We start from the raw sequence: 72,089 nt of genomic DNA, 5'->3' as shown, positions 1-72,089 counted from the left end.
AAGGGCATTTTAAAGGGAGCAAGCAGAAAGGCAGGAGAGAGAAAGAAAACAGAAAAGGGAATTGGAATTGGAGAAATTAGCAAGGGAGGAAAGAGAGGAGAGGGAGAGAGAATATCAGCTTAAAAAGTTGAAAGTCAAAAAAGAGATCTCAGAGGCTGAGGGAGGTTCTGATGATGAAATGATCACTTCCTATCTAAAGCCCAGTGGGGAGATGTTTAAATTTGTGCAAGCTCTTCCAAAGTTTAAAGGAAGGGGTATGGAGGCATTCTTTATTTTGTTTGAGAAGATAGCTAAGCAGATGAAATGACCACGAGAAATCTGGGCAATGCTTTTACAGTCTAGGTTGGTAGGTAGTGCTCATGAGGTATAAGCTTCACTGTCAGAAGTATCGGTGGATAATGATGCAGTAAAAATCGCTATTTTTATTGCATGTGAGTTGGTTCCTGAGGCATACAAGCAGAAATTTAGGAATATAAGGAAACAGCCTGGTTAGACTTATATTGATTTTGGAGAATAAAACAAAGTAATTTTCATTGGTGGATATGAGCATTAAAGGTAGAGACAATATATGTAGCCCCTAGAGATGTAATTCTTTTGGGAGAATTTAAAGATTCAATTACCTTCAGTAGTGAGAACTCAGGTAGAGGAACAGAGGGGTAAAATGGCAAGGCAAGCAGCAGAGATAGCTGATGATTATGATTAGTTCATAGATCTAAACCATTTTTTGTCACTCTTTTAAATCCAAGAAGGATAGAAAGTGGGAAGGTGAAAGGAAGGTAGTTAGTCAAGGAAGAGGAGTCATTGGAAATTCTCAGGAAATTGTTCTTAGACCAGAAAGGAAGGTGCTGAGGGTAGAAGTGACACTTGAAAACTGAGGTGATTTCATTGTAATAAGGTTGGGAAAACAAAGTCAATATGTTGGAGGTTACAGGAAAAATCTGTTGCAGTAATTGGAATGCAAAATATTCTGGAAATAAGAGCACTGTGGATTCTGAGATCCAGGCACAGAAAAAACCAGTGGTTTATGTATGGGTGAAGCAGGAAGAATCAGTGATAGGTAAAGAAGTGGGAATGTGTTCACAATTTACCCAAGGCAGTGCTGAAGGGCAGGTTATAGAAACGTTTAAAGATTTTGTAAGTGAAGCAGGTCTTTCCACATGTGCAGGGTGAAGTAGGCAAAGAGACACAGCAGCTAGTCAATACTTAACTTTGTGGGATAGTGATATTTGTTGTTCAGATAGAGTATTGCAGGAAAAAGTGATAATGAAGGGAATTCATAAAGAAACAAAAAGTATTCCATTGTAGAAGGTACATTTAAAGAGTAAGTTGAAAACAGGTGAGGTGGTTGTTGGAGTAATGGAAAAATTGCCCAATGCAGGGGTTCAATTTATTTTAGGTAATGATATAGCTGGGGAACAGATGTTGGTGATGCCTACTGTACTTGAGCAGCCTGTGGCAGTGCATTCAATAGAGGTATTGCAGAAAAAGCATCCTGGATTGTTTCCAGATTGTATGGTAACGAGATCACAAACTCCCAGGTTAAAACAGGAAGAGGAGAAATTTAAAAGGAAAGAAGGAATTTAAAAAAAGATGCTGATATTCAATCAGCTGATACTATCTTTGATAAGGTTGTTCAGGGAGAGAGAATGGAGGAGAATGAAGCTGAAGTGTTCAGTACAGTTAAATTGATAGAGTTACAGCAGAAGGATCCACAATCATTATCTCAGACAGTGTTGTAGGGTGGACAAGTTACTCTCCTATTGTTTACAACAGATCATGTGATCTCTCAAACATGTATTATTCTTAAAGGTACATTACACACTAAATAAAACCATAATTACTACATTCTCCCCCTTTAACTTGGATATATATATTATATTTACAAGTACATATTTTTCAAGACAGTATAATATTTACACTGGATAAGGAATTTACAAGTTCAGTCTTTCAGGTGGTTTTGTGGTACATGTAGAATATCGCAGCTCCACAACTTCAGATTCTTGTCAGGAACCTCCATTTCTAGAGTTGCCTGAACATCAGGTACTTCAGTGGGCACTTGCAGTTCTGAATCCTCAACTCTTACAGGAACATCAAACATGAATATCTGCAACAGGAAATGCAGACCCAGTAATGATCACTGCTAGAACCATACCTTGATGATTTGTCTCTCTCTTTCTTAAATGGCCCACATGTTTATGAATGACCCAGCCTTCCACGTTCACGTGGTAAGATAAAGGTCCAGTCACTGCACTTATTTCCCCAGTAAACACTATGGTCCTTCCCTGAAGTATTTCATGTACACCAGCTCTCCCATAGAAAATTTCCTCTTGCGACTATGCCAGACATGTCTAGTTTTCTGGCTTCCCTGACTCTTTTCCACCTTCCCCTCTAAGTTCAGCATTATTAACTCAATCTTGTCCTGAGGTGGCATTTCAACAATAACTCCGCAGGTGCAACACCTGTTGTTGTGTGAAGAATAGTTCTGTAATGAAAAAGAAAGCATGCTAGCTTGGTTGCCAAGGAACCACCAATTAGCTTTCTCATGCCTGCCTTGAATGTTTGAATCACCCTTTTGGCCAGTCTGTTTGAGGAAAGGAGGGACAGTGCAATTTTCATGAGTGATACCGTTAAGGCTGATAAACCATTGATATCCAGCACTCGTAAATGCCGTGCCATTATCGCAAACCACTACTTCCAGTAATCCATGAATGGCAAAACTCTGATGTCATTTCTCAATTGTAGCGACCGGTGTTGGTGACTTCACCTCATAAACATCCAATCATTTTGAATGGGCGTCGACAATGAGCAGAAATATTGTTCCCAGGAAAGGTTCAATGTAGTCAATGTTTAACCACACCCAGGATCTTCCTGGCCACTCCCATGGGTGTAACGGAGCTGTCACCAGCAACTTTTGCATTTGCTGACATTGCACACAGTGCTTTACTAAACTCTCTATTTTGCTATCCATCCCAGGCCACCATAGATAGCTGCATGGTATGGTCTTCACTTGGGAAATTCTTGGATAGGCATTGCATGGTTCAATTAAAAGTGGCTCCCTTCCCTTTGGAGGAACTATCACTCATGCTCTCCCCAATAAGATGCCATCCTGACTGGTTATCTTATGGGCAGGATTTTTAGCTTATCATCAGGCGAGTGAGCGTCCTGACGCCATCGCGTATTTGCGCGATATTTCGCTCAGCAGGCGCGGCGGGAGTCAGAATCGCACCTGCCATTAATTAAGAGGCAGGTTAAGGACATTGACAATCCAATTGATGGCCACTTAACGTTGCCCATGTAATTTTTCACTCATCGCATGGGCAAAATGGGGAGACGGACAGCCCACTATTTGCAGAACCTCATTCTTAGGCAGGATAAGAAGGGTCAGTAGCATTGACAATATGCGTAGAGGAGTTTTGGAGATAACTTGCTGCTAATGGCTTTTTGGCACTTGTCAGCTTAATCTTTGATGGGGCCTTCATTCTTAGCATTTCCAGGCTTCATTTCAGGACACATTGGTATCTTCTAGGCCCCCTGAGGATTCGGACTGTGTGGACTCATCCAGGTTTCAGACAGCCTTCCATAACCCTGGTAAAGAGGATTGTGGTCTCCGCTGGTGGCACCTCCTCTGAGGAGGAAGAGTGGGGCAGAAGGGAGAGGAGGCCATGTGTCTCTATGCAGCTTCTAAGGGAGGGACCTGTGGGAGGAGAGGCACAGGCACAATGGGCGGAGGGCCAACAGGTAGCCCAAGGCGGAAGGGGCCACAGAAGACACCACCATTCTGCTGCCAGGGTTTATAGGCAGCGATGCAGCTACCTCAATATGTCCGATGTGCAATGTCGAAGGAGCCTCCCTCTTCCCAGGGAGACCGTGACCTCCATTTGCTAGATGATTAGACCTGACATCAGTTCCGACTGTGTGGGTGGACACCCCATGCCAGTGGCTTGGAAGGTCACAGTGGCCCATGCCTCTGGCTCTTTCCAGGTCTCAGTGGGGGATCTGTGTGGAGTCTCCCAGTCAGCTGTCCACAGTTGCATCAAGCTGGTGACAGAAGCTCTGTTCAGGCAGGTATTGACTTTCATTCATTTCCATACAGACGAGGCCAGCCAGTCAGAGCAAGCCAGAAACTTTGCCTCGAATGCTGGGTTCCCTTGCGTCCAGGGTGCAATCGACTGCACACATGTGGCCATCAAGGCGCCAGTAGGTCAGCCAGATGCGTTCATCAACAGGAAGGGCTTCCACTCCATGAATGTGCAGATAGTGTGTGATCACAGAATCATAGAATCACAGTGCAGAAGAGGCCTTCGGCCCATCGAGTCTGCACTGACACATGAGAAACACTTGACCTACCCAGCTAATCCCATTTACCAGCACTTGGCCCATAGCCTTGAATGTTATGACGTGCCAAGTGCTCATCCAGGTTCTTTTTAAAGGATATGAGGCAACCTGCCTCCACCACCCTCCCAGGCAGCGCATTCCAGACTGTCAACACCCTCTGGATAAAATAGTGTTTCCTCACATCCCCCCTAAACCTCCTGCCCCTCACCTTGAACTTATGTCCCCTTGTGACTGACCCTTTAATGAAGAGGAACAGCTGCTCCCTATCCACCCTGTCCATGCCCCTCATAATCTTGTACACCTCGATCAGCTCGCCCCTCAGTCTTCTCTGCTCCATTGAAAACAACCCAAGTCTATCCAACCTCTCTTCATAACTTCAATGTTTCATCCCAGACAACATCCTGATGAATCTCCTCTACACCCCCTCCAGTGCAATCACATCCTTCCTATAATGTGGTGACCAGAACGGAACACAGTACTCCAGATGTGGCCTCACCAAGGTTCTATACAACTCCAACATGATCTCCTTACTTTTGTAATCTATGCCTCGATTGATAAAGGCAAGTGTCCCATATGCCTTTTTCACCACCCCACTAACATGCCCCTCTCCCTTCAGAGATCTATGGACACACGCGTCAAGGTCCCTTTGTTCCTCAGAAAAAAAGAATGTGAATGTATTGAGACCAATCACCTGTGGTTGGTTCAAAAGGATCAATTCTCCGAAATTGTGGCTTTTTGAGAGAGGATAATTTCTTCAATTCTAACTGAGCTTGCTATTTACAATCACTAGGCAAGGTACAATGCCGATTGCTTTCTAACTTGATTTCTTCTGTTCAATCCTGTTTTATCCAGTTTGTTGTAGGGTGGCCAAGTTTCCTATTGGTTACTCCAGATCATGTGATCTTCCTAACAAGTATTATTCTTAAAAGTACAATACACACTAAATAAAACCATAATCACTACAGACAGCTTACTCAGAAACAGAGGCAGAATGTATCCCAGAATGCTACTACCTTAAAGGTAATTGGTAATGAGGAAGTGGAGGCCATCTCATGTTTCAGCAGATGAAAAATGGATGGTAGTGCATCAGATAGTTATACCATCTAGGTATAGAAGTGAGATATTTAGAGTTGCTCATGGAATTCTAATAGGAGGGCATTTAGGAATTAGGAAGACTCAGGCAAAAATACAAAAACATTCCTATTGGCCTGGATTGCATAGAGATGTTGTCCAAATTCTGTAAAACATGTCACACATGTCAGGTGATAGGGAAACCTCAAGCAGTGATTAAACTAGCACCTTTAATTCTGATTCACACATTTGTGGAACCTTTTACTAGACTCCTAATTGATTCTATGGGACTCCTCCCTAAGACTAAAAGTGGAAATCAGTGCTTGCTGACAATAATGGGTGTGTCTACAAGGTTTCCGGAAGTGATACCTTTACGAAATATTACAGCAAAGAGATCTGTGGAAGAGCTAACCAAATGTTTTACCAGACATGGTTTGCCAAAAGAAATACAATCGGATCCAAGTTCAAATTTCATGTCACAGCTGTTTAAGGAAATAATGAACAGCTTGGGGATAAAACAGTTTAAGTCAACAGTTTATCATCCTGAATTACAAGGTGCTTTGAAAAGATGGCATCTAACTTTAAAAGCCATGAAGGCTTACAGTCAAGACTGTTCACAGGATTGGTTTAGGGGAATTCCATTCTTGTTATTTGTTATTAGGGATGCGCCTAATGCATCAACTGGATATAGTCCTTTTGAATTAGTCTATGGTCATGAGGTAAATTGATCTGAGAGAAGTTAGTGGGTCAAAATTCAGAAACTACTCTCCTGGATTATGTGACAAACTTCAGAGAAAGCTTAAACAGGGCTAAGGAACATTTAAAAATATCACAGCAGGTGATGAAGGCAAAGGCAGATCAGGGGAACCAAAGCTCGTAGCTTTGTTGCTGGGGAAAAAGTGTTAGTTTTGTTACCAGTATTGGGGGAACCATTAAAGGCAATGTTTAGTGCACCTTACAGGATTGAAAAGAAACCGAGTGAAGTAAATTATTTAATAAATATTCCAGATAGAAGAAAGAATCAGAGGGTGTGTCAGGTGAATATGCTTAAAAAGTGCTTTGACAGGGAAGAGGACCAAAAGGAGGTATTAGTAATGATAGGTAAGGAGAAAGATGTAGAAATGAAGGATTCTGGAATTGATTTTCCTCTAATCAAATTGGAGAATGAAGGGGTACTTAAAAATGTAAATGTAATATTGAGTAACCTTTCAGACAAGTGTCAAAGTGATTTGGAGAAGTTATTGCAGTCACACAAACCTCCTTGTGGGAATAAGCTGGAGAGGGCAAATTTAGCTACCCATAATGTAGATGTGGGTGATGCAGTTTCAATAAGGCAACGTCCTCATAGATTAAATCCAGCAAAATGATCACAAGTACAGAAAGAAATCGAATTCATGTTTAAAAATGACATCATTGCGTCTAGTTGTAGTAACTGGAGTTTGTTTATTGTGATGGTACCGAAACCGGATGGAACACAAAGACTGTGGGTGGAATTTTCCAAGCCCACTGGCGGTGGGTGCGATAGGTGGCATGCGCGGAAAATATGCTGTGACCTGCTTCATGACGACATGAAGGTAGTCCAAAGGTTCATCCGCTCAGCCCACCAACAGCGGAACACATTTTCTGCCATCGGTTGGCGGACAGCCAATTGTAATACATGCGCATATAGTAAAAGGCCAACCCGCCAGGCTCTTGGAATCTAGCCATATTGTCCGTCCACGTCACCGGGAAAGCACGCCAACGTGTTTCACAACAGCATGCAAGGTGATGTGCGCTTGGCGGCCTTCATTTTGGGGGAACTAAGGTGAGTGAGTAGCAGCGTTCTCCACAGCTCACCCGCTGTTTACAGGCCTCAGGGGCACCGGGGGGGGAGAAGGGGCAACTGATGCCTGGCCCCGGAGGTGACTGCTGAGGGGTCAGGGGTGGTGTCTGTGGGCAAGTGCTCACCAGCCTCGGAGGCAACCGTTGTCTGTGGGGGGGCTTGGAAAGAAGGGGCGGTTCAAGTGTTGCCCTGGCGCTGCATCCCGTGCACAGGCAATCCCCTGTGGGGGGCAGGGTAAGCGAGGGAAGTGACCACACCTCTGCAATTGAGACAGATCAGGCACAGCCACAGTGATATGATTGGGGTCAAGCTCTGAGCCAGCCTGCCCATGCAAGCAATGCGGAGGCACCAAAGAGCCACCAAGCACTCCATATCTCACCCCCTACCTCCCTGGCACAGACTTCGAGTCCTCCACCACTTTATCTGACCGCAGAGCAGTTGGACTGCACACATTGTACAATCTCGTCGCCAATGCTGGCCATGTAGCAGTCACTGCTGGAGGCGCTCACAGCCCCTTGCAATCTCAGCATCCTGGATTGGACCAGTGACCCCATGTCGCAGATTGACAGGGCAGCCATGCAGTGCATTCATCTCTGACCATCCAAGGGGTGACCAGCACTCTCCGGGAAGTGCTAAGGGGTAGTCACACAGGGCCAGGAAAGGTGCTAAGTACAGCACCTGTACTGATGATAAACCCGTCTCTCCCTCCTTCATGCTGCAGGAGGACCACGTCAGGATCATGGATCCTGGTGACCTAGCTGTATGCCCGATGGCCTAGAGAGAGCGTAGAAGATGGAGGAGAGAGCAACTGAGGCTCCTGGCTGAACAAAGGCAGGAGTAGCAACCACATGAAGAAAGGGCAGCAGGGGCTCCCTCACACGCTGCCCAGGAGTGACAGTGAGCTGTGGCGGGTCGGCGCCCAGTGACACCCAGGGCCTATGGATGCCGCCTACCATTCTTGCAGATGACTGAGAACCAGTGTCACCAATGACTGTGCATGTCTAGGGACCTGGTGGCTCACATCTGCCACTTACTGCAAGACTTGGCATCAAGTGGACATGGAGGGCATCCGCTGTCAATGGCTGTGAAAGGGACCGCGGTGCTCAATTTCTATGCCAGTGGCTCCTTTCAGGGCTCCACAGGTGACTTCTGTGGGATTTCACAATCCGCCACCCACAAATGCATCTTCTCCATGGCACACAACTTTGTGCATTTTGCCCAGGACTGGGACAGCCAAGATACAAGGGCCATTGGATTCGCCCTGACCTTAGGATTCCCACAGGTGCAGGGTGTGATTGACTACACTCATGTGGCGCTCAGGTCTCCATCACTACATTCAGTGGACTTCATCAACTGCAATGGCTTCCACTCACTGAACGTGCAGCTGGTATGCGACCACCAGAAACGCATCCTGCAGGTATGCACACGGTTTCCAGGGATTGTGCACGACGTCTACATCTTGAGTTGCTTGCAGATCCCTGCAGTCTTCCAGGGTTCACAGAGGCTGCAGGGTTGGCTCCTTGGGGACAAGGGCTACCTGCAGAGGCCATGGCTGATGACACCCGTGTGGTGACCTCAGATTGCAGCAGAGTGACGGTATAATGAGGCTCATGCAGCAGCTCGCAACTTGATGCAGCAGACCATCGGTATGCTGGAGATATGGTTCCAATGCCTGGACCGGTCTGGTGGACGCCTACAATAAGTCTGCAAAGGGTGTCATGCATCGTTGTCACTTGCTGTGTCTTTTATAACCTGGCACTGCAACAAGAGAGAGGAGCTGGCTGAGGAGGAGATGGAGGAGCTGCACGTCTCCTCCGTTGAGGAGGACACAACGGGAATGAGGGCAAGGGGGTCCTCAGTGATGACGATGACGGGGATGAGGCTCTCGAACTGGCTAGACAAGTCAGGAGCACTCGGGAGGCCTTCATAGCTGCCAGATTTGTGGAGGATGATGACGACATGCAGTGAGGTGTCCGCATAGACCCTCATATCGCAGCTGTGAACTCCAGTCTGGCTTTTGGCAGTGTGACTACCTTCTGTGAGAATGCTTATGTCATAGAGATGCAGCGGAGGCCCTAATACTCACTCGATCACAGGAGGATAATGACGATATGCAGTGAGGACACTTCATAGATCTTCACATAGCCTCTGAGAACGTCTGACACCTGTCTGGCCGAGGGCAGCTTGCTTGCGTTCCATGATCAGAGCCATCTCAGAGAAGCAGCCATGAAACTTTCGATGCATCTGATGCTGTGTCCGCTTTCAGCACCTGAGCCTTTCAGGAGCTGGAGCACAGCATCACTGGTCGCAGATGCTGGTATGATGGGGGCCAGCCCCACCTTAAAGCTGCTGAGAGCACACAGAGAGAGTGAGAGAACTCTGTGGTGCCTCTCCACTACATTCTGACAGCAATGACCAGCACCGCTGAGGTGCAGGCATCAGTAATGTTTCTAGGGAGTGTGAGGCTGGACCATCACTGTGGTCTGAAGGCTGCACAGAGCACAGGGAAGAGACCTGGTCTGAGACACCTGCCTTTTATCTTGTGCAGAAAGGTTTCACATCTGAGTGGCAAGAACATTGCTCATCAGAATAAGGAGTCACAGGCAGGATGACATTCTTAGGAGTTTATTGGCAATAGTGAACAGTATGTACAAGTGATCAACACCCATGTTCAGGCTGTGCAACTACTTTAACCTAATTTTCCTAACCCTGCCACTACGTCTTTGTGCTCTCCGGACGTCCAAGCAGAACTGGAGGCAGCCTGCTGACTGTGACACCCTGTCTGTGATGACTTCGGCGAGTGTCCTCTGGAAGGCTGAGGCTTGGAGGGCCCAGGCCTGCTTTTGGGATACTGCTGTGTGGCAATGGCACCCTCCTCGGCCTGTGGAGCTGGAGCTATGGAGGTCACAGGAAGAGAGAATTCGGATGGACGGTCACTCCCAGAGTCACCTGGGTGGATGCCCCGGGGCGTGCATCTACTGATCTTCTCCCTATGGGAGGGACCTGGAGGGCCCCTGGCTGACTCCGTGAGTGAAAGGGATAGCTTGAGTGAGAACAAGGTACCCAGGCATCCCTCTCATGTACACACTGTTGGAGGCCAAATATGGCATGAGAGGTGGAGTTAAGCCCGCGCTGCAGTGCAAGAGTGATGTCCTGGGTCAAGGTCTCCATGGCAGCCGCCATCCTACCAGTGTTGACCGCGGTGCATTAGTATGCTGGCGCTATCACATCAGCCTGAAGATGGACGGACTCCTCCATCGTGCCTTGCAATCTGAGGAGTGCAGCTGACATCCCTTTCTGATGTTTCCTAGCTTGCCTTTGCAGCTCCAGCAACTGTAGCATGACCGAGACCAGAGGCTCGTCATCTGACTCGGACTCAGCAATATTCTGGCCTCCAGCAGTCCTCCAAGTGCTGGGGACCTGGGAAGTCCCTGCCTCCACCTGCTGTGGATCAGAAAGTGCAATATGCTCGCCAGATTGTGATCCCGAGGCTACTCTAAAGCTAGGTCCCACTGAGGTGTGTGTTCCTGCTGATGAAGGTGTGGATGAGCTCTGTGACAGGACTTCAGGGAGGCTGCCTTCAGATTCCTCTCCAGAGGTTTCTTGGGGCTTGATTGGAGGCCCTGGGTCATGTTGGCTGTTTGGCAGATGTGCCTGTGAAAGCAAGGAGAGATAATTAGTGCATGGCAGTGGCCTGTGAAAAAGGACACATCACTCACACATCATGGTTGTCTGATGGATGTTGCACTGCTGGATCCTCACTTGGAAGAGCAGTGCCGATCTCACCGTCAGCACGGGACCAATCCAAGTCATCGCCAGCCAGCTGGATGGCTCTGATTTCGATTTCTGTCAGAACTTTGATCTCCAGTATCCCGCCATCTGTATGCGACCTTTCCCTCCTGTTGTGAGCCAGGTTGGCCTGCATGAATAGAGATGGGGAGAGTGTATCAGGATTCCTGCTGGGCCAGATGATAAGTATGCCTTGCCTGTGTGGATGGTGAGTGATCCCATGGATGGGATGGGGACAATGACGTGTGTGTGAAAGAGTGAATGGTGATGTCCCTTGCACTGGCAGTGAGTGAGGGCCCTGTGGGTGTGTGATGGGTTTGTGAGAGTGTGAGTTGGGAGTGATGAAAAGAATAACTTACCCTGGCACTGGGTGGCTGTTCTCCTCTGCAGGGCATTTGCGCTGACCACCACTGCTACCACCTCCCAAGCCAGTTTGGTGAATTTGCTGCTCGTCCTATGGCCAGAGCAAATCTGTCAGGTGTCCACAGCATCCAACAGTCGCTCAAGTGACCCATCGTTGAAGCAGGGAGCTGCAGTCTTTTTGCCTTTGCTGGCCACGTCACCCAGGCAGCGGTGGTGAGCTGGTGGCAATGAATACTTTGCTGGCAGCTGCCTTTTAAAGATCGCAGCCAGTGTGATGCAACTGCAGGGAGATGGCAAGCAGGTGAATGAGAGCCAGCCCATCATGGAACCTGCATGTTTCCTGGGAATGAATAAATAATGAGGCAGGCTTGGGAAAATATGGCATGGAAACCCGCCATTTTTGTCGGCGGGTAAAGCTCCATTTTACCCGCCCACTACCACACTTAGTGCATTTCTGGGAAAATTCCGTCCTATGTGTGGATTATCGGAATGTGAATGCAGTGACAAAAGCAGATTCATATCCTATATTACAGTTGGAAGATTGTATTGGGAAAGTGGGACAATCAAAGTTTATCACAAAGACTGCCTTGCTGAGAGGATAACTGTAAGTACCGTTATTGGAGAGAGCAAAGGAGATAACGGCTTTTGTACTGTCAGATAGACTACATCAGTTTAAAGTTATGCCATTTGGTGTGAAAAATGCACCAGCAACATTTCAAAGACTGACAAACAAATTAATTGCAGGGCTGGGTAATTGTGCTGTTTATATTGATGACTTGATAGTTTTCAGTAAAATGTGGAAGGAGCATTTACAACATCTGAAAGAACTGTTTGATTGACTGCAAGAACCTAATTTGGTGGTGAATATCACTAAGAGTGAGTTTGCAGAAGTGCAAGTTTCATAGCAGGACGTTGGACCTTGTAAGGTGGCTCCAAGAGATGCAAAAGTAAAAGCCATCATGAATTTCCTCATGCCCACAACAAAACATGAAGTTTTGAGATTTCTGGGCATAAGTGGATTTTACCGGAAGTCTACACCAAATTTTTGCAGTGTGGTTACTCCATTGACTAAACTACTAAAAAAGAACAACAAGTTCCAATGGACGCAGAAGTGTCAGAATGCATTTGACTGTTTAAAAACCATATTGACTGCGACACCAGTTTTGCCAGTACCTAATTAAGCCAAGCAATTCAAGTTGGCAGTTGACGCAAGTGATGTAGATATTGGTGCTGTACTAGTTGCAAGGAGATGAAACTGGAATTGAGAAAACAACAGGATGTTTTTCACAAAAGCTGAATGTACATGAGAGAAGGTATTCAATCATTGAAAAGGAGACTCCGGTTTTGGTATTAGCATTGCAGCATTTCGAGGTTTCTGTTGCAAGCAATTCTTCAGAAACAATTGTTTATGCAGACCACGATCCTTTAAAATTTCTGAACAAATTTTGAGACCAAAGCATAAGACTATTCGGATGGAGTTTATTACTGCAACCATTTAATTTTCAGATTATACATGTGGCTGGACAAGAAAACCTGGACACTGGACTGAAATGACCCCTGTTAATAAAAAGGGTTTGTACATATTGTTATGCTAATGCATGCACCTGGTAATGTAACGGTGTGTGTATGTAGGTAAGTATAGTAAGTAATGTAAGATGGGTTGAGAAAGTGAAGCCATATTTTAAAATTATGATGTTTCAATTTTCCTTCAGAATGGAGGTGTCACAAAACTATAATAAGTTTCATAATATTATCGTCGTTTATTGTAAAGTAGATTTACAGGTGTGAGTGTAGATGGTTCTGTGTGATTTAATCAAATTAGAGTCAGATAGGCCGCAAGCTTGAAATTATGAAAAGAAGTTAGGGGTAAAAGACATTTGAAATACTAATGAGTAAACATGGATGAGGTCTGAGCATGTAAGGTGTGATGGAAATTTGCATTTTTAGATAAGTGAAGGAGTTGCTTGGGTTTCAAAGGGATGGTAGCAAGTTTACAATTAACAAGATAATGCAAAGTTATTATATTTACTTTTCCCAAAAGGTACTGACCACAATGGCAACATGAAAGATTTTTATATAATGGGGAAAGTACATTTCCAAAGTCATACAAAACAATGGAATTTACAGATTAAAGAGAGAGAAACATATATAAAGAAGGAAGGAAGGTGATGTTGTGGCGGCATATAAGAACTAAAAGGAGTGTGTAGAACAGCCTTGGTGAAGCCTCCAGCCATTTTTGCAAATATCTGCTGGGTACAGTAACTAATGTTGGAGAAAATCCTTTGGAATTCCACTGTCGAGTGGGTGCTGTGGTAAATTTGCTGACTTGCTATTTAAATTAAAAATCTATTTTGGACTGTTGCCTTAAAGGGGGTGTGTAGTTGGGAGTCAGGTTAGTTAGGAATTTTGGGATTTTTTATAGTATTAAGTAACTTAATCTTATTAACAAAAGAAAATATTTCAAGCACATACATAAATGTTTTAATTTAGTTTTTAAAATCACTAAATGTGTTAGTGGATTCATTACTTCTGAATTTAGTGCCCAAATCTTTTTGTAATAAATAAAAATAGCAAAGCCATTGTGATAGCATGGCCAAGTTTCCCTTGTGGATTTGGTCCACCTGGCATGCATCACCTTCCACGTCATAACAGTAGGATAGAGCATATTCAGAGATAGTGATTGAGGAATATGGGATTTTGGCTATAAGATATGATTCAGTGTGTGTGACTGAGTCAGGCTGTTGCTTGACTAGTCTGAAGGGAAACTCTCCCAGTTTTGGCACAAGCTCCCTGATGTCAGTGAGGGCAGGGTCAAATGGGCCTTTGTCATTTCTGATGCCTGGGGCAATGTCAGATGGTCCATTTGGTTTTATTCTTAAATGACTTTTCTGTAGCAATTTGGTACAACTTAGTGGCTTTCTAGGTTGTTCAGAGGACAGTTAAGAGTCAACCACATTGCTATGGGTGTGGAACTGCATATATCGCAGACTGGGTAAAGTTGATGGATTTCCTTTCCTAATGGGCTTTTTAGTAAGCCAGATGTGTTTTTTTTTATTATTCATTCATGGGATGTGGGCTTCACTGGCTGGGCCAGCATTTATTGCCCATCCCTATTTGCCCTTGAGAAGGCGGTGGTGAGCTGCCCTCTTGAACTGCTGTAGTCCGTTTTTGGTGTAGGTACACCCACAGTGCTGTTCAGGAGGGAGTTCCAGGATTTTGACCCAGATATAGTGAAGGAACGGCGATTATATTTCCAAGTCAGGATGGATCTTCCAGGTGGTGGTTTTCCCATCTATCTGCTGCCTTTGTTCTTCTAGATGGTGGTGGTCATGGGTTTGGAAGGTGCTATCTAAGGAAGCTTGGTGAATTTCTGCAGTGCATCTTGTAGATGGTACAAACTGCTGCCACTGTACGTCAGTGGTGGAGGGAGTTAATGTTTATGGAAGGGGTGCCAAAAAGCGAGTTGTCTTGTCCTGGACAGTGTCAAGGTTCTTGAGTGTTGTGGGAGCTGCAGTCATCCAGGCAAGGGGAGAGTATTTCATCACACTCCTGACTTGTGCCTTGTAAATGGTGGACAGGCTTTGGCGAGTCATGAGATGAGTTACCCATTGCAGGATTCCCAGCCTCTGACCTGCTCTTGCAGCCACGGTATTTATGTGGCAAATTCAGTTCAGTTTCTGGTCAATGGTAACCCCAGGATTTTGTTAATAGGGGATTCAGTGATGGTAATGTCATTGAACGTCAAGGGGTGATGGTTGGTTTCTCTCTTTTTGAAGATGGTCATTGCTTGGCACTTGTGTCCTGTGAACGTTACTTGCCACTCGTCAGCCCAAGCCTGGATATTGTACAGGCCTTGTTGCATTTGGACATGGATTACTTCAGTATCTGAGGAGTTGTGAATGGTGCTGAACATTGTGCAATCATCAGCAAATATCCCCACTTCTGACCTTATAAAGGAAGGGAGGTCATTGATGAAGCAGCTGAAGATGGTTGGGCCAAATACTCTACCCTGGGGAACTCCTGCAACGATGCCCTGGAGCTGAGATGACTGATCCCCAACAACCATAATCATCTTCCTTTATTCTATAGCTCCAATCAGTTTCCCCCTGATTCCATTGACTCCAGTTTTTGCTAGGACTCCTTGACGTCATCATCAGTTGAATGCAGCCTTGAGTCAGGGGTAGTGTTATGGCACAGCCGATGATAAATGCTGAGTTGTTCGAATTCCAGAGAGAAACTTGAGACAACTGCCACACCTATATTTTTTGCAATTTGTATGTTCGAGATGCGGGCTTTGAATTCAGTAGTAATAAGACCACTGATCCTTACAGGTTTTTATAAAACTAGAATAAACATTTATTATATGAAAAATGATTTTAAGTACGTACATATGTATACAAATGACTACTATAATAACTTCTAAATCCCCTAATTAACCTGACTCCCAGTTACACCAGTTAAGACAACGGTAAAACACATAGGGCAAAAATTTGCCATCGGTGAGCAAGGGGCGGGGCCCACTCACTGACACATAAAGTGACGCGGGACGATGTTGGGTGGAACCCCCAACGTCATCCCAGTCCATTTAAATTTTCAGCAAAGCGGGGGCACAGCAAAATCAGCTGTGCGCCCGCCGACCCGTCAATGGCCAATTAAGGCCATTGACAGATCAATTAAAGTACTTAGTGTACCTGCCCGTCCAATCTTAACGTTGGTGGGCAGTCCCGGAGCCCCGGCAGCAAATAGATAAAACATGAAACCTCATCCACGGGCAGGATGAGGTTTCATGCAGGGTTCTAAAATTTTTAATAAAGTTATTATGTTAATTATGAACATGAACCATCTCATGTGACATTTTCACATGAGGGGGATATGTTAGGGATTTTTTTTTTCTACTTTTAATATTTTTAAAAGTGTAAGCACTCTCCCTGAGGCAGCACTTAGCCTCAGGGAGATGTACGGTCTTTTGTGCACATGTGCGAAAGAGCGCACTCTTGCTTTTGGGGAATCTCTCCCGCCTGCACAGGAAGTGCATAGCGCTTCGCGCCAGACATCACGCTGCCTGGGCCTTAATAGGCCCGCCCACGTAAAATTGGGGGGGGGACCCGCTTCTCTGGCGGGGATCGTCTCCCCACCCACCGGAGATTGTGTCAGGCCCGCCCGCCCGACAGGCAGAAAATTCTGCCCATAGATTTTAAAAGGCCCAGGCAAAGAACCATGGGCCAGAATTTTCGGCTCAGCGATAGGGGGCAGGGCCCGCTTGTTGAGATGTAAAATGACTTGGGGTGATGTCGGGCATGCGTCCCGATGTCACCGCTTGTCATTTAGATTTTCAGTTCGTTGGGCATGCAGCCGAGTCAGCTGTGGCCCGCCGAACTGTCAAACGCTTATTAGAGCCATTTAAATATCAATTAAAGTAATAAACTGAGCTGCCCGTCCAATCTTAAGGTTGGTGGGCAGGCGAAGAGCCAGGCGGCCTTCGCATTTTCCATGAAACCTCATCCATGGGTGGAATGATGTTTCATGAAGGGTTTATAAATACATTTTTTCATTAATGTTCCTTGACACTATCACATGAGGGGACATGTCTTAAAATATTTTCTGTTCTTTATTTAAAGTTTTAAACCTTAAACTCTTCTCCCTGAGGCACAGATTTCTGTGCTCTTTCGTGCACATGCGTGAAAGAGCTCAGGTCCCGACTCAGGGAACCTCTCCTCCCGCCCACACAGGGAGCACACAGCACTTCTGGGTGCATGCCATGCTGGGGTGCCTTAATTAGCCCGCACACGTAAAATGGTGGCGTGGGCCCAATCGGGGGCACCAACTGGGTTCATGCCTGCCCGTGCCCATGCCCGCCCTCTCACAACCCCCCCAGATGGGGGGAAAATTCTCCCCATGATACCCTGAACAATCCAATTCAAAGTGAGCTTCCTTAACTTTAGTTTGTTGTAGACAGCAGGTTGAAGCATAGATGCTGAAGGCTTTTCACATTTGTCAGATTTTAAAATGCCTAGCCTTACACACAGTCTTCGCTCCTTTATACATACTTTCCCCTTTGAATGCAAATTCCCATTGTTTCACTATGTCTTTGGCTTTCCCTTTTTAATAATAAAAATCTCTCATAGTATCAAATTTACCAGTAATCTTTGGGAAAAGTAAACACACTGTTTCTTAACTTCACCTGGCTAGGTGACACATTTCGCCCATTCTTTGAAAACAATATAATTTGGTTTATTTAAAAATGCAAATGTTCTTTTATGCCTTACATTCTAAACTTCCCCCATTTTACCTATTTAACATTTCAAACACAGCTTTCTTCTAACACATCAAAGCCTTCAGTCCAGCTGCCTTTAATCCAATTATGTCTCGCACACAGACACATATAGACACAGAAACACCTGTCTTCCAATAACATTATGATATCTTCCTGACAGGCAGTCACTCTCACCTCATCTCAGGAGTTCAGCTCTTTGTCCATGTTAGAACCAAGGCTGTAATGAGGTCAGGAGCTGTGTGGCTCTAGAGGAACCCAAACTGGGCATCAGTGGGCAGGTTAATGCTTAGCAAGTGCTGCTTGATAGCATTGTTGATGACCACTTCCATTGCTTCCCTGATGATCGAGAATAGGCTGTTGGGGCAGGAGTTGGCTGGGTTGGATTTGTCCTGTTTTTTTGTGTGCAGGACATACCAGGGCAATTTTCCACATAGCTAGATAGATGCCAATATTGTAATTTGTTGAGTTGAGTACTTTCATGATTATCACGACTGAGACTATTTAGTCCAGATTTATTAATTAAATTTAAACTCGTTTAGGTGCAGTGGTGGGATACAAACTCCTGCTTTTGAGCACTAGTCCAGGCCTCCGGATTATTAGTCCAGTAACATTGCCATTACACCATCATTCCCTTTTTCTTGCTGCTCTGTAAAATGCCTTTGACATTTTCTATATAAATGTAAATTATTGTTAAGTGTAAAAAAATAAAAATGTGAATTAACACAAGATGATTTGAGCGTTTGTGTGTGTTATGTTTCTTTTCTTTAATTTGTAAGCATGAAAATACAGATGATGCTTTGCTGTAGGCTCTATTCATTAGCAGTCCCTGGAGCCTTCAAATCCGTACGCTCACCAATTCACCGGGAGGGTTAATAAGTAAATGATTATGAAGCTAAACTGGTTTTACCATTCTTATTTGGTTTATGTGAGTTTGAACATTTCACATTTACATTTGTCTATTTATATACAGAGAAGGACAAGTGTCAGTCCCAGTTATTATATACTGGTTGAAGTGAGGTTGATATCAATACTTTGTATACAATTTGATAATTGACTGAAATCGTTTTGGAGTGGAGATAAAATTATTACTGAAGTCAGAGTTGCATTTTTTTTTTCATGGGTTGTGGGCATCACTGGCCAGGCCAGCAGTTATTACCCATTCCTAATTGCCCTTGAGAAGGTAGCGGTGAGCTGCCTTCTTGAACCGCTGCAGTCCATGTGGTGTAGGTGAACCCACAGCGCTGTTAAGGAGGGAGTTACAGGATTTTGAACCAACAACAGTGAAGGAATGGTAATATAGGCCAGAATCTTCAGGTCGACATGCAGGGGCGGGCCTCACTTGCCCGTGTGTAAAATGACGTGTGGTGGCGTTGGCAGGCGTCCCGACGTCACCGCACACCATCCAGATCTTCGGCTCGGCGGGCATGCAGCCGACTCCAGTGCGCGCCCTTCAAAGGCCTATTAAGGCCATTTAAACATCAATTAAGCTAATTAACTGAGCTGCCCATCCAACCAGCGACATCCTGGGGCTGAGACAATTGGCCTCCAACAGCCACCTTTGTGCTATGTACATGCTTGGAGAGGTGGTGGTGTTCCCATGCTCCTGTGGCACTGACCTTGTTGGGTTTGGAAGATGCTGCATATCTGGAATTTGGGTATGCATCTTATTTGCAATACCTTAAGGTTGGCGGGCAGGCAAAGAGCCCAGGCGGCCTACGCATTTATCATGAAACCTCATCCATGGGCGGGATGAGGTTTCATGAAGGTTTTTAAACTTTAATAAAAATTTTTAATAAAATTCATAGATATGTCCCAGCTCATGTGACACTGTCACATGAGGGGACATGTCTTAAATTTTTTTTTCTTTATTCAAATTTTTCAAAATTAAACTAATCTCCCTGAGGCAGCTCTGTGCCTCAGGGAGATTTCTGCGCTTTTTCACGCATATGCACGAAAGAGTGCAGGCCCCAACTCTCCTGCCTCCCCCAGCCTGCACATGGAGCACTCAACACTTCCGGATGCGCATCACACTGGACTGGCCTTAATTCTCCCCATAGTTCCCAGTCAAGATGGTGTGTGGCTTGGAGGGGAACTTGCAGGTGGTGGTGTCCTATGCATCTGCTGCCCTTGTCTTCTAGGTGGTAGTGGTTGTGGGTTTGGAAGCTGCTGTTGAAAGCGCCTTGATGAGTTGCTGCAGGGCATCTTGTAGATGGTACACACTACTGCCACTATGTGTTGGTGAAGGAAATGAATCTTCAAGGTGGTGGACGGGGTGCCAATCAAGTGGGCTGCTTTGTCCTGGATTATGTCGAACTTTTTAAGTGTTGTTGGAGCTGCACTCATCCAGGCAAATGGAGAGTATTCCATTACACTCCTGACTTGTTCCCTGAAGATGATGGACAGGCTTTAGGGAGTCGGGAGGTGAGTTACTCTCTGCATAATTCCCAGCCTCTGATTTCTAAGTCACAGACCTTCATATCCACCTAAAAATGCCAATGTAACTGATTAAAGTTAGTAAACATTTGGCAGTGTACTGGGAGAGATTGAAATATTGCTACTATTATCAATTTTAATGTTCTTTCCCTGCCAAACTATGCTGAATTAGTATTAGAGATTAGCCGATGCAAATACAATCATATATGATCATTATTAGTGCTTCTAGCACAAAGCCTTTTTTATTTGTGAGATGTGAACATTGTTGGCAAAGCCAACGTTTATTGTCCATTCCTAATTGCCTTTGAGAAGGTGGCGGTGAGCCACCTTTTTGAACTGCTGCAGTCCATGTGCTGTAGGTACACCCACAGTGTTGTTAAGGAGGAAGTTCCAGGGTTTTGACCCAGCACCAGTGAAGAGTCGGTGATATATTTCCAAGTCATGATGATGTGTGACTTGGAGGGGAACTTGCAGCTGTTTTCCCCTATTCCTGCTGCCTTTGTTCTTCTGGATGGTGGAGGTCATGCATTTGGAAGGTGTTGTCAAAGGAGCCTTAGTGTTACAGTGCATCTTGTAGATGGTACACATTGCTGCCACTATATGCTGGTAGTGAAGGAGTGTGGTGCCAATCAATTGGGCTACTTTATCCAGAATGTTGTCGAGCTTTGAGTGTTTTTGGAGCTGCACTCATCAAGGCAAATGGAGAGTATTCCATCACACTCCTCACCTGTGCTTGAAAGATAGTGGACAGGATTAGGAAGTCTGAAGGTGAGTTACTCACTGCAGAATTCCTACCTTCTGACCTCTTCTTGTAGTCACAGTATTTATGTGGCTGGTCGAGTTAAGTTCCTGGCCAATGATAACCACCAGGATCTTGATCCTAGGTCTTCAGCAATATTAATGTCATTGAACATCTAGGGGAGATGGTAAGATTCTGCCTTGCACGAGATGATCATTGTCTGTGGAATGAATGTTACTTGCCACTTATCAGCCTAAGCCTAAACCTTGTTCAGGTCTTTCTGCATGTGGCATGGACTATTTCAATATCTGATGAATCGTGAATGGTAGTGAACACTGTGCAATCATCAGTGACCTTCTGACCTTATGATGGAGGGAATGTCATTGATAAAGCAGCTGAAGTTGATTGGGCTTGTTTTTTTGAGGATACTACCCTGAGGAACTCTTGCAGCAACATCCTGGGGCTGAGCTGATTGGCCTCCAACAGCCACCTTTGTGCTATGTACATGCTTGGAGAGGTGGTGGTGTTCCCATGCTCCTGTGGCACTGACCTTGTTGGGTTTGGAAGATGCTGCATATCTGGAATTTGGGTATGCATCTTATTTGCAATACCCACAATCTGTTGTCCATTCATTTGGAAATCTTGGGGATATAAATTATTGTTATGCAGTGCCAGAGTTTCAATGCTTTGTCCCAAGATTGTTAAACACAAAAGTATGTCTTTTAATGTTCTAATTACAAAATTCAGCAGGTTTGTTTTTCACCCATTTTCTTTTCTTTTACCATTCCTTTCCCAAATATATTGATTCTTAATTGAGCCATAGTCCCCTAATCCTATGATAATTCACTGAGGTGGCTATTCTTCATGTTAGAGCCTGAAGAATGAATTGATTCAACCATGGAGTATATAATTTCCACATCTAATCCGTGTACTCACTTGCAGTCTACACAAGACTAGCTTTCACCTAAGAGTCTTTGGACAACGATCAGGAGTAAGATTGCATTTTGATGTTTGCCTTCCCAAGCTCAGGGATATTGAAGCCTATTATAGTTACAGCACATGTGGTTTTTATTACACATTTTATCTATTAGTATGAGCATGCAGGAGTGGTCCAAAAAAGCCTGGCATAATTCTAAACAGAAAGCCCCATTGTCTCCATTAGTATAGCCCATAGTGTTTTGCATGAACTCATTTTAAGCCACTTGATTTTAAGAGCAGTGCAGAGGGCAATTCAATAGCTATTCGACAGATAAAAGATTGAAGATCACTTTAAATGATCACTAGGGACACTGGAGCTGAAAATAAAGCTGTAGTAGAGCTGGAACTAATTGTTCTTAGCAGCAATTTAATGACTTAGAAATAAAAGGAACAAGCTCACTTTTTTGCTAAATTTCAGTGTCAGTTTGGGCTATTGTAGTCAAAACTGAGATGCCCTCTATTGAAAAGATGAAAAACTGCAATTTCTATGATAGTAGTATTTCAGGAAAGAATTTTTCATCATGCAGTTGCATTCTCACTGCCTCCCCACCCCCCCAACGCCCACCCCCCCACCACTGCCACCCCTCTCCACTCACCCACCACCACCCCCCCCCACCCCCCCACCCCCCCAAACCCAACACCGCAGTGTTTGCCTCTTCCCTCAGATATATTATTTAAGATATAAGGTGTAAGGTTCCATGGATGGCATCAATCCTCTGGTAGATTACCCAAGTGTGAACCTTGTCAGTGACAGTCAGCAGGCTATTTCACATGGCTGTATACACATCCAGGCTCAATCCTTTTCCACTCAGTGCCCACATATAGAGTGATTGAGAGTGGGAAGCATGATTTGTTTCCCTCCCTAGCTTGAGAACAGTGATGTCAATACTAGCACTGCAATTTGAATACTGTGCACCTTTTGATATTTGCTTTGTTGGTGGAATGTGTCTGAATTTGTTCTATCAGCAATGTAAAAATATGCATTTGGCTTTCTCAATTGGGTTAAGATGGGAGACAAAAGAACCCCAAAAACAAATGCTAGGAGCTCACAGACTTCATTGTCATGAAGACTGAAAGCATCTGGTCAACTGCCTCTGCCATTTCCTTCCATTCCATTAAATTGAATTGGGAATTGAATACAAAAGTAGGGAGGCTATGCTCCAGTCATACAGAGCACTAGTGAGACTACATCTGGAGCATGGTGTACAGTATTGGTCACCTTATTTAAGGAAGGATATAAATGCATTGGAAGCAGTTCAGAGAAGGTTTACCAGGCTAATACCTGGAATAGGCAGGTTGTCTTATGCGGAAAGGTTGGACAGACTAGGCTTGTATCTGCTGGAGTTTAGAAGAGTAAGAGGTGACTTGACTGAAACATATAAGATCCTGAGGGATCTTGACAAGGTGGATGTGGAGAGGATGTTTCTTCTTGTGGGAGAATCTAGAACTGGGGGTCACTGTTTAAAAATAAGGGTTCACCCGCTTAGAACCGAGATTAGGTGACATTTTTTCTCTAAGAGGTTCATGAGTCTCTCTTCCTGAAAATACACTGGAAGCAGAGTCTTTGAATGGTTTTAAAGCAAACGTGGGTAGATTCTTGGTAAACAAGAGGGTGATAGGCTATTGGGTGGTTGGCAAGATGCAGATACCTGTGGTCTAATTCACACCAAGTCCTGTTCACCCCGCACTTGCTGACCTACATTGGCTCACAGCCCTGCAACCCCGCTATTTTAAAACTCTTATTATTGTTTTCAAATGCCCCAATGGCTTTGCCTCCTCCCAACCTCTATAATCTTCTTCAGAACCTACAACAATCTGAGATATCCACATTCCTCTAATTCTAGCTTTTTGACCATCCCTGATTTTAAATGTTCCATCCTTCTGTATCCCTAGCTCCAAGTTCTGGAATTCCTTCCATGAACCATCTCATCACTGCCTCTCTTTCTTCTTTTAAGTTGCTCCTTAACACAAGCCTCTCTGAACATATTTTATGGTCATCTGCCTTATGTGGCTTGGTGTCAAATGTTGTTTGATAGTGCTCCTGTGAAGCACTTCAGGCATTTTACTGCAGTAAAGGTGCTACATAAATACAACATGTTGTTGTTGCAGTGTAATTTCTTACATTGTCAACAGGCTAAAATGGAATAGTGAAGAAATGACAAAAGGATGAATATTCTGGAGTTGGGCTTGGTGTTTGACTTTCTTTGAAAAAATGCAGTGACTTTGATGTTGGGCTTTCGTCCATAATCTATACAGAAGTAGGCTTGATCAGCCACGAGGCAATCTCCTTGTATAGATAGGAAATTGGGTGGCAGATCGGAGGCAGATAGCTGGGATATAAATATGTTTTTAGTAACAGGCAGGAACAAGTCATGACTTTCAGAAGTAGATGCTTCACTTCAACTTGTCATAGGGGTAATTTTATGATTTTGTTTTTCTGCTGGAAAGCCTTGCTGATGAGCAGTTTATAGGGCTATGCATATGATTTTTAAAAAATCTTCAATTTTATAGTTGGAATGTCTTTGATATGTGCTACCAGTGGCGAGTGTCCCCGCTTGGAGTGCAAAACCATATTATTATCCCTTATAAGTAAGTAACTTAGATTTGACAGCGGAGACAAATTTTCAAATGATGCTAAGAAAGACAGCTGGCACAAAAAATTCATGGGGTGCAATCCTGACAGACAGACAAGGAGGTGACTACCTTGGACCATCATCTCTGACCTCACAAAATTGTGAGATCAATGAGAGCATCAGTGTGGAGTTGTATCTGCAGAAACCCACCTACTTAAGATGTCAAGCCTGAGGGGAGGGAACTGAAGCATCCTATTCCCAGATGAGGAAGTTGGTTGTCCCGAGTTGTCCTGAGTGAGGGAGCTGCTTCAAAAATGTATTTAAAATTTACCCCATTATCTTCAGGAGTGCAGGCTTCACATTTGATTAAGGGGTAATACTGTGCAAAATAAATAGATTTTCCAGAAAGCAGTAAGAAGTAACTGTATGATAATGACCTCATAAATAAGAATGCAGAAAAGAAAGAGCTTGAAGACAAGCCTAAAGTCAAGCTGAAAGCTGTGGAAATTTGGAATAAATATGGGGAATTCATTAGTTATTGAACAGTACAGAACAGTAAAAACAATAAGTACTTGTTGAAGGGATTGTGTTAGATTGGAGTAAGTTTTAAGTGAGTTATCCTAAGGATTTGTATTGTGATCACTACTATTTCTAACATCAGAAACTTAATACCAAAGTCAACGTTGAAAATGATGTCAAACTAGAAGGCTTAGTAAATTTCAAAGGAGGCAATTCAGAAATTATGGAAGGAGCTGGAAAAATTTATGAAAGGTAGATTAAATTTTATGCAGTCAGGTGTGACGTGCCTCGCATAAAAAGGAAAATGTGTGATATATATACTAAACGTATTTGTATAAAGAAGCAGAAAGAAATCAAGATTTCAATTAGCAGGCTCAATGGGCTTGATTTTATAGTGCAAACCCTATCCCCAGGTCCCCACACACCTCCCTGGCGAAAAGGTTGGGGCAAGATCACCCCTATTCTGGTAACTCACCTCACTTGCATTTAACACTTGGAGGGGCACTAATTGCCCCAATTTATGAAGGGAGTCCCACATGAGAGTTTCCAACCAATCAAGTGGTCGGCAGCCCTCCAGTCCCAGCAGCACCATCGGGAGCAGTGGCCACTTCAATTGGCTTCAAAAAGGGCTTCAATTGGCCTTGAGTGACCTGGCCACCTGACGCCTCCTTCCACTGGTAAATTGTGGTGAGGGTAGGGCAGGTGTGTAGTTGGTTGGGCATGGCACCCATGGCATTTTACAGACTGCCTCACCTGCAAACACACTTCCATTGGGCCATATAATCAAGGTCAACATATCCAACCAATGCAGAGCAGAAAATAACAAAACAAACAGAATTCTGACACAGTGAAAACAGTAGAGCATAAATTTGAGGAGGATATACTTAAGCTTAGTGTTCTGGTCAGACCATTACTGTGTCCTGTTCTGGTCACCAAGGCACAGGGAAGACATTCAAGTGCCAGATCTTGTATGGGAAGGAGACAAAAGGCTGATCCCTAATGTTGGTGCCTGATTTACAAGGAAAGATTGGAGAAACTTGGGTTTTCCACCTTTGAAGGAGCCATGAACTTATTCAACTACATAAGATACTAAATAATATCAAAAAGGAAAATTTGGAAAATTACTTCAAACTAAAACTGAGAGATCAATAAAGGAGTTCAAAACTCAAACTAATAGGGCAGAATTTTGCCATTGAGGAGCAGGGGGCGGGGCCCACTCGCCGATGCGGAAAACGACACGGGATGACGGATGGAACCCCCGACGTCATCCTGCCCCATTCAAATTTTCAGGAAGGCAGGGGCACAGCAAAATCAGCTGCGGGCCCGCTGACATGTCAATGGCCAATTGACAGGATCATTTAAACAATTAAAGGACCTGCCCATCCAACCTTAAGGTTGGTGGGCAGTCCAGGAGCCCCAGCGGCAAATAGAGAAAACATGAAACCTCATCCAGTGGCAGGATGAGGTTTCATGCAGGGTTCTAAAAAGTTTAATAAAGTTTTACTGTAATTTATGAACATGTCCTATCTCATGTGACATTGTTACATGAGGGGGACATGTTAGGCTCAGGGAGATGTGCGCTGTTGCGTGCGCATACGCGAAAGAGCGCACTCTCGCTTTTGGGGAATCCCCCCACCTGCACAGGAAGGGCATAGCGCTTCCTGCCAGATGTCAGGCTGGGCGGGCCTTAATTGGCCCGCCCATGTAAAATGGCAGCGGGGCCTGCTTCTCCAATGGGGATTGTCTCGCTGCCCACTGGAGATTGGGTCGGGCCCGCCCACCCGACAGGCAGAAAATTCTGCCCATAAACTGAGGAATTTAAGACTGATATCTGGACATTTTTCTTTTTTCTTCACTATTCTTTGGAATAGTGAAGGTAAATACCCTGCAATTGTCAAAAAACGATTGGATGTTAAATAGAGGGTTTTCAGGTGGATGAAACGGCCAAATATATTTTCCTATCCATAATTATGCTGTGATATGATTAGCGAACAAAATAATTAAGAAAACTGACAGGACATGTAAGGGGCAACATTTACCCTTCAATAGTGGAATCCATGACAAGGGAACATGCAATACTGCTTTTAAAATTACTTTTCCACAGAAAGGATGAGTTACATTTAAGTAGCTAGTTTAAGTTAGAGCGGACATGCAGCAATTTAAAATTTATCATCTTGCAAACCAAGCAAAGGCAACATGAGGAAAAATGTTTCCCCGCAGCGAGTGCTTAAGATCTGGGATGCTTGAGACTGTGTTGGAGGCAGGTTCAATTGAGGCATTGAAGAGGGGATTGGATAGTTATCTGAAAAGGAAGAATCTGTAGGGCTAAGGGGAGAAAGCAGGGGAATAGCACTAGGGAAATTGATCCTACGGAGAGCCAGTGCAGGCATGACAGGCCGAATGGCCTCCTTCTACGCTGTAACAATTCTATGATTCTGTGAAGTGCTGAAGCAAAGAGGAGCCTCTGCATTCATGAGCCAGGCACTGATGATGTGTTCCAGAACGACCAAGGAAAATACATAATTCTCAGAAATTCTCATTTCAAACTTTCAAACACCCACACATATTATCGCTTCCAGATAAGGTATTTATTTTGTGTTTTTAATTATCTCTTGCTGCATTTTGCTCCAAGTTAGTTGGCTTTGTTGGATGGACTTTAATTTTGAATTTTTGTATTTATTTCCTTATCAATTTTTTTTTCATTACTTTCATTGCGGCTAACATTTGGAATACCATATAAGGAAGTGAGAATCTACATTCGTTGACGGTTTCTCAACGCACTGCAAAATTCAGATGAGGAAGAGAAGTTCATTTGGGCCAGCAAATGCAGATGCAATGAGCCCTAAATGTTCTGGTCATCCTTAGTACGACCCTAAAGTTTCTGACATTGGGACATAGATACGTACATACATAGAAATTAGGAGCAGGTATAGGCCTTTGAGCCTGCTCTGCCATTCATCATGATCATGGCTGATCATCCAAGTCAAAAGCCTGTACCCGCCTTCTCCCCATATCCTTGATCCTTTTCACTCCAAGAGCTATATCTAACTCCTTCTTGAAAATATACAATGTTTTGCTCTCAACTACTTTCTGTGGTAATGAATTGCGCAGGGTCACCACTCTCTGGGTGAAGAAATTTCTCCTCATCTCAGTCCTAAAAGGTCTACCCCTGGTTTTGCACTCCCCCACCATAGGGAACATCCTTCCTGCATCTACCCTGTCTAGTCCTGTTAGACTTTTATAGGTTTCTATGAGATCCCCCCCGCATTCTTCTGAACTCCAGTGAATATAATCTTAACCGACTCAATCTCTCCGCATGTGTCAGTCCCGCCATCCCAGGAATCAGTCGGGTAAACCTTCGCTGCACTCCCTCTATAGCAAGTACATCCTTCCTCAGATAAGGAGAACAAAACTGCAGACCATATTCCAGGTGTGGTCTCACCAAGGCCCTGTACAATTGCAGCAAGACATCCCTGTTCCTGTACTCGAATCCTCTGGCTATGAAGGCCAACATACCATTTGCCTTCTTTACCGCCTGCTGCACCTGCATGCTTACCTTCAGCGACTGGTGTACAAGACCCAGGTCTTGTTGCACATCCCCCTCTCACAATTTATAGCCATTCAGATAATAATCTGCCTTCCTGTTTTTGCTACCAAAATGGATAACCTCACATTTATCCACATTATACTGCATCTGCCATGCATTTGCCCATTCACTCAGCTTGTCCAAATCACGATGAAGCAGCTCTGCATCCTCCTCACAGCTCACCCTCTCACCCAGCTTTATGTCATCTGCAAATTTGGAGATATTACATTTAATTCCCTCATTTAAATCATTAATATAAATTGTGAATAACTGGGGTCCCAGCACCGATCCCTGCAGTACCCCACTAGTCACTGCCTGCCATTTGGAAAAAGACCCATTTATTCCTACTCTTTGTTTCCTGACTGCCAAGCAGTTTTCTATCCATCTCAATATACTACCCCCAATCCCTTGCGCTTTAATTTTACATACCAATCTCTTATGTGGGACTTTGTCAAAAGCCTTCTGAAAGTCCAAATAAATCACATCCACTGGCTCGCTCTCATCAACTCTACTAGTTACATCCCCAAAAAATTCCAGTAGATTTGTCAAGCATAATTTCCCTTTCTTAATCCATGCTGACTCTGTCCAATTTTGCCAATGTTTTCCACGTGCTAAGCTATAAAATATTTTATAATGGACTCTAAAACTTTCCCCACTACCAACATCAGGCTGACTGGTCTATAATTCCCTGTTTTCTCTCTGCCTCCCTTTTTAAATAATGAGGTTACATTAGCTACCCTCCAATCTGTAGGAACTGTTCCGGAGTCTATAGAATCTCGGAAGATGACCACCAATGCATCCACTATTTCTAGGGCCACTTCCTTAAGTGCTCTGGGATGTAGATTATCAGGCCCCGGGGATTTATCGGCCTCCAATCCCATCAATTTCCCCAACACCATTTCCCTACCAATAATGATTTCTTTCAGTTCCTCCCTCTCACTAAACCCTGTGTTCCCCAACATTTCTGGTATGTTATTAGTGTCCTCCTTTATGAAGATAGAACCAAAGTATGTATTTAGGTGGTCAGACATTTCTTTGTTCCCCATTATAAATTCCCCTGTTTCTGACTGTAAGGGAGCTACATTTATCTTCACCAACCTTTTTCTCTTCACATACCTATAGTCGTCAGTTTTTATGTTCTCTGCAAGCTTACTCTCGTACTTTATTTTCCCCTTCTTAATCAATCCCTTGGTCCTCCATTGCTGAATTCTAAACTGCTCCCAATCCTCAGGTCGGTTGTTTTTTGTTGTCAATTTGTATGCCTCTTCCTTGGATCTAATACTATCTCTAATTTCCCTTGTAAGCCACCCTTGTAAGGGACCCTCCATACATATCTGAACATATCTGTGGAAATAGTTACTCGGTGCCATTTGCTTTCCAGGGCAGGTTATCGATGAGCTGTGCCATCTGCTGTATAATGATTTCAACCAGCATCTGGATCAGGGATTTCCCTACTGTTCACTGAAGACTAATCATATAATGAAACTTTAATTTGTACTAAATCTTTCTATGCCATCACAACGGACATTTGTCATGCATATCATACAAATGATATATGAAATGTTTACAATGAGCAACATCTTTTCTATGGCAATGAGGTATCAATTGGATGGAGCATAAAACTTTATAGAATGGAGGGGTTTCCTCATGTGCAAAGCATTATATATGGTTCCCATGTGAGCAAAAGGGCTCTCCACAATTAGCCCATTAGTTAGCGTTCAGGTGGAGTATGACCACAAAAATATCATCCTGCATGCCAGGAGAATTAAATACAAAAGTAGGGAGGTTATGCCTCAGTTATAATGAGACCACATCTGGAGTACTGTGTACAGTATTGGTCACCTTATTTAAGGAAGGATGTAAATGCGTGGGAAGCAGTTCAGAGAAGATTTATCAGACTAATAACTGAAATGGGTGGGTTGTCTTATGAGGAAAGGTTGGACAGACTAGGCTTGTATCCGCTGGTATTTAGAAGAGTAAGAGGTGACTTGATTGAAGCATATAAGATCCTGAGGGATCTTGACAGGGTGGATGTGGAGAGGATGTTTCCTCTATTGGATTGTGATGAAACTTATTCACAATGAATCTTTGGAACTCTCTTCCTGAAAAGGCGGTGGAAGCAGAGCATTTGATTATTTTTAAGGCAGGGGTGGATAGATTATTGGTAAGCAACCGGGTGATAGGTTTTTGGGGGTAGGCAGGATGCAGATTTCAGGTTACTATCAGATCAGCCATGATCTTATTAAATAGCGGAGCAGGCTCGAGGGGCTGTATGTCCTACTCCTGCTCCTTGTTCATATGTTCATATGTCAATAACTGTTATTCAGGAAGCAGCTATGATTCTGAAGCAAGCTATGTTTATGTTATTTCAAAGGGAAGTTGTGGTTGAATGAATCCTAGAAGAAAAGACTGTCTTCTGCACCCTTGGATACTGACCTCAGTGAGAAACCTCCCAATATCAGAGGAACCCTGAGGCTGGACAAAATAGACAGCATCTATTATGCTGTCTCTCATTTGCCACCTCCATATTCAGGAAATGTGTCATGGGCATTAGGCACTTTGTAAATGTACATGCAAAACAGAAATAGTTGTGCATAATGATCTCTTGAATAACATGAATTCCATGAATAATAGTTGAAGAACATTTATAATGAAGTGCACACAGCCACCAGAATTACAGTGGAGCACACTATCGTGATGTTAAACCAAATACCCAAAGGTTAAATTGCTTCAAAAAGATCAGGGAGGAGGGTTGCTGTGTAGCTCATGACGTTGTCCAAAATCATTGAACTATCTTGTTTCTGGTGCAATTTTGCAATCTGAAGAGATATTGTCATGCTGCACATGAAAGGAGTGCCAGTTACAGCCAATGGCATAGGAGGCTACTGAGTCAGAACCTGGCGACATAAATGTAGAACCGACCTTTCAGAAAGGAAGAGTTTTAAGGCAGGCTCCCATTGATGACATCTTGGAGGGGGCATCGAATGAAGCTTTGTGAATAGAGCTTAGGAATAGCCACATTGTTAGGTGTTTATTATAGACCCCCAAATAGTCAGCGGGAAAGTGAGGAGCAAATGTGTACATAATTCACAGAGGTGTGTAAAAATAATAACAATAGGGTAATTATATTAGGTGATTTCAACTTTCCAAACATGAATTGTGATATACATAGTGTTAAGGGCTCGGATGGAGTGGATTTCTTAAAATGATTATAGGAGAACTTTTTAGGTCAATATGTAGAGGGTCCAACAAGAGACGGTGCATTGCTGGACCTAATTCTGAGGAACAAAGCCAGACAGGTGGCTAAGGCGGTGGTGGGCGAGCATTTTAGTGATAGCGACCACAACATGGTACAATTTAAGTTTGTTATGGACAAAGAAATAGACAAGTTGCAAAAAAATGTTTTGGACTGGGAGAGAGCGGATTTCAGTAAAATAAGGCAGGATCTGGGAACAGCTACTTGTGGGGAAGTCTACAGAAGAGCAGTAGGGGGGCGTACAAAAAGGAAATGGAGAGGGTACAGGCTCAACATGTTCCCTCTAGGGTGATAGGAAGGAGTAACAAGCCCAGAGAACCATGGATGACCAGAGATATTCAGGATACGATGAGAAGGAAAAGAGAGGCTTTTAGCAGGTACAAGGGGAGTAAATCAGCAGAGGCATTAGTAGAGTACAGAAAATGCAGGGTGGAGCTTAAAAAAGCAAAAAGGAGAGCAAAGAGGGGGAATGAGAAAGCTCTGGCTGGTAAAAGTATGGAAAATCCCAAGATATTCTATAAGTATATCAATGGGAAGAGGATAGCCAGGAAACGAGTAGGGCCCATTAGGGACAAGGGGGAAATCTATGATAGAGTGATGAATGAATACTTCACATCCGTCTTTACCCAAGAGAATGTTTATGAAGGTATGGAACTCGGGGAGAGAGACTGCGAGGCTCTTGAGCAAAGTGATATGGGGAGTGAAAAGGTATCGAAGGTGGTGGCAGGCTTAAAAATGGACAATTCTCCAGGTCCAGATGAGTTGTGTCCCAGATTGCTGAGGAAGGCAAGGGAGGAGATCGCAGGGGCTCTGACCCAAATTTTTAATTCGTCTCTGGCCACAGGGGAGGTGCCAGAGGACTGGAGAACAGCTAATGTGGTTCCACTATTTAAGAAAGGTTGTAGAGATAAGCCAGGGAACTACAGATCAGTGAATCTCATGTCAGTGGTAGGGAAACTATTTGAGAAAATTCTGAAGGAGAGAATCTATTTCCACTTGGAGAGGCAAGATTTGATCAGGGATAGTCAGCATGGCTTTGTCAGAGGGAGATCATGCCTAACAAATTTGATTGAATTTTTGAGGAGGTGACCAGTGTGTAGATGAGGGTAGTGCAGTTGAAGAAGGCAAATGCACATGGGATACAGGGTAATTTGATAAGGTGGATTCAAAGTTGGCTTAATTGTAGGAGACAGAGGGTGATGACAGAAGGCTGCTTTAGTGACTGGGGGCCAGTGTCCAGTGGTGTACCACAAGGATCTGTGCTGGATCCCCTATTATTCGTCATTTATATAAATGACATAGAAAACTATGTGGGGGTTAGGATTAGTACTTTTGGGAATGACACAAACATTGGCCAGGTGGTTAACAGTGAGGTTGAGTGTCTTGGGCTACAGGAAGATATAGATGGGATGGTCAAATGGGCAGATAAGTGGCAGATGGAATTTAACCCTGAAAAGTGTGAGGTAATACACTTTGGAAGGAGTAATTTGACAAGGAAGTATTCAATGAATGGCCTGATACTAGGAAGTTCAGGGGAACAAAGGAACCTTGGCGTGCATGTCCATAGATCTCTGAAGGTGGAGGAGCATGTTAGTGGGATGGTGAAAAAGGCATATAGGACACTTGCCTTTATCAATCGAGGCATAGATTACAAAAGTAGGGAGGTCATGTTGGAGTTGTTTGGAACCTTGGTGAGGCTACAGCTGGAGTACAGTATGCAATTCTGGTCACCACATTATAGGAAGGATGTGATTGCACTGGAGGGGGTACAGAGGAGATTCACCAGGATGTTGCCTGGGATGAAACATTGAAGTTATGAAGAGAGGGTGGATAGACTTGGGTTGTTTTCGTTGGAGCAGAGAAGACTGAGGGGTGACTTCATTGAGGTGTAAAAGATTATGAGGGGCATGGAAAGGGTGGATAAGGAACAGCTGTTCCCCGTGGTTGACGGGTCAGTCACGAAGGGGCACAAGTTCAAGGTGAGGAGCAGGGGGTTTAGGGGGGGTTGTGAGGAAAAACTTTTTTACCCAGAGGGTGGTGATGGTCTGGAATGCACTGTTTGGGAGGGTGGTGGAGGTGGGTTGCCTCACATCCTTTAAAAAGGACCTGGATGAGCACTTGGCATGTCATGACATTCAAGGCTATGAGCCAAGTGCTGGTAAATGTGATTAGGTAGGTAGGTCAGATGTTTCTCACAGAAGGGCCTCTTCTGCACTGTATGTGATTCTGTGATTCTATGATTCTGTGATGACATCTCAAGTTAAATGCCTGTGTAAAATCATAACCTAACAATGCAGAACATTGCAACATTTCCCCACTGTACTCAGCCTTTTATGCTGTCTCACCCCAAATGAAAAGTTAGGTAACATTTCAATTACATTTGTATATGGCACATGTTTGGCCAGTGTTTCTTTCCTTAGCACTTTCTATCTGTGAAAATATACAGTGTAAATCTCCTGCTGCATTATCCTGTGTTCCTTGTAATAGCAAGGGAAAACATGACAGTCTGTTGGGTATTGTATCACTTCTTTAAACTAGTGTCTGTCATCATGAAAACACATCACCATATTTAAGTCTATAAAGCCAATTACTAGTCTCCTACAGCCTCTCAACCCTCCGAGACATCTGGGCTCCTCTAATTCTGGCCTCCTGTGCATCTCTGATCTTAATCGCTCCCCAAGCCTTTTACAAATATAAGCTGTTGTTACTTTGCACTGTCTCCCTTGGGACATGTGCCATTTCAGCCCAAAAAGCTTCCAAACCCCTTCAGGTGTGGTAGTAGCTGTGTCCCTGCAGCACCATCAGAATTTCCTTTGTGGTGAACTCCTCCTTGATGTGTGTCTCATTTGAGCCCAACATAGGAAAATGGGTTAGGTTTATGGTGGGATCAAAGTGATGGACAGAAGTTCCTTGCCCCCATTACTCGGCAATAAAATGTAAAGCCAGCCCATGGTCTCCTTTCTTTTGTCGTCTTCTTGTTATTGCTCAACAAACTTTATATTTACATATGAACATCTGCATTAGGAGCAGGAGTAGGCCCCTCAGTCACTTGAGCCCGCTCCGCCAGTCAATAAGATCATGACTGATCTGATTGTAATCTCTACTGATTCCCACCTTTTGCATAAGAACTTGAGATATTAAATATGGCTGTGATACATTTGACAAGTTTAGTTCTATCAGATGAAACATTTCAACTTTGACAAATGTCCAACATTCACTCTTAATCTTTCTCCACTTTGAGATTGTCAAACATGGCACTACAGGTTGAATTCTTATTATTCATTCATGGAATGCGGGCATCACTGGCAAAGCCAGCATTTATTGCCCATACCTAATTGCCTTTCAGAAGGTTGTGGGAAATGAGCTGTGAAATGTCAGTCCATCCATAGTGCTCTTCAATAGTTCCAGGCTTTGGGTGTTCCAGAATTTTGATTCACCAAAGATGATGGAGCAGCGATATAGTTTCAAATTAGGTTGGTGTGTGACATCGGGGGGAACTTTAAGATGGTGGTGTTCCCATACACCTGCTGCCTTATTCTTCTGGGTGAACCTAATCCATTTTCCTGTGTTGGGCTCAAATGAGGCCCACATCAAGGAGGAGTTCACCACGTAGGAAATTCTGATGGTGCTGCAGTGACACAGCTACTACCACATGTGAAGGGGTTAGGAAGCTTTTTGTACTAAAGATGTAGATTTGGAAGGTCCTGTAGAAGGAGCCTTGCTAAAATGATTCTTGTAGATGTTGCCGCTGTGCATCAATGGTGGAGGAGTGAATAGGGTGCCAATCAAATGGTCCGTTTTGTCCTGGATGGATTCAGGCTTTTTGAATGTTGTTTTAGTTGCACTCAACCAGGCAAGTGGGCAGTATTCCACCACACTCCTGACTTGTGTCCTACAGATGGTGGACAGGCTTTGGGGAGAAATGTAGTTAGCTCACCCAGAGCTCCCAGTTTTTGACCTGCTCTTGTAACCACAATATTTATACATATTTGCTCCAGTTCAGTTTCTGGCCAATTATAGCTCCCAAAATGTTGCTAGTGCGGGATTCAGTAACAATAATGCTGTTGAATGTCGAGGGGAGATGAAGAAAGATTTGGGAACATTGGTGGGCAGATCCTTGAAGTAATTGACGCAGCATTCTACAGGTTTTGTAGATCATGGAATAGAACACAAGTTGCAAGTTTGCACATTTGGTTCATCCCATTTGGGGCATTGCCCGAGAGGGACATTATGATACAGCAAACATGGAGCAAAGGACAAGCCGGCTAGTATCTCCTTCAGCCAATACCTTCATCAAGCGGCAGACCGGGGCAAGCGGGAGAACCTCGGGGGAAATTCACCTCCCCACTCCCCAAACCTCCCTCTCCTTCTCCCAACCGTGTTTCTCCGGATTCTTTTACCGAAATCACGACGGGAGACTTAAGAGCCGCCGTAGAAATTCTACCCCCAAGTGTAACCTTTCGGAGAAGGTTTACGAACGTCAGGAGGAAAACTTCGCAACTGGCAGCAGAAACGCTTTTCTGGGGTGGGGGTGAGTTGTTAAATTGAGCCGACGGATAGACGGCGCTAAATTGAACCGGACGCTCAAGGCAGCGGAATGTTTGCAAAATCCTTAACGTTTCTTACGATTATGAAGCTCCCTCCCTCCCAGTGGATCACTGCGCCATTGAGGTGCTATTTGCAGATGTTGCGTGCAGAAATTATGCCCCGGGGCCTCATCATCCCTAATTCAACAACACCATGCCCAGCGCAGGAGCGATGGGCCAAATGGCCTCCCATACTGCACTATTCTTTGATTCTACTGAATATTCGTCTTTAAAGGCACCTGTGAATTTCACTCGGTCTTCACGGGACGAATAATAGCGCCACATTCCCGAGCCTGAAATACACTTCGCCCCTCGTTTAGTGCAAACTGTTGCTGGAGTCAAAGAGCTGCAAAAACTGATTTGCTCACTGCACGGAGCTGGGCTACTATTTTCAGCTCTCAACTTAGTAAGAAGAGTAAACAGAATGTTCGATTGAAATTTTCATAGACCGAGTGGTTGACGATTAGAGTGAATTTTAGTGCTGTCGAATACAGTCCCCCCCCCCACCCCACCCCGCGGTGAGCCTTGTGTGGAGAACCCGCCAAGCAACCTCTGTCACTGCATGAAGAAAATACAGGAAGGAAAGACAATGTAAACCAGGAGGCAGAATGTAAATGTTATAAAGGGTAAAATAGAACTGCTTAATCGATAGGTTAGCCCTCAGTTTCAAAGTAATTGTTTGCTGATTGCTATATTAATAAGCTCGAAAAATTCGCAAAGGGCACCTTCCAAAGGCTGAAGGTACAAAGCGGGTCAGTCAGGATCTGAGGGGAAAATGAGGCTGCCCTCATTGAGCTGGGGCCAACTCTGAGGAACGGGTCCACCCTAAAACATTCACCCTTTTTGTTCTTCTCCTTGGGCTCCTGGTTGACCTGTTGTGTATTTTCTGTTTTAGCTGCAGAGAATTGTTTACTGTGTGAGTTGACTCAAGATGGGGTGATTCAGGAGTAAATTTATAACATCAGAATTACTCAGACAGGTAAATCTGGAAACCGGTGAACGGTTATCTCCACCGGGAAAAAAAAAACAGGAGGGGGAAAGCTCATAAAATATTAGAAAATAATAAAACACAAATCACCGGATATCTGGGAATTGCGCGATTTCCCGACACTCAACTGATTAAAGTTCAATTTTAAAATGATTTCTTGGCAGATTTGGACGGGAGACAATGGTCGTTCAGATTCATGCTGTAATGACTTCCGAAAATTGTTACTATATTAAGTATGGAGAATATCTTTGTGCGATTAAAGTCGCCACCAATGTGGGATTTCACACGATTACGTGTACGAAAGGAACTTTCACATTATCTGCGCTGTTTAAATGAGCCATAATTTAAACATCGGTACAATGCGGCTGAAAAGATGTAGACGACCCGGGAATAATGAATGAAAAACAAAATAGAAACAAGCAAGCGGGTGGGGGGAGATGGTGGTTAATAATGAGGCAATTAAAAACACAAGGGAAGGGTTAACAGAATTTTAAGAAAAGGACCAAGGCACGGGGGGTGGGGGGAATGTGTGACAACTAAGGTATAAAAATCAAAATTAAAGAATAAAGCACCATTCATGGTCCAAGATATTTTCCAGGAAATCGAAATGAGAGAACCAGACAGGCTGGATGGCCTTCCTCTGAACTCCCGCAGGGTTTGGTTTAAAGTGGGATGGACGAAGCTCTCCGCTTTGTTTGGGTTTCGCTGCAGGTGATGGTAAATGATAAAATCTCTGGCCATAAGTTATTGGGGTAAATAAACGGCGAATGACCCAGGATTCCTTATCAGCACTGTCTCCAGAATGTGGGCAGAGGGACTGGCTTATCGCTAGCAGTCCGAAAGAGTGTTTAATAGATATAGCCTGTTTTTTTTTACACGAGTTGAGCACCTGTTAACAATATTATATGCAAGGATCTTTAGTGGCTGTTTACTGTGGATTTAATAAAGGACATTGGACCAAAAATGTACACAGCACTTGTGTTTTTCCACCGCCTTCTTTCATCACGGTAGGAAGATCTCGATCAATTTGTGAATTTCCCCTTTAGAAGCCAATGTGCTGGGAGATACAACTCAGAATAAATCACTCCAAAATACAGATGGATGATAACGTGACCCTTGATTTATATATACTATTCAGAAATGTTCACGTAAGCGATCGTCAGCTAAGTTAATTTTGTCAGCTACCCGCGATTTCGTCATAGTTTCATATAAATTGCACCCACACTTGAAGGGGAAGCAGAGACCATCTATTGTAAGTGAAGAGTGGGGGGAAAAACAGCTTCTGAACCATTCCAGGCAGTTTCAGTGCAAGAGGGTCAGAAAGGGAGGGCGATTCGTGTGCTACTAGGGTGAGATGGGGTCTGAATTTATTTTATGGAAACACCGTTTGCTCTTTTCTCTGATAGTCTTAAGTATTACAAGTTCTAAGGTCCACTATGGGCTCGCAGCTCCTGTTGAAAATCAAGGCAGTTTGACGAAGATGCTCCCCAGGGGCAGTCACTGGGCGGTGGGTGAGTATTGACTTTCAATGGTGCAGCTCTGCTTGTCATTAACGTGTGAAAATGTACTCGGTTCGAGAAATGAGCCGTTCATTCAAGAGGCAAACCAGGCATTGAATTCCCTTATTGTCTCCGCAGTCGTTATCATTTCACGTCTTTTTCTCCATTGAATGTGGGACTGGGTAAATTATTACAGGAGTATTCCACCCCCCTGCCCCACCGTCTCACATGTCGCTGGATCGGACTCGTCACCTGAATTTTATTATAAGTGCAAAGCGCGATTTTTGAAAAAGGCATTTTTTAAATTTCAAGACAAACGGATGGCGCTTTATTCCGGGTGTGTTCATTTGTTTGTCTGCTGTCTCTCATCTGGGAGAACTATGTCCCTTTTTGCACCCTTGTGAGCAGATTTGCCTCCCCGCTGATTGCTGGGATGGATGCTTGCTTGTTTTTGGCGCCCGGTCGTACAGCACGTTGCATCTACAGGTATGTTTAACCGAGCGCTTTCTGTGTTATTTTTTTCCAAACGAGTGCAAAGGATTGGGGCGAATAATGAAATTCGGAGGTGTCGTTAGTGAAAGGTTTAATCGGGCCACAGGCCGCCTGAGGACATGAAGATCCAACAGGTTGAATAATCCTGTGATTCTATCTGGTCCAACCTGTTACACAGCAGGCAATGCTATGTTCTACCTACTTCCTTCTCTGGCAGCTCTTAGTCTAATTTGTTTGTCCTTCCTTCAGAATAAAGAACATTGAAACAAATATTCTCGAGTAAATTGGAGGCTGTGGTTTCTTTTAGGCGTTGTTGTACTCTATACATTTCTTTCCCTCTCTAAGATTCAATTATTCAGTTTGCAGTCAATATTTATCCTCTATAGCTGCTATTGCGCTAATGCAAAAGTGTGACCAAGTACGATGGTAATTTGTGTCTGTAAAACGAGAACACGGGATAGAAGCGGAACCGTCCACAGGTCGTTGGAAAGTAGCATACCTTTGCTATGGTAACTCAGGCTTTGCTAGTGAGACAACTGGACCCAACCATCGCCCGCATGTCAACAAACTCAGCTATCTAATTATCCGTGTAAAATTTATTTGGAAAGCCTCGCTTTTTCCTCTATTTCCTGCATCCACGCCAAACTTCCTAAGCCTAAAGGCTGTCAGCAGAGTAGTTCGCAATCTTAAACGTGCAAATGATGTAATTCTGCTTCATCGGTTACATGAATTACACATATTTTGCACATTATCACAATCGATTTTGACCTGTTCCTAAAGAGCTTCACAATTGCACCCCACTATTACAGGGTTTTTTGTTTGGTGATCGTCTTGCGCCACCTTTTGTTAATGCTTGTAATGACAGATCGAGCTGTTAACCGCAGTGAGAGGTTTACAGGATCGGTCAATAGCGCTATTGAGATCCCATAGAGTCCTTTTTGTGGAACTCGACGTCAAAAAAGTATCACTACTGACCCTCTTTTTCAATCAAGCAAGTCTGTAGATTCCATCGGCGGAGAAGAAAAGAGTTGACGTTTCGAGTCCTCATGACCCTTCGACAGAACTTCAAGTTCTGTCGAAGGCTCATGAGGACTCGAAACGTCAACTCTTTTCTCCGCCGATGCTGCCAGACCTGCTGAGTTTTTCCAGGTAATTCTGTTTTTGTTTTGGATTTCCAGCATCCGCAGTTTTTTTGTTTTTAAGTCTGTAGATTCTCTCGGCGACATTGTGAATTGTGTCTCATTAACAGCATTTCTGTGCTGTCTGTGTCCAGTACGGGCTGGATTTACACGAATTTACTCTGCTTAATATTTGGTTTTTCTATTTTTTGCTACAGTTCTTAATTGTATTAATTATACCCATAATCAATACCAGCAAAATAGACCGGCTGGTTATTTATCTTGTAAGGTAACAGCAGTGATTGCGCTTCAAAAGTAATGTATCTGCTGTGAAGCACTTTGGAACCAGCTGAAGGTGAGAAAAGGTGCTTTGCAAATGCAAAATCTTTCTTACAAACCAATGGGGGAACCTACGCCAGCCTGCATCAGACATTCTGAATACAGATGTGGTAGAGCTGTCAACCAATGAACACACTGCTTCATTGTTACCTCTTCTGCATAGTATGTTATCTTGATTCAATGCTAGAAAATTTACAATGGCATTCAGCAGTCTTTGTATTTGGACTGTATTTGTTGAACTCCAATGATGTGCTAGTATGCTAGGCCAAAAAATTGCTATTCTTGAGCAAAATGGATACAGCCCTGTATTGCCAGTATTGAATTTTTGTAAAACAAAAACAGAATTACCTGGAAAAACTCAGGTCTGGCAGCATCGGCAGAGAAGAAAAGAGTTGACGTTTCGAGTCCTCATGACCCTTCAAAAGAACTTGAGTGAGTCCAAGAAAGAGTTGAAATATAAGCTTTTCTTTTTTGAATTTTTGTAATTGTTTCAGAGCCCAAGATGTGCAGAAAATGATAGTTCCCACTTTACTGTAAAGGACCATCTACCAACAAAACAGCTGCAGACATCAAGGAAGAAGTTCCCCTTTTGTTGCAGTGTTTCAGCTGGTTGCTTGTAACTAGAAAAAAAATGCAATTTTGCCTCATATGTAGAAGGAAAAGTGGGGTTAAAAATGACTCAGAAATGAGGAGAATTGTAAATAAAAAGAGGAAATGCCAGAAATCTGCAGCAGGCAATTCTGATGAAGGGTTACAGCTAAGACATAAACCTTTCTTTCAATGCTGATTGACTGCTGTGCATTCTAAGAAGCAAGAACTGCCTTATATAATTTGTTGTTATATGTTAGCGACTTGTAAGTTGTTGTCAGAGCCCATAGCCTTTGTTAAAGCCAATACCTTCTGGCATTTCTTGATAGTATGTGGGGTGAATAGAATTGGCTTAAAACTGACCTGGGGACCACAGGAAGAGGTCGAGATGGATCATTTGCTTGGCATTTCTGGCTGAAGATGGTTGCAATTGCTTCAGCAATTGCTTCATCAAGTGATGTGAGAGCGACAACCCTTCGTTTTAAGGCAGCATTTGAGCAAATGTGGCACTGAGAAGCCTGAACAAAATTTAAGTCAATGGGAATTGGGGAAACATTCTCCGCTGTTCGGAGTTATACCTAACACAAAGGAAGATGGTAGTGGTTGTTGGAAACCATTCATCTCAGTCCCAGGACACAGCCAAGGGAGTTTCTCAAGACCTAGGCCCAATCATCTTCAGTTGCGTCATCAATTACATGCCCTCCATAAGTTTAGAAGGAGGGACATTCGGTGATGATTGGACAGTGTTCAGTACTGTTCTCCACTCCTCAGATGCTGAAGCAGTCTTTGCCCAAAGGCAGTAAGACCTGTACTTCAGGCATGGGATGTTATGTGGTCAGTAACACATCTGCCAGGCAATGACCATCTCCAACAAGAGAAAATCTGAGCACCTCCCCATGACATTCAACTGCAATACCATCGCTATCAACATCCTGGGGGTTTGCCATTGGCTAGGAATTTAATTGGTTCAGCCATTCAGTATGAATACTATAACAGCAGAGCAGAGGCTAGGAATTCTGTGCTAGGTAACTTTGTTCTGACTCCCCAAATCCTATATGCCATTTACAAGGCACATTCACTTATCTGAATGAAAGCAGCTCCAATAACACTGAAGAAGCTTGACACCATACAGTACTGAGCAGCCCATTTGAATGGCAGCCCATCCACCATTTTAAACGTTCACGCCCTCCACTACCAGCGCACAGTGGCAGCGGTTTTCTCCCCTTTATCTACAAAATGCAATTCAGCAACTCACTAAGGCTCCTTTGAGAGCTCCTTCCAAACCTGCAAACTCTACAGCCTAAAAAAACAAGAGTAATGGGCACATGGGAACACGACCACCTGCAAGTTCCCCACCAAGTCACACACCATCCTGACTTTGAAATATATTGCTGTTCCCTCACTGTCACTGGGTCAAAATCCTGGAACTCCCTTCCTATCAGCACTGTGGGTGTACCTACACCACATGGACTGCAATCGTTCAAGGAGTTGGCTCACCAGCAGCTTCTCAAAGACAATTAATGCTGGCTATGCTAGTGATGTTCACATAGCACGATTGAATAAAAAAAAGTTGATTTCTGGGTGCTTGGGATTCTTTCAGTAGACTTCTTAGTAGTTCTTTGGTAGGAATTGGGCAATTAAGATTTAAGTAAAACTGCCACAATTTGTCCTTTATTTGTTTATAATGGAGTGAAGCATGGTTAGGATTTTAAAAATACCTATTGCTTTCGTAGCTAATAGTGTTTAACTCTGTTTAAAGAATTGAAGCCACAGAGTTTTAGGGTCCTCTTGACAGCATTGTCAACTACTTTTGGATTCCATTTTTGACAATAAAGATATTAAGCTGTCAGTAAAGGCACTGTTATACCTATCATGCTAGCTTGATTGTGATGTCTTTTTGGTGGGGCTGGAAAAAGACTGCAAGATGCCTCAACAGCTAAGTGATCGACTGCAAAGGTTAATCTAGTACTTTAAAATTTTAAATACCCACCATAAGAAACCTGGATGCCTGAAATGCATTTCTGTCAATAAGCATTGCTTGAATGAAAATAATGTGAAATATGTTGTGTAATATATTCTCATTATTTGTTATTGGTCTTAATATGTCACCCATGTTAATGTAAACGTATCCTATGTCCCATGCTTCTGGTGAAAGATCCTGAAGCCAAAGTAATTCTACTTAGAAAAAAAATTCTGATTATCATGCTTATAGCTTCAAGTTTAAGTATAAATCTCCTTGTTTTTTTAAAGGTCACTTGATGGGGAAAAAAAGCATTGACGATGGCCTTTATGGCTATGCCAACAGTGACAACATGGTGCATCCAGTTCTGTCAGAAAAAGCTAAGCAGCCAGAAGGTGATCTGCAATGGGCTGAGATAGCAAAGAATTTCTTAAGCTTGTTGGAGGAAGCAAAATCCAGAAAGGTCCAGCAAACAAGGGAACATTTTCCAATATTTAACAAGAAACCATGGCAGACAACCAACGAAGACTCCAAAGGGGTAAGTATACAAAACCCCACTTTTTTTTTAAATGGAGAATTTTCCTGAAGGATTAGTTAGAGAATGTGTAACTAATCATAAAGAGCAATATGTCACTAGTTCAGTTCCTGATAATCGTGAGTTGGGTAATTGCCACTGTAGATAGTGGGACACAAGAGCTGCACTCAGCCTTCCTGAATTAGGGAACGTCATCTAGGATTTTTGTTCCTGACTGCGATGTATTGATTCCTCTAGAAAGGCCACATCAGGTAGAGGACCTGCTCGGCTATGATGCACCTTGTGTGGGAATAGCAGATCAACAACCAATATATAGTTTAGACGTGAAAAACAGCTATTTTGCTAGGTGATGGAGAATGGACTGCGTCCATAGAAGTATTTACTTCCATTGGAAGGAAATGGAGAATATTGGAGGAAGTAAAAAATATTCGATTTAGATGTTGTCAGGTATGATTTCCTATGATGTGCTCTATAGGAATTATATCTATGCAATGTATAACAACAACAGACAACAACTATTTGCATTTATAGAATTCCTTTAACTGAGTAAAACTTTTCAAGATGCTCCACAGGAGTATTAGCAAACAAAATTTGACAACAAACCACATAAGCAGGTATTTAGCTAGGTGAACAAATCTTGTTCAAGGAGGTGAGTTTTAAGAAGCACCTCAAGGTGGAAAGAGAGTTAGAGAGGCAGGAAGGTTTGGGGAAGGAATTCCAGAGCTTCGACCCTTGACGGCCGTCACTGGTGGAGTGATTAAAATCAGATGCGCAAGAGACCAAATTTGGAGGACTGCTGATCACAGATCGCAAAGGTTTGTAGGGCTACAGGAAGTTGCAGAGATAGGGAGGGGCAAGGCCATTTCAGATGAGAAAAAGGAGAATATTCAAACCTCAATAAAGCTAAATACTGTTTCCCTGCTGGTTCAAGAAAATACTTAAATCTTTTTTGAAAATCACAGAGGGTGTAGGAAATGGCAGGAGCTTGTGGCACAATAGTACACTCTGAAAGGGGAAAAGCACTGATGAAAAGAAATAATAAAAACAATCATTTTTTTTGTATCCTCTCACTGTAACTTCAGTGGAAAATTGGTGGAACTGTTTATCTCGTTCACTGGGGTTTTTGCTAATCTTGTCAAAGTTATGGTGGGATGGCAGGGAAGGGAACCCCTGCAGAAATTCTACCCCTATGTATTTCAATTCTTAAACACAAGCATTGAGGCTGACATTCCTGAGTTGAGGGAGATTAGAATTGTGGCATACTCAGCTGTTGAAATGTAGGCCCATATAAAATGTTATCTGAAATCCAATTGTGTAAAAACAAGTTTAAGAAGCAAACTGTTCCAGCACAACTACAACACTGGCATCTACCTAGCAATGTGAAAAACTGCTCAGGTATATCCTGTGCACAAAAAGCAGGGCAAATCCAACCCCGTCAATTACCACCCCATCAGTCTACTCTCGATCATTAGCAAAGTTATGGAATGGATTGTCGGCAGTGCTAGCAAGTGACACTTACTCACCAATAACCTGCTCACTGACGTTCAGTTTGGGTTCCGCCAGGGCCATTCAGCTCCTGGCTTCATTACTGCCTTGGTTCAAAACACAGACAAGAGAGCTGAACTCCCGAGGTGAGGTGAGAGTAACTGCCCTTGACATAAAGGCTGCATTTGACCGAATGTGGCATGAAGGGGCCCCAGCAAAGCTGGAGTCAATGGAAATCAGGGGGAAAACTCTCCATTGGATGGAGTCATACCTAGCACAAAGGCATACGGTTGTGGTTGTTTGAGATCAATCATGTCAATCCCAGGACATCACTGCAGGAATTCCTCAGGGTAGTGTCTAGACATAATCATCTTTAGCTGCTTCATCAATGGCCTTCTCTCCATCATAAGGTCAGAAGTGGGGATGTTTGCTGATGATTGCACAATGTTCAGCACCATTCACGGTTCCTCAGATACTGAAGCAGCTTGTGCCCATATTCAGCAAGACATGGGCAACATTAAGGCTTGGGCTGATAAGTGGCAAAAAACATGCACGCCAGACAAGTGCCAAGCAATGACCATCTCCAGCAAGAGAGAATCCAACTATCTTTCCTTGACATTCAATGGCATTACCATCACTGAATCCCACACTATCATCATCCTGGGGGTCACCATTGACTAGAAACTGAACTGGAGCAGCTATATAAATACTGTGGGGGCAGGAAGAGGTCAGAGGCTGGGAATTCTGTGGCAATTAACTCATCTCCTGAATCCCAATGCCTTGACTACCATCTACAAGGCACAAATCAGGAGTGTGATGGAATACTCTCCACTTGCCTGGATGAGTACAGCTCCAACAACACTCAGAAACTCAACACCATACAGGACAAAGCAGCCCACTTGATTGGAACCCCATCCACCATCTTCAACATTCACTCCCTCCACCACCAACACACAGTAGCAGCAGTGCGTACAATCTACAAATGCACTGCATTTGTACAAAGGCTCCATCGACAGCACCTTCCAAACCCGTGACCTCTCCCACCAAGAAGGATAAAGACTGTAGACGCATGGGAACACCACCACCTGCAAGTTCCCCTCCAAGTCACACACAATCCTGACTTGGAAATGTATCGCCATTCCTTCACTGTTGCTGGGTTACAATTCTGGAACTCCCTCCCTAACAGCACTGTAGATGTACCCACACCACATGCAAGAACACATGAAATAGGAGCAGGAGTACATCATATTGAACATCGAGCCTGCTCTTCCATTCAATACAAACATGGCTGATCTTGGGCTTCAACTCCATTTTCGTGCCTGCTCCTCATAACCCTTAATTCCCTGAGAGACCAAAAATCTGTCCAACCCAGTCTTAAATATATTTAACGACGGAGCATCCATGACCCTCTGGGGTCGAGAATTCCAAAGATTCACAATCCTTTGAGTGAAGCAATTTCTCCTCATCTCAGCCCTAAATGATCAGCCCTTTATCCTGAGATTGTGCCCCCATATTTTAGATTCCCTGACCAGTGGAATCAATCTCTCAGCATCTACCTTATCAAGCCCCCTCAGAATTTTGTGGGTTTCAATGAGATTGCCTCTCATTCTTCTAAACTCCAGAGAATATAGGCCCAACTTACTCAACCTCTCATCATAGGACAACCCCCTCAACCCAGGGACAAATCTGGCGAACCTTTGCTGTACCACCTTCAATGCAAGTATATTATATGGTACATGGACTGCAGCAGTTCAAGAAGGTAGCAGTGCAAGGGCAAGCAGGGATGGGCAATAAATGCTGGCCTAGCCAACAACGCCCACATCCCATGAAAGAATAAAAGAACCCAAACACCCCCACCTGGCACATCAAGGTGCTGCCCTGATAATTACATCCAGTGTGTTCTTATAAGCTTTTTAAAAATTCTTTCATGGGATGTGAGCATTGCTGGCAAGACCAGCATTTGTTGTCCACCCCAAACTGCCCTTGAAAAACCATCTTCTTGAACCATTGCAGTCCGTATGGTGTAGGTAAACCAACAGTGCTGATAAATATTCAGAAGAATTCTTAGCTGCTGATGTCGGCAACAGTTCTTTATTAAGTCCTCAAGAAGAACCGCAGGCAAAAAATAATTGATCCTTGCTGAGACTGTGCATTTTTCTCATAGAATCATAAATTGGTTACAATAAAGAAAGAGGCCAACTGGCCCATCATGTGCATGTCAGCTCTCTGCAAGAGCAAGTCAGCTAGTCTCAACACCCATGCCCTTATCATACAATTTTTTTCTCTTCAGGCAATTTTACAATTCCCTTTTGAAAGCCATAATTGAATCTGCCCCCACCACACACTCAGGCAGTGCATTCCAGATCCTAACCACTCACTGCATAACTAAGTTTTTCCTCAGGTTGCCTTTGGTTCTTTTGCCATTCACCCTCTGGTTCTTTGTCCTTCTGCCAATGCGAATAGTTTCTCCCTGCCTAATCTGTTCAGACCCCACATGATTTTGAACACCTCTATCAAATCTCCTCTTAACCTTCTCTTCTCCACCAGCTTCTCCAATCTATCCATGCAACTGAACTTCCTCATCCCTGGAACCATTCTCGTAAATCTTTTCTGGACTGGTTCTAATGCCTTCTAATCCTTCCTAAAGTGTGGTGTCCACAATCAGACATGAAATTCAGGTTGAGGCTAAACCACTGTTTTATAAAGATTCACCATTATTTTCTTGGTTGTATAATCTATGCCCTTACTTCTAAAACCCAGGATCCCATATGCTTTATTTACTTTCTCAACCTTCAACCATTTGGTGTATAAATAGCCCAAGGTCCCTCAGCTCTGACACTCGCTTTACAACTGTATAGTTTATTTTATAAAGCCTCTCCTCATTCTTCCTACCAAAATGAATCACTTTACACTTCTCTGAATTAAATTTCATCTGCTACTGTCCATCCATTCCACCAGCCCATGTCCTCCTGAAGTTTAACACTATCCACCTCACAGTTCACAACACTTCCAAGATTTGTGTCACCTGCAAATTTTGAAGTTGTGCCCTGTCCACCCAAGTATATGTGATTAATATAAATCAATAAAAGCAGTGGTCCTAATAACAAGCTTTGGTAAACGCCATTGTATACCTTCCTGCATGCAGACTGAAAAACAACTACTCTCTTGTTTGCTGTCACTTCCCTTTTATTCCACAGGCTTTTACTTTGCTGGCAAGATTGTAATGTGATACTTTATCAAATTTCTTTTGGAAGCCCATACACACCACATCAACAGCATTACACTCATCAATGATCTCTGTGATTTTCCTTTAACTAATCCATGCTCGCGTTCATGAATGAATCCACATTTGTCCAAGTGACTGTTAATTTTGTCTCGGATTATCATTTTTAAAAGATTTCCCACCACCTGAGGTTAAACTGACTGGCCTGTAGTTTCTGGGCTCATCCTTGCAACCTTTTGCAAACGAGGGGATAATAATTGGAATTCTCCAGTCCTTGGCACCACCCCTTTACCTAAAGTGGTTTAGAAGCTTGAAGCCAATGCCTCTACAATTTCCACTCTTACGTCCCCTAGCATCCTTGGATGCATCTCATCCAATTCTGGGGACTTATCAATTTTAAGTACAGCCAGCCGAGCTAATGCCTCCTCTTAATCAATTTTTAGCCCATACAGTGAGTTAACTGCCTCTTCTTCAACATTGACACCATCTTCTTCATCAACACCTCAGCTATACACCCCCTGCCTCCATGCCCAAACTTCCTTTTACTGCCTTTTTACTATTTACTATTTATTGCTTTTACTATGTAACTCTTCTGCTTTTTAGAATTTGTTTTAGCTCCAGTTTCTTTGGTCCTTCCCTGGTTGCTCTACTTTCTCTCCTTGCCTTTGGGATGAGTACCCAGGCCGGACTGCCTTCCCTGAATATGATAATAACCTGATCCCAATATTTTGGTGAGAGCAAAAGGAATTCCACTTCATTATACTTCCTCTAGAATGTTGGACCCCTTTAATCTAACACAGGCTGAATGGAAAAAAGTTCTTTTTTCTGAGCAAAAGAGAGAGGTCAAAGACAAAAACTTAGAACTGGTACAATACAACTGAATGTTAAGGGATCTATTTTCCTCCAGTCATAGAGTTCCTTCCTTTATTTTATTTTATTCTAGTATTTTTGTTAAAATAAGGGAGCAGAGAACAATGTTGCCTTTTATGATCTCCTTAAATAATGAACATAAGGACATAAGAAATAGGAGCAGGATTAAGCCATTTGGTCCATCAAGCCTGCCCCACCATTCAATAAGATCATGGCTGATCTGCCCCAGGCCTCAACTCCTCTTTCATGCCAGCTCCTCATAGCCCTTAACTCCCCAATATTTCAAAATTCTATCTACCTCTTCTTTAAATACTTTCAGTGATCTAATCTTCACAACTCTCTGAGGTAGAGAATTCTAGGCATTCACTACCCTCTGAGAGAAGAAATTCTTTTGCATCTTAGTTTTAAAGGAGTGCCTCCTTACTCTATAACTATATCCCCTAGTTCTAGATTCCCCCACCAGTGGAAACATCTTCTCAGCATCTACTCTGTCAAGCCCCCTCAGAATCTTGTACATTTCAATAAGATCACTCCTCATTCTTCTAAACTCTAATGAATAAAGGCCTGTTTAGCCATTCTTGATAAATCAACTCCTTCATCCCAGGAATCAGCCCATTGAATCTCTTTTGAACAGCTTCCAATGCCAGTATATCCTTTCTTAAATACGGGGACCAAAACTGTGCACAGTACTCTAGGTGCGGCCTCACCAACACCCTGTACAGTTGTAACAAGACTTCCCTATTTTTAAACTCCAACCCCCTAGAAATACAGGCCAAAATTCCATTTGCCTTCTTAATTACTTGCTGCACTTGCATGCTAACTTTTTGTGTTTCATGCACAAGAATATCCAGATCCCTCTTTGCTGTAATTTTTTGGAGTTTCTCTCCATTTAAGTTGTAGTCTGCCTTTTGATTCTTCCTTCCAAAGTGCAAGACCTCACACTTTCCTACATTAAACTCCATCTGCCAGGTTTTTGCCCACTCACTCAACTATATCCCCTTGCAGATTCCTTACAACATGCCTTCCCACCTATTTTTGTATCATCAGCAAATTTGGATACATTACATTCTACCCCCCCCCCCCCCTCCAAGTCATTAATATAAGTAGTAAATAATTGAGGTCCTGGGATTGATCTTTGTGGCACTCCATTAGTTACATCTTTCCAACCTGAAAACAGACCCATTAAACCTGACTCTCTGTCTTGTGTGCGTTAACCAATCCTCAATCCATGAACCAATCCTCAATCCATGAAAGTCCATCCAAGAAAATAGACAGGCATAAAGTAAAAAATCTCAAATGGTAAATAATAAAAAGGGTATTTCAGTTATGCTAGTTATAAAATTGGAATGGTGAAAATTGAGAGGGGGGGAACTGGGCAGAATAGTGGGTTAGAACTCTTTCTTCAGTTCTAGGGTTCAGATTTAGCTCTGGATGATAGGATAAATATGGCTCCCTGAAGTCTATAAAGATGTAATTGAAATGAGTGTCAGTCTCAGTTTGGTTCATATTGAGCAAAATCTGGTTATACCTCTACACGTTTGGCAGTTTCATTGGGACACACTACATGGATAATGATAGCTATCATTACCTCTCTGTCACTGTGTCCGATTTTTGATGTTGCTTGATATCAGTAAATCACCAGAACTGGATGAGGTGCATCTGAAGATATTAAGAGAAGTAAGGAAGGAATTGCAAAGGACTGGCCTTAATCTTCCAATTCTCCTAAGATGCAGGGATGGTGCCAGAGGACTGGAGGATTCCAATTGTTATCCTCTTGTTCACAAAAAGATGCAAGGTTAAGCCAGCAACCACAGTCAGTCAGTTTAATCCCCGTTGGTGGAGAAGCTTTTTAAAAAAAACAATAAACCGAGACAAAATTAACAGCCATTTGGATAAAGGTTGCAGGGTTACATAGGGCTACCAAGTATTCTATGGTTGAGGCTTGTTGTGATTTTATTCCTACATTATTTTTCAAGCTACTGACATGCTGGCTTTGGTTAAGAATTTTAAAATATAGACCACGGTGGACCAAAAGCCAATGCAAGTCAGCAAGCACAGAGATGATAGGTGACTAGGGCTTGATGCAGGTTAGGATAAAAGCAGTAGGGTTCTAATTGAGCTCAGTGTTATGGAAGGTGGAACGTTGAAGGCCAACCAGGAGAACATAGAAATATTGAACAGGAGTAGGGCAGTTAGCCCCTTGAGCCCGTACTGCCAATCAATACTGCTGATCTGCAACTTAACTCCACATACATTGGACCACTGGAAAAGCAGAAAAGCTGAGGCAGGACCAGTGGTAGGTGATGGTGCTGAGGTGAAATTGGGCAGTCTTTGTGATGGAAAGGGATCGGAATCTCATCTAACGGTGAGGTTGCAAAGAGTCTAGTTCAGCCTGAAGCAGTGGCCGTGGTGAGGGAGGGAATTGGTGGTGAGGGAATGGAATGTCTAGTGGTTGAACAAATGTGTATCTGAGATGGATTCAATTATGGATCATATTAAGGCCAATTGTCTCATCATCCACCAAGAAATATGGAACCTAGTAGCCCTCATATCTTTCATCAACATGCTGCCCCTCCACAACTTCATCTGAAGACACAGTGTCAGTTTCCACTTGTACTCTGACAATGCTCAGCTCTACCTCACACCACCTCTCTCAACCCCTCCACTGTCTAACTGGTCAGACTGCGTACCCAATATCTAGTACTGGACGAACAGAAATTTCCTATAACCAAACATAGGAAGATCAAGAGTATTGTTTTCAGTCTCCAGCGCAAACTCTGTTTCCTAGCCACTGGCTTCAACCATTGCCCTGGCAACTATCTAAGACTGAACCAGGCTGTTCATAACATACTTAATTCCAAGGTGAGCTCCAGCAACATAGCCATGCCAACATTAAGGCTGCCTATTTCTACCTCCATAACAACGCCCAATTCTACCCCTGCCTTAGCATGCCCACTGCTGAAACCCTCATCCATGCATTTCTTACCTTTAGGCTTGCCTACTCCAACCTTCTCTTATCTGGCTTCCCATGTTTCAAACTCTATACATTTGAGGTTATTCAAAACTCTGTTGCCCTAGTCCTAACTCACACCAAGTCCCATGCACCTATCACGCTTGTGCTCACTGACTTACATTGGCTCCTGGATAAGCTATGCCCCGATTTTAAAACTCTCATTCTTGTTTTCAAATCCTTTGCCCTTCTCGAGCTCTGTAATCTCTTCCAGCCTTCTCCACATTGAGACATCTTAGCTCATCCAACTCTGGTCCCTTGAGCATTCTCAATTTTAATTGCTCCACCATTGGCGGCTGTGCCTTCAGCTGCCAAGTCCCTAAGCTCTGGCAGTCCCTTTCTAAAACTTTCCATCTCTCTACTTCTCGCTCCTCCATTAAGACACTCCTTAGAACCACAATTTTTGAGCAGGTTTTTGGTCATCTGTTCTATTATCTCCTTGTGTGGCACTAAGTCAAATTTTGCTTGATAATAATTTTGGTAGTGAAGAGCCTTGGGACTTTTTTTTAATATTAAAGTCACCGCCTAAGTAAAAGTTGTTGCAGAATGGTCATTTAAGGAATAATTTATTTTGGAATTGGTAATGGTGAGGATCTGGTGTTAACTATGCACAAAATCATTAGAATCAATTACCAGGGATTGGATTCCAGTTTCAGTGTAGGAATGAAAGATGATTCTAAATATGCAGTATTGTTTGAGCAAGAATCTGGCTTCGGACATGAGTGGTTATATCTGTTGACAAACTGGCAACCGTTTATGCTCAAGAGTCATAAATTGTCATTACATTTCACAAGCATCCATGGTCTTTGTAGCAATCTTTCATCTCTTACAGATTTTGCAATTTCTGAGTTGTTTAATATTAGTTACAGTGTCTTAAGGGAGTAGACGTTAAATGAAGCTGTATTTATCCTGATTATAATTTCTTTCAGTTGAAGCTGTAACACAGACACTGTTTATTCCAAGCATGAGGTGGCAAACCTTCACAAATTGAAGACCTTTTTTGGACAAATGTATCTCTCAAGAATGAAGAAGGACCCATGAAGACAGTTTTCTGTCCACCATCCTTTGATGGTCTAACTACTTGTTAGATAACATTGCAAAAGTTCAAGGGAATGATTTCCCAGAGGTTACAGAGAGGTTACTTTGTAAATTTACTGGGATTTCTGTGCTTCTTTTGGCAAAGCTATAGCAGAAGAGCAGTAGAACATCCACAAAAATTTGTCATGATCCCTGTAGAGACAGATAACTTTAAAAAGAAATTTGAACTTCTAGTGAATGGCCAAAAGGTTCACACAACAAGATTTCAAGTTTTCAGACCTTTACTGTAAGCCACAATCTAAAAGGAACATTGACTAAACCTATTCCAGTGGGCAACTTATACCCTAAACTAAAGAAAAGATCTCCCATTTAGCATTTTGAATGACCGGTTATACTTTACTTCATCCCTTAAATGGACACTTCATTTTCCAGGACCCAGCCCAAAGTGATTCTTAGCACCATTTTCCTTTTCCAGCCAAATAACATATAATCCCCGACTTTCACAGTGTGGGTTACCATGGAGACCACCCCCATTCCACCCCCCATCCCCCAACAAACAACAATGCAAATCTAGGCAAACTTGGTCTCTTCTGAGTGCGAGCTCCATCCGCATTTGTGTGGTGAACAATAGTCTTGCTGCCTCTGTCTCTCTCTGCCTTCTCTCTCGCTCCCTTAGATTTTTACATACTGTCCATGCCTATGAGGTTCACTGATATTTTTAGGAAAATCTGCAACCCGACACTGCATTGCTCCCTCTTGACTCCTGCTCTCTTAAAGCCCATCTCCATGAGAATGTGAATCATATGGGCTGAGGCAGAAATGCTAATTAGCTATCTTTAGGCACCCCTCCCCAACCCCTCACTCCCCACAGCTCCATTCTATCTTGGAATTAAATAATATACCTATTTACAAAACCTAACATTCCTAACACCTTCACGGGACTTGGAAACTAACAGTCTGTCCACTGTCAACACAGCTGCTCTGGTGTGAATATCATGCACCTTCTTTCCAGTAAAACAACCAGGGCTACCTTGTAACCTTTCACATCCAAGCCACCCAAACCTGTTGTCAGGCAGAATCCAGAATATATAATCCCACTCAATCCTCCAGTTTACTTTAAGTTAGAGACACATTCCCAAAACATATAAAACTTTGCACATTTGTGACAAATTCACTCCCCAAAAATCCGGTACTCCAATGCTTCATTCTTGTACTCAAAAACCTCACTTCTATGACTCTCATTCCGTATTGTCAGCCAAAGTGATTTAGACCTTGGTCAGGCCAAACATACCTAATGCAATGCTGCAGTGTGCAACATTTAACCTAAGCATCTATTAACTGGTAATGCTTCATATTTAGTCAAAGATCTATTGCAACATTGTCTAAAAAAAAGTTGGATTGCACAAATACATTGAGAAATTCAGGCAAAAGGGGAGGGAATCATATTGCCTGATTAATTTCCAGCATGAAAGATTCTACCATCATCTCTCTCAAGATACAAACCTCATAACACTTTAGATATCCATAATTATAAACTAAACTCCAAAGAGTTTTGGAGAATAGTTAAATCTGATGGCATAACTTCAGAACAATGGACTAATATCACATGCACTTGTGCCAATTGGAGTTTCTAACAGTATATTTAATGAAAGTCTGAAAGTTAATCTCAATTCTCAAAATCTCCATCAAAATGCATAAAATTGTCCAAAAATAATGACTTAAAAAAATTCTTTGTTTGGGGGTGTCACTGGCAATACTGGCATTTATTGCCCATCCTTAGAGCCCTGATTTTTTTTACAATTTAATGGTGTGCTAGGCAGCTTTAGAGGCCTGTTAAGAGCCAGCTACATTGATGTAGAACTGGAGTTATATATAAGCCAGGCCTGCTAAGTACATCAGGTTCACTTCCCTCAATGTCTGGCTCAAAGTCAGGTCAGTACGTTTTAAAAAAATCTGATCTCATTGGTAAATTGGGCTCTTGGAATATATTATTTAGGTTGTTGAACCATATGCAGACTTCCTTAATCAGTCATGACAAATATGTGTCTATCTTTTCACAGTACCTAAACAGCTTGTTCCACAGATAATGTCTTCAAAAATGATTTTACTCCATTTGCTAACAACTATAGTGCCTATGGAGTAGTCAACTCTATCAAAAAGCGATTGAAGATAATTAGATAGTGGACAGTAAGACCTTTACTTGTTTGCATCACCACTTCAAACATTCATTGCCCCCATCACCATGGCTACAGTGTGTACAAGATGCAGCAACTCAGCAAGGTTCCTTTGACAACACCAGCCAAACCCACAATCTCTATCACCTATAAGGAAAAGGCAGGTGCATGGGAACACCACCATCTGCAAGTTCCCCATCAAGTCACACACTATCCTGACTTGGAAATTTATAACGGTCCTTCGTCACGCTGGGTCAGAACCGTGGAACTCCCTCCCAAACAGCATTGTGGCTGTACCCACACCACACGGATTGCAGCTGTTCAAGAAGTTTGCCTTCTGAATAATGGATGGGCAATAAGTGCCTTGCCAGGAACAACCACATCTCACAAATTAACAAAAAAATAAAAGATTTGCAATCTTGAGCACAAAGAAAACCTGTCAGTAACTCCTTTGGGAAGATTGATCATGATCTTAGCTATCCACCTCTACCTGATATGAGTACCTGGCTGTCTTTAGTTAGAATTCTTTGACTTGACATGTAAGCTACACAGGGGAAAAAGTGGAACAGGCAGACTGGCTGGTTGCATATGAATCCTCAAGAAAGCTTAGCTTGTTTGTCACAATTGATTATTTAGTTTTCCTGCATACCTCTATCCAGCTAATTGACCTACTTCAACGGAAACCTACCGCTCACTTCTGAACTACAGTCCAAAGCCAAGAGACAAGTAGATTGCATAAGGTTGATCTATTCCACCACCTCTGGCCTTAAGGAGATGTGACTGAGCATAGCTAAAGATGCTACGGAGTAAGGCAGAAATACAGAAACAACACCCACTACAGCACAACATTGAATCTTACTCTAAAAAGGTTAACCTGGAATAAAAGCAGTCGAGTTTTATTCACTTCTTATTCCTGGGAACTCTCTTTCAGATAGTTGCTGAGAGCCTAATTGTTGTTCAAGTGCAGAGCTAATGATTTGCTGAACTTGATTTGTAGAATCATATTAGCTATGAGAAATATTTGACTTTACTGTGAGCAATCGGTATCATTAGTCAATATCTTAGCAACCAGCAAGGTCAAATTTGGGAGGTCTACCCTTTAAAAAAAGCTGTCTTTAGTTGTTCTTCCCTTTAAAAAAGCTGTCTTCGGTTGTATGACAATGTTATGCTGCCTAATCTATTTTACATTTTAAATGTACACATCTGAAAAAGATCAGAAAGAGAAAATAGATGGTCCATTGAGCCTGTCACATCCCAGCAGAGTACAATTTACACCCATACCAACATGTCCACCTTCAATTACTTCTCTCCTTTGCCCCCAACCTGACATGCAATATCCTGGGAGAGGTGAAAAATCAGAAAAAAATACTTGTGGCACTCGAATAGGGATTTCTGGTCTAATTAATTGTTACCTTTGTGAGGTAACATTACAAGTCAATGTAAATCTAAATTTTATTGATAATAAGAGCATATATGATTTTTTAAAAATGCTTTCAGCCTGTCTATAGTGGCTTTGGCCGTTGGCTGGTGCTGTGGAATGAACTGTGATTTCTTCCTTTGTTCTGGACACTAAGGTAAGTAAGTTGTTTTTCAGTATTTTTTTACATTTTTTCTCCCTTTCCTATCTGGCTAGGTTCTCCTGTGTTCTTCCCACTTGTACCCCCCACTTTGTGCTTACTGTACCATTCTGGATCCTTTCTATTGACATGTCTGCAGAACTGGTTTCAAATTTGACAATCGCGTTCGCAGACTCCCCACAAACTGTTTCTTGGTACAGATGAGCTGTCATGGTGTAAAAGCCATTTATCTAATGGTAATGGTAGGCAGATAATAACAACAACTTATATTTATATAGCACCTACATTGTAATAAAATGTCCCAAGGCCATTCAGAGGAGCTTTGTAAGACAAAATATCAAGCCAGATATCAGGTCAGATGACCAAAAGCTTGGTCAAAGACGTAGGTTTTAAGGAGTGTCTTGAAGGAGGAAAGTGAGGTAGAGATGGAGAGGTGTACGGAAGGAATTCCAGAGCAGGGCCGAAGCAACTAAAAGCGCAGTCATCAGCGGTGGAGCAGTTAGAATCAGGAATGTTCAAGTGACTGAAATAGGATGAAGGTTAAATAAAGCAAAATATGACAGGTGCTGGAAATTTTTGAATTCAATTGTTATATTTAATACATATTTTGTGAATCCACTGTACAGATTTGTTGTATCGTGGTTGTGGGAGATGTACGTCTGTACATATCTTGGCATCAATACATGTTTGAGGATTGAAGCAATTCATTTTGGCTCTCTGAATGCTACTAGTTTCAATCTATCTAGCGTTTTGAGGGCTATTTTATTTTGCAATTTCTTTACATTCTCATCTTTCATTAACTTTTCTATTCTTGTCATTGTCATGTGATTATTTTATAGGCAGGAATTCAGGTTACAAGATTGTTTCTCTGCTATATTAGATGCCTGTGTAAATTTTCTGTTTGGCCACGAGGTGGAGCAGTTTACTATGGGGAAAAACCTGAGTTTCTCCCTTCGTCTTACCAGAGAACCGTAAAGAGCCAATGTGCTATTGGAGAGTACAGAAGAGTCAATATTTGCTATTTTTGCCTTCTTTTTGCTAGATTTAGTAACTGAATAATAAGTGTTAGAAGGACAAAATAATAAGATATTCATCTTGTTGCTTTTAAGCAGTCCGCAATTAATGGGCAATGTTTCTTTTTTGACAGATGGTGGATTATCTTCTGCAATTGATGAACCTGAAGGACGAAACCCCAAGTTGAATACATGATATCAATCCTGCCAGAAATAAATCTAAAGAGACTATTATGTTTTTTTCCTCCAAGTGTTTAGCTGTACCAAATATCAGACAAAATTGTTTTTTGTTTTAAAATAACTGAATGTTCTTGTACCTCTGAACATTAACTAAATGATTTTCACACAGCAGATTATGTTTTGATGTTTTTAATGTAAATAAGCATTGTTAGGGAAGGTCTTCCAATATAATGATCATAATTTTACTATTTTGGTGTTTTATAATCATTCACCTTTTGGGTTGCCGCTACATTATGAATTCTAAAAATAAAATCTTAACCCATATCATATTAGTTTCTAGAGTTACAATAATTAAAGCCATTTAGAAATGGATGATAAGCAATAATATCTGTTACAATCAGATGAATTCACGTATGCACATTCTGAAAGTGCACCATTTGTAAGGTGCTACCAATGATTTTTCCAGGTGCATTGTAGATGATGATGGGCATTTAATTTCATGCAAAAGGAGGAGTAGTGGACTGCTTATTTCTCTAGAATTGATTGTCATCTCTCTGGCTGGATCCAGAGCTCTTACTATTGCCTAATATTTAGCTGTGAGAATTTCATTGCAAACAGTACACTTGAGACATTGAGGCCTGCCAATGCGCATAAACATGGTTAAAATTCATCTATCACAGGGGACAGAAAGTGGCTCTAATAGTGCCAGCTTAACTCAGTGTTTTGATGTTTGATGTCTGCTGATAGTCAGAGAGTAATGGAGTCAAGCTCCCTCCAGGAGTTGAGTACATGACCTGGGCTGAAAATTCAGTGCAGTACTGGAGTAATGCAGCATTGCTGAAGATGCTGATAACTGAGGCCTTGTCTCCATGATTAGGTAAATGATAAATAAGAACATGATTTGAAGAAGAGCAGGGAATGCTCCTGCTGTTCTGGTCAACATCTATTCCTTTGCAAACAACCCACCAATGGATTAAATAGTCATTCATCTCATTTCTGTTTGTGGGATATTGCTGTGTGTGAATGGCTGCTGTGATTAATGATATAATAACAGTGAATAGCTCCATTGCCTGTAAAGTACCTTGTTATGCTTCTGAGAGATATTAAATTCTGGGGTGGATAGCGTGGCTCCTGATCACCTGCAGAGGATAGGGGTAAACCCACATTGAAATTCAACCTGCTACAAAGCTAAAGACCCCAAAATTTGACTGGGCCATTTATTGCACTGATATTTCCTTCAGCTAGACTTGAACCACCAACCCTCTCTAGCATTGATTCTGCCCTCAAATGTGGGGTCTGTTCAGTTAAGTGTCCATTGGTGTTTCAGTAGTATAACTGCACTATAAAACATGAATGGTTTTCTGAAAATTAATTAAGAAGCCAGGCATGGCTGAAGATTGCAGCAACAAGCTGGGGGAACAGGAGGTAACTGGGATGATGTTTGGAATAGTGAGTTGACTGTTAGGTAGATGTAGCAATTGGCTTGTGAGATTTTGCACCATTTTTGCAGCATGTCTTAAGGGAAGAACTTAATAGAGCCACCCAAAATAAGAATCTGGTTAATGCAAGCAGGTGGAAAGTAGAACATAAGACCAATTTACAAACAATTCCTTTCTTCACTTTAAGAAGGGAATATATTTCTTACATCAGCTGCTCACTATCACTTGGGAAACTTCCCTCAATTGCCCAACTCAATCTCACCAGCACCTCTCTTGGCCCCTCCACTGTCCCTAAATTGTCAGACTACTTGTCAGAAATCCAGTACTGGATGAGCAGAAATTTTGTCCAACTAAATATTGGGAAGACCAAAGCCATTGCCTTTGGACCCGGCCATGAACTCTGTTCCCCAGCCACCGACTTCAACCCTCTCCTTGGCAACTATCTGAAGCCAAACCAGGCTATTTTTTTATTCATGGGTGTCAGGGGCTAGGCCAGGATTTTTATTGCCCATCCCTAATTGCCCTTGAAAAGGTAGTGGTGAGCCACCTTCTTGAACTGTCGCAGTCCAAGTGGTTTGGAACCTTGGTGTCATATTTGACACTCAGATGAACTTTTGACCACGTATCTGTGCCATTACTAAGACCAGCTATTTCCACCTATGTAACTGTGCACAACTCCACCATGCCTCAGCTCAATTGCTGCTGAAACCTTTGTTACCTCTGGATTTGGTTATTCCAATGCAGCCCTGGCCGACCTTCATTGGTTTACCCTCCGTAAACCTGAGGTCAATTAAAATTCATTATCTGTGAGCTTGCAAAGCTACATTGCCTCTGGTTAAGCAATGCCTTGAACCCTATAACCCTATGAGACCTCTGTGCTCTTCCAGTTCTAGCTTCTTGAGCATTCCCTGATTTTAATCATTCCATTATTGGCGGCCATGCCTTCAGCTGCCAATGCCCTAAACTCTGAGACTCCATTCCTAAATATCTCCACCTTTATTCATCACTTTCCTCCTTTAAGAAGCTCCTTACAACCTACCTTTTTGACCCAGCTTTTGGTTATCCACCCTAATATCCACTTGTGTGGCCCAGTGTCAAATTTTCTTTGATAACTCACCTCTAAAGTGCCTTGGACATTTAGTTATATTAGGGGTGCTAATAAATATTGTTTTTGTTGTGGCTAGCTTTCATGTAATTCACCCATTTTTTTCAGAAGAAACTTGTGCACAATGCCTGTGAAAGGCAGGAGACCCGAGGGTGCATTCCAAATATCAGAGTTCACTCATAAAAGGAGTTTACTATGGAGTTAAGGGGAGAGCGGTGGGAGAGTGTAGGTTAGTGTGTGCGTACCTACAGAATTGACAGCAAAGTAGCACACAGCCATCATTTTCCACATCCTTAATCCTAAAGTGGCTTTTCCTCACCCATTCTTAGTTTATTCACTCCTTTACTGCAGATCCATCACAGTAACGGGAGGCGTTAATAGGGTGATGGAGAGGAAGAGAAAATTCCTCCTTTGTGGACTAAGGTAATGAGAAAGAAGATGTAGAGAAAGAGGATATTGAGGTCATTATTGAACAGCAATCCTGGAAGCAAGAAACTGTGCCATGTTCCTCTGCCACAACCTACTCCATGTAAGCCCCAGCATCATTTTCTTTTGCATTCACACACACCAGCTCAGGTACTTGCACCTAAGGGAAAGTAGATAGTATCAGTGAATATGTTGTACTGGGTTAATTCACTGTGCAAAAAGGAGCTACAGGAGTGTGATGTGCTACCATTTCAGCAGAGGGCAAAGAGAAAGCTGCCCACGAGGTTTAGAGTTGAAGAACCAGAGCCAAAAGATGCACATCTGATGTTGGAGAAACATATGCACCGACATTCAGACTCGAGGCAGTTTCCAAAAAGGCACAGCAACCCAAAGCTGTGACTCTGGAACCACCAAAATGCTCCAGAAACCCTGTTTCTTCAGTGGAGTAAGTAAGAAACAGTTTTCACAGCTATCATGGAGGGTTGATATAATTGTTCTTGTGCCGTTCCTAAAAATATCCTTATAACAATAGGTATTATACTTTAACCTATCATGGTTCCTCCTTTATTTGGATGGGTGGAATAGTTTAGGTTGCCAGTGTGGTATCATGACCAGCCTACCCCGACCTTGCCTTGTGTTCAGTGCTCTTCTGATATTTATTGAAACAGCTGAAGCTTCTTATGTTTTGTTGTGTGGCTGGGGTCTAGACAAAGGTTTTGGGGATTGTCTATTCTCCCAAAATATGCTGCTCAAGTTTGTTGTTTCTCAAAATTATTACTCTTTATTTACAACATGTATTTACACATTTGGACCTCTATATAAGGTTGGAGCTTCTCCTCCTTCCAGATCTCTCTTACTTCTCATTCATGTAATTTGACATAATTATTACATCAGCATCATGTATGTTTCTGATGTTAACACTTTACATCTCCCCCCAAATTTCTATCATATTTACAGCCTCCTACAGCTCCCCTCAAAGTCTCAGACTTCACAGGGTTAGTCTCTGAATGCCTTGACCAACCTCCCTGATCTCGTTCTATTCACCTTTTGAGGTTGAGGATATTCCGTACTCTCCATTCTGTTGGTATGAGTGTTCTTCTCCTGGGTAGCTGTAGGGTTTATGGTATGTCTTTCTTCTTCTACATCAAGATTTGAGTAGAAAAGACTCCCCCCCCCCACCCCCCAAGGCAATTACAGCGTTGCAGTTTCTCCTTTTGATACCCTGGTGTGTCTCAATCCTGTACAATCTTCTTGTGGAAGTTTTTCAATAATTGTACTTTCCTCTGTTGGCCTCAGACCCATACTCTCTCCCTGGGCTCCAGCAGTGCTAACTCATGTGTTCTACGCCTGTGATTAAAGGCTTGGAAGCCTGGTTGCTTCTCTGTTCTTCCTCAGGCTGTTTTATGCTCTCATGGTCATTTGTGGTGATATTGGGTTGAGATTTTGTGCTAGAGATGGAAGCAGTGTTCTCAATCTCCTTCCCATTAGTGACTTTGATGGTGAGAAGCCATTTTGTAGTGGCGAGGTTTTTTTTTGATAACTCAGTAGCGCTAGATTAAGGGCTTCATTTATCTTCAATAATTTTTTTATGGTTCCTCATTCAGCTTCTCCATTTGCTTGAAGATAGTGAGGTAAACTGGTCACACGAACAAAGCCATATTTGTTCGCAAGATTTTGGAATAACTCATTAGCAAATTTCAGCCCATTATCGGAAACTATGATGTCCAGGATGCCATGTGCTGCATAAATTCTCTTGAGCAATTGGATGACTGTTTCTGCTGTGATAAAAGGCAATCTGTTCACTTCAATCCGTTGTGAACAGTAATCAATTACAATAAGGGAAGTTTTCCTCTAAATTCAAATAAGTCCATTCTCAAATGCTCCCACAGCCTTCTTGGAAAAGTAGAAGGAATTAATGGCTCCTTTTGTTCTTGGCCATTTACAGAACATGTAAGACAGTTAGAAATAAAAACAGAAAGTGCTTCAAAAACTCAGCAGGTCTGGCAGCATCTGTGGAGAGAGGAACAGAGTTAACGTTTTGAGTCCAATAGGACTTCTTTGGAACTCGGTATCTGAGTTCCAGACACCAGACTGATTGCCGTGTTTTTGTATGACATTTTACTATTCCTAGATGACTCTGGTGAAGTCTTTGAAGAATATCAAGCCTAAGGGCAGAGTTTTACACCCCGCCAGCGGGCACGTGCCTGACCAACTCGGGCGTAACATAGCGAGCGATGATGTCGGGTGAGCGTCTTGACATAATCAGGCACTCGCACAATACTTTGGTCGGCGGGCATGCACAATAGTCGGCAGCACGCCTGATGACAATTAAGAGGCCTATTAAGGCCATTAAAGTTTCAATTAGTGATTTTTTGCTGCCCGTCCAAATTCATGGTTGGTCAATATAACTTCATCTGAAACAGATGGAAACAGGTTTGTACTCAAAAGAGTTACACACAGAGGAGCTTGGCCTAAATAGTCAAGTGGTTATGGTACTGGGTTTGTAACCCCAAGATCAAGAGTTCATGGTTGGTGGGTGGGTAAATCAGCCAGGAGGCCTTTGAATTTTTGAGGAAATCTCATCCACGGGCGGGATGAGGTGTCTGATAATAACTAAAAAAAATGTTTGGGCAAAATTTTTATTATCTGTATGTTTAGGTGAGTGAGTCATATGTGTGGACATTTTTTTCTGCATTTTTACAATCTAATTTTTTGGTTTTAAATTCTTCAGCTCCCTGAAGCAGCTTTCTGCCTTCAGGGAGCTTTCATTGCACGCCCCCTCGCCACTGCCCAGACTTAGCATTCGCTCTCCTCCCGGCAGTGCTGAGTCTTTTAGTGTGAGTTTCACGTTGGCTAGCCGTTAATTAGCCAGCTAGTGTGAAATTGCGATCTGTGGTCTTTCATGGGCAGTGGCCCATTTTTCGGCCGCTCCGGGGCCTGCCCATCATGCCTGCCTGATGTGAAAACCCAGTGTTTCGGTGCAGCTATTTTCTCGTTGAAGACCAGTAAGTCATCAATGACTGTAAGGTCTTGCACTGTTCAAAGTGTCGGTACGTTATCAGACTATAGGTGATACAGTGATTGTCGGATTTAGAGACATTCTTTATCTCATTGCTGTGCTTGTTTTATTTCCTGCAACTTTTTTGCAGTAGCTGGTGTTAATTATTGAGTGATTAATGATGTATATGTTTCAACCTCCTCACTGAAGTTTAAATCCCCTTGTTTGCTTCTTTCCAATGGTAATCGTAGATAGTGTTCTGCCATTGTTTGATACTTCCCTTGTTCCTGGAATAGCAAGACTGTCCGATGAATAGAGGTTGGGGAAAGTGGGCCCGTATTCTCTAGCTTTTCAAAAAATGAGAGGTGATCTCATTGAAACCTACAAAATACTTAAAGGGATAGACGGGGGTAGATGAAGATAAGATGTTTCTCCGTGTTGGCGAGTCTAGAAGCAGGGACACAATTTTAACATAAGGGGAAAACCACTTAGGACCGAGATGAGGAGAATTTTTTTTACGCAGAGGATTGTGAATCTTTGGAATTCTCTACCCCAGCGGGCTGTGGAAGCTCAGTCATTCAGTATGTTTAAAGTAGAGATTGACAGATTTCTAAATGCCAATGACATAAAGGGATATGGGGATAGTGTGGGAAAAAGACATTGACGTGGATGATCAACCATGATTGTTTTGAATGGTGGAGCAGGCTTGACGGGCTGAATGGCCTACTCCAGTTCCTATGTTCCACATACTATGTAACGGAGTCATATCTCACCAATCTTAACCTTAATCACTGGATTCTGGACAGCATCTTTGCAATTTATTTCATGTTTAGAGGGTGGTCTGTTCTGATTTTAAAACGCAACCCCATAACATAGTCTGAAAATGTTATTGGCATTCTCACATTGCTGCCAACACCTCTTTTTCTATTGTGGGGTACAATTGTTCTGTTTCTGTTAGTGGCCTAGAAGCATAATATCCTGGTCTATGCTTTTTTGTCTCTCTGCACTTGAAATAAGATCTGTAGACGATGCATCTACTGCTACTGTGGTCGTTAGTTCTGGGTTGTAATTTTACAAGGTTTCAGAAGAGATTAAAAGTGGTTTAAACCTTTCAAGAGCATTTTCCTGATCCACATTCCAGCTCCACTGTTGTGATCTTGTCTCAACGGCTGTCTCAAGGGCTTGTTGGCCTCTGATAAATTTGGCAAGAACTTGCCTACTGATTTGACTACCCCAATGAATCTTTGAAGCTCAGTTATGGTCTTGGGCTGTGAAAATTCTCTGATTACTTTCATCTTTTGTGGATCAACTGTGATTCCAGTGGTATGAACTATGAGACCTAGAAAATTGATCATAGGTTTGGTGAACTCACATTTTTCATTCAATGTTAGGCCTGCATTCTGTGATACTGACTCTGTGATCATTCTCATCTCACATGGAGCTATGTATAAGTATGTCATCCAAATGGTATCTTACTATTTTCATGTCTTGTAGAGTATGAGGCAATGTTCTCTGGAAAATTTCTGGAGTAGACGTTATGCCAAAGGACAATCTATTGAAACAATAATGATCAAATGGCATTATAAATGTGGCCAGTAATCTGGATTCTTTGTCCAGGGGCAACTGCCAAAATCTACATTTCACATCCAATTTGGTAAATGAAATTTCTTGATCAGTTTGGCAAGGCTCTCATTCATTGAAGCCATCATGTTCCACTGATTCATTTAGTTGAGTTAAATCCACACAGATTCTTGTAGAGCCATTTGGCTTTGGGACTGTAACCATTCGCAAACACCATTTTGTTGTCAAGGTGATCAGAGAGATAACCCCTTGCTGCTGCATATTTTCAATTTCTCGCTTGACTTTGTCCAACAGTGGGTGAGGGACTTTCCTTTGTGTAAAGAGGCAAATTGGTTTAGCAACAGCCCGTAGGGTGATATGTACTTGGTCTTTAACTTCCCCAAGACTGTAAACAATTTTGAAATGTACTGCATTATCAGCAACTTCACCCGCTTCAATTTTAGGCATGTCTTTCTGCTTAGTAGAGAGCACTCTTGATTTTGAATGACAAAGAGATTCAGGGATTTCTCGGTCTTTATATTTCAACTCCTACTGCTGTGTCTAGTTTAAACTCTGTGAGGTGTCCATCCATTTCAAGCTTAATACTCCATTCTTTTCAGTATCATTTACCTCTACTAGGAAGGTTTATTCTTTCCTTGTGGTTCTTTCACTTCTTGTATGTGGCTCTGTTTTAAAATTTTCTCCCTCATTTTGTAGGTTGTCAGCATTGTTGAGTGACAAACACTTTTGAAATGGTCTACTTTTCCACAGTTGTGACACTTTCCCCATCGCTGCACATTTTTCTTGCTTGTGCATTTTGTTGCCTCCACATTTCAAAATGGCTGTTGGTGCACTTTCCCGCTATTTTCATCGGCTTAGTCTTTGGCATGCTGTCCCTTTTATGGCTTACAAACTGATCTCCTCCATGGGATCTCTCCTTACACAAGAACAAAAGCGCAATTCCCTTTGCCTCACAATCTGCAATACCATCACTAGTGTTAAATCCTTTCTTGTCTGTAAGCAATCTAATAATGCTTCAGCTATGACCCCAACTGCAATCCTGTCGTGAATCAGCTCAACCTTTAAGATTCCATAATTCCATAATCCCTCTCAGTTTATAGAGATCGTTGATGCTTTTGCCTGGACCTTGCTTTCTTTTATTAAATTTAGTCCTCCATTATTAAATTCTGATGGATGCTGAAATAAGAGTTGAGAGCATGCAGGACTTCTGCATAAGCAGCTAAAGTTTCGCCAACCTCCAGCCTTGCTATCATGTCATCAGTGATAGATTCAACTGCATAAAATAGTGTACTGACCTAGTCTGTACATTGAGAAATATTTTCTCCAGTTGTCCCAGTTCTGGCCTGTTGCGAGCCCTCTGCACTGTGAAATGGTTCTGAGAATGGTAGTGTTGAGCCCTGAAATTGTTCCTGCTTCTGTGCTGCTACTTTCTGTTTCGGGTCTGTGCTTACTGCTTTCTGGTCTCCACATCTCTGTCTCAGCTTGATTCTATTGCTCCCATGATGTTCTGACATCTTGGTGAGTCTTAATTTTTTCTCTTCTGTCCTTCCTTTGAGGAATGCTTTTCTTGCCAGCCCTATACATTCTGTTTAAGGTTTGCCAGTTCTTTTACTCACTGCCACCTTGTTTTGTTGTGTTGTTGGGATCTAGATGGTGACTTTTGGGGATTGTCTATTTTCCCAAAGTATGCAGCTCGAGTGTGTAGTTACTCTTTATTTACAATTATTTTATGAGTCGAAGCTTCTCTTCCTTCCAGAGTTCTCTTACTTCTCAGTCATGTGATCCTACATAATTATTACATCATCATGTATGCTGTCCAGACTACTATAAGTAGCTGATCATCTCTCAGTTATCATCTATCAGATTTTTACCCTCAGTTTTCCCCATTCTTCTCCTGAAGGAAGTGACCTTTTTGAAAGGCACTGGCAACCCTGAAGTAGCTCATTCAAGTGGTCTTCTTCATCTTGAGTTTAGATAGTGAGTGTTGGTAGTCAAGTCAACTGTGCAAAGCATTACAGACTCCCAGTAATCTTGGTACATGCTTTCTTTGCAACAAGCTCCTCTGAATAATGGGCATTTACTTTCCATAGTTTGGGGTACTGAGACCAACTTTGCATCCTCACTGTCTCCTGGTTGAGATAACCCAACATAGCTCAGTTTAGGGGTCAAAACGTCTGCACAACCAAACAGTGCATTCGCTCATGGAGCCACCAGAGAGTTCGAAAGGAACTTTTATCTTTTCAAGATACAATTACTCAAGCATTTAACTATCAAGGATTCCTTTAGAATTTTAGGGCCTTTGTTTCCTGTCACACTGGTTGGCAGCTATGCCACTCCTCACACCATTTCAAAACAAACAGGAGCATTGAGGACAAATATGTTTCACTCACGATATCAATACAAGTGTAATATAAATTAGTGTGGATTAAAATGCAAAACGGCTTCATGCAGAACAGTACACAATGGTTTCACTTGGGCTGCCTGAATAGCTGCTGTAGTGATTTATCCATTTAAAGTTTGCGCCACTTACAGCAAAACGTAGATAATAGAGTGAATTCAAAGTGGATCTCACTGAATGCTTTTTCTTTCTGAATGGTGGGCCTCAATTGTAGCAAAGAATATTTCATAGTGGACATTATATTGAGGAGGTCATTTTGTGTTCAACACAGGTTGGTGTTTCTTTGTCTGCATAGTAATTATTTTAGTTCTTTGGGGGTTGAATCAAGACTTTTAGCTGCTATTTTATTCAGCTCTGCTCAATGTACTATTTTGCACTCTAAACATGGATTTCTCAATGGAAAATATCTTAATTTTGATGTTATGTTAAAGAAGAGGGTGAAAACATTGAAGGGGTTAAATTGGACCACAAGAAGAGGAACTGGAGCATGAGAGCCAGCAGCCAGCCACCAGTACAGGGGATAGAATCTTCCCAGTCCTCCTGAGGCTGGCTAGAAGTTGGGACCAAGAGTAAACTTGGAAATGAGGGACTTGGGTTGGCAAGTCAATGTGTTCCTGCCTTTAGGCAATCTTGTCATCAACAACACCAGCTACCTGACCGACAACAGTGGACAAAATATAATTAGCAATTAGTTCACTAATGATGGGGACAGGGAGGACTCAGCTGGGTTCTTCCCAGTACTGTAGCAGTCTCCTGCTGAGTGTTGAGGCTGGAAGCTCCTTGGAGGCAGCCATACAGCAACAAGCTGAGGGGGCACAGAAACTGGAGGCTTCATGCCCCAATCTCTGGGCCATGGGAAGGAAAGGCCACACATGTGGCCCAAATGATTTCTCCGGCCCTCATCAGTTTAGAATTTTATGGACGCTTCCAAGGGTGCATATACTCTGACTCATTCACAATCTTGACCCTGAGACGCTTCAGATGCTGCTACTTCTGTCATTTTGTTGAAAAGTGATGTTGCCCCTTAATTGGTTGAAACAAAAACTATATTTCTCACCCTTCCAGTAGCAATAAATCAGCACTTTGCATGGCCAATAAAGGTTTTAGGAGGAAATGGTGTTGGTTCTGATTTCAGTAGGAGAAGAATCCAAGGCACTATTCTGTTCGGGATTGAACAGCTGATATTTCTGTCCATGGGATGTGACATTAGCAAATATTGAGAGGAAGTGTTTTAAACATAGTTGGCTTCACCATGTTATATTATTGAGTATATGGGAAAAGATGGGTTAGATGGAAGGCAACATATAATGTCAGGAAGCGTGGAGGAGGAAGAATATGCAATTTTACTTAACCAAAGGTGTAGGAGTGAATGAGAGAAAAGTTTAGAAATGGAGTAACAACTACTATCAATAAAATTTGTGACTCAAGAAAGGTTGGGGCTAACTGGATGTGAGATTGAGAGAGGATTGAATTTGAGATGATGATGCAATTATGGAATGCAGTAGTTGAATCACAATACTGTAACATGAAACACAGGAGGATGCATTCCTTATTAAATTGTTTGGTCTTTGCATGATCAAAAAGAGAGAAACTTTCAACAATGCATAAACCTACAGTTGCACTGGGTACACACGTGCACGTAGATTTAGTAGTCAGTGGCACAATGGCAATGCTTGTCACTGACATTGACTAAACCACTACATGAGCCCACGACAAGAAGGCCCCATACGTCTGGAAATACAGGTATAAAATTTTAAATTGCAATTAATTCAGAATTAGTGGGCAATTTCCTTCTCAACAGTACTGTGAGTGTACCTATAAAACATGGACAGCAGCAGTTCAAGTCAGCAGCTCACCACTATCTTCTCAAGGGAAATCAGGGATGGGCAATAAATGCTAACCTAGCCAGTGACACCCACATCCCAAAGGATGACTGAAAGGTTAATAAAGAGGGGAAAATAGAGTATGAAGAAAGCTAGCCAGAAATACAAAAACAGATAGTAAGAGTTTTTATAAATATTTTAAAAAGAAACAGATTAACAAAGTGAGTGTTGGTCCTAAAGAAAGTGGGTCTGGAGAATTGATAATGGAAAACAAGAAAATGGCAGATGGATTGAACAGATATTTTGCATCAGTTTTCACTATAGAGGATACAACTAACATCTCAGAAGCAGATATAAATCAGGAAATGGAAGGGAGGAGGAATTCAGGAAAATTACAATCACCAGAGAAGTGGTACTGAGTAAATTGTTGGAGCTGTGGGCTGACAAGTGCCTGATGGACTTCATCCTAGGGCCATAAAAGAAGTGGCTAGTGAGATAGTTGATACATTGTTTTTAATTTTCTAAAACAACCTAGATTTGGGGAATGTCCCATTAGATTGGAAGATAGCAAATGTAACTTCATTATTTAAAAAGGAAGGGAGACAGAAAGAAGGAAACTACAGGTCAGTTAACTTAATCGGGAAAACGTTAAAAGCCATTAAAGAAGCTATAGCAGTTGGTGTACTTGGATAAGTTCAAGGTAATCAGGCAGATTCAACATGGTTTTGTGAAAGGGAAATCATGTTTAACCAACTTATTGGAGTTCTTTGAGGAAGTAACATGTGCTATGGATAAAGGGGAGCCAGTGGATGTACTGTACTTAGATTTCTAGAAGGCATTTGATAAAGTGCCACACCAAAGGTTATTGCAGAAAATAAAATCTCATGGTATAGGGGGGAACATATTGGCATGGACAGAAGATTGGCTGGCTAACAGGAAGCAGAGAATAGGCATAAATGGTTCTTTTTCAGGTTGGCAAAATGTAACAAGTGATGTGCCTTGTGATCAGTGATGGGATCTTAAATGTTTACAATTTATATAAAGTGCTTCGATAAAGGGATGGATGAGATAGTTGCCAAATTTGCTGATGACACAAAGATAGGTAGGAAAGTAAGCTGTGAATAGGACAAAAGGAGGCTACAAAAAGATATAGGTTAAGTGAGTGGGCAAAGATCTGGAAAATGGAGTATAATGTGGGAAAATGTGAAATTGTCCATTTTGGCAGGAAGAATAAAAGAAAAGCATATTATCTAAATGGTGAGAGATTGCAGAGCTCTGAAATGCAGAGATCTGGGTGTCTTAGTGCATGAATTGTAAAAGGTTAATATGCAGGAGCAGCAAGTGATTAGGAAACAATAAAATGTTATCATTTGTGAAGGGAACTGATTACAAAAATAGGGAGGTTATGCTGCAGTTATACAGGGCACGAATGAGACCACATCTGGAGTACTGTGTACAGTATTGGTTACCTTATTTAAGGAAGGATGTAAGTGCATTGGAAGCAGTTCAGAGAAGATTTACCAGACTATTACCTGGAATAGGTGGGTTGTCTTATGAGGAAAGGTTGGACAGTCTAGGCTTGTATCCGCTGGAGTTTAGAAGAGTAAGAAGCGACTTGAGTGAAACATAAGATCCTGAGGGGTCATGACAGGGTGGATATGGAGAGGATGTTTCCTTGTGTGGGAGAATCTGGAACTAGGGGGTCACTATTTAAAAATAAGGGGTTGCCCATTTAAAACAGAGATGAGGCAAAATTTTTTCTCTGAGGGTTGTGAGTCTTTGGAACTCTCTTCCTGAAAAGGCAGTGGAAGCAGTGTCCTTGAATATTTTTGAGGCAGAGGCGGATAGATTCTTCGCAAGCAAGGGGGTGCTAGGTTATCTGGGGTAGGTGGCATGTAGATTTGAA

At 42.6% G+C, this 72,089-nt stretch overlaps 1 protein-coding gene across 2 annotated transcripts; it reads left to right on the top strand.

Moving 5' to 3' along the window:
- Nucleotides 1–38,565: 38,565 nt before the first annotated feature.
- Nucleotides 38,566–58,740, top strand: LOC121283783 (gastrin-releasing peptide). 2 transcript variants are annotated; one of them, XM_041198497.1, is made up of 3 exons: nt 38,566–38,823; nt 43,599–43,846; nt 58,368–58,740. In XM_041198497.1, the coding sequence occupies exons 1-3, from the start codon at nt 38,667–38,669 to the stop codon at nt 58,419–58,421; spliced, it is 459 nt and encodes a 152-aa protein (XP_041054431.1). In that variant the 5' UTR covers nt 38,566–38,666; the 3' UTR covers nt 58,422–58,740. The 2 variants fall into 2 exon arrangements, with proteins under 2 accessions (XP_041054431.1, XP_041054438.1); XM_041198504.1 differs by lacking the exon at nt 38,566–38,823 and adding an exon at nt 39,206–39,297.
- Nucleotides 58,741–72,089: the final 13,349 nt, after the last annotated feature.

The sequence above is a fragment of the Carcharodon carcharias genome, chromosome 1 (genome assembly GCF_017639515.1).
Source record: "Carcharodon carcharias isolate sCarCar2 chromosome 1, sCarCar2.pri, whole genome shotgun sequence".
Classification (NCBI taxonomy): Eukaryota; Metazoa; Chordata; class Chondrichthyes; order Lamniformes; family Lamnidae; genus Carcharodon; species Carcharodon carcharias.
The sequence above is the reverse complement of the archived record's forward strand: the minus strand, read 5'-3'. Positions and strand labels throughout refer to the sequence as shown.

Bases quoted from the DNA above. Each gene is read 5' to 3' on its own strand.
- LOC121283783 (XM_041198497.1), top strand. From the start codon at position 38,667: ATGGGGTCTGAATTTATTTTATGGAAACACCGTTTGCTCTTTTCTCTG. The intron at 38,824-43,598 runs GTGAGTATTGAC...GTTTTTTTAAAG, and splicing joins GGGCAGTCACTGGGCGGTGG to GTCACTTGATGGGGAAAAAA. The intron at 43,847-58,367 runs GTAAGTATACAA...CTTTTTTGACAG, and splicing joins CCAACGAAGACTCCAAAGGG to ATGGTGGATTATCTTCTGCA.